The sequence below is a fragment of the Carcharhinus amblyrhynchos genome, chromosome 23 (assembly GCF_965287045.1).
Source record: "Carcharhinus amblyrhynchos chromosome 23, sCarAmb.v2.hapA, whole genome shotgun sequence".
Classification (NCBI taxonomy): Eukaryota; Metazoa; Chordata; class Chondrichthyes; order Carcharhiniformes; family Carcharhinidae; genus Carcharhinus; species Carcharhinus amblyrhynchos.
In genome coordinates this window covers 21,888,948-21,949,895 of record NC_137346.1, presented here as the reverse complement: position 1 = coordinate 21,949,895, position 60,948 = coordinate 21,888,948, and the positions used below count along the sequence as shown (strand labels likewise).

Sequence of the window (60,948 nt, the reverse complement as noted above, 5' to 3'; positions counted from 1 at the left end):
CTGAAAGATGTGCTGGTTAGGTGCATTGGCCATGCTAAATTCTCCCTCAGTGTACCTGAACAGGCGTCAGAGTGTGGCGAGTAGGGAATTTTCACCGTAACTTCGCTGCAGTGTTAATACAAGCCTACTGGTGACACCAATATACATAAACAACTTTGATTTTGACATGGTGGGTGCAGTGGGAGCATGACAACTCTGCACCTATCTCATGGATTTACAACTTTTCACCTACCTTATAGATTTGCAGCTTCTTCAAACAAGTCAAAATTTTGGATTTTCCCTGTAACTTCATGTAAGCCTACTTGTGACACTAATAATACACAAACTTTAAATTTTAATAGTGGCTCAGTCAGCAAGTAAGAAGTCTCACAACACCAGGTTTAAGTCCAACCAGTTTATGTGGTAGTAATTTGATAGGGAATACTATCAAGTAAACTGGATGGACTTAAACTTGTTGTTGTGAGACTTCTTACTGTGTTTACCCCAGTCCAACGCCGGCATCTCGACATCAGTCAGCAAGTGACAGTGAGCTCCTACCGTCAGGACTACAACTCCCAGGGGGCTGAGCGGGGACAGCGAGGGGACACGGGGGCGGGGAGAGGGGGGGAAGTCTCGCGAGATCTGTCGCTGCTCCGTGCATTTAAGCCCGGGTGGCCCCGTACTCTTTCTCTTTTCCCGAGATGGCTCCGAAGGTGAAGAAGGAAGGTGAGGGGCGCGGAGAGAAGGCCGATTTAAGCCCCTTTCCCCGCCCTTCGAGCAGGCAGCTCGGTGGCTTCTACCGCCTCTCCCTCCCCCGGCAGTGAGCAGCTCCTCTGCCTTACGGGTGGCTGAGTTTGAGGGGGGGATATTTGAGGCCGGGCCTGCGGGTTCAGAGCCGCCGCCGCCTGGCAACGTGGTGAATGCAGGGCGGGTGGTAGTAGTAGTGGCTGGGCAAGGCCGCGGATTCCTGCCCCTCTCCCCCTCACGCCAAGCTGGAACAATGGCCTTTTCTGTCTCTTACGGGGCCTGGCTCCAGAGTTGAAGCGTCCCTTGGGACGGTTGGATCTAAGAGCAGGGAGAGATCCGCCATGATATTAAATGGCGGGGCAGGCTCGAAGGGCTGAATTGGCCTCCTCCCGCTCCCTATGTTGCGCTGGGCGGTAGTTGGGGCTTTTCCCCAGAAGGTGTGAGAGGGATCTCCACGCTGACGGGGGGGGGGAACTCTTGTCACCCAAGACTGGATTTGAAGCCAGGTCTCTGGTGCTGTGAGGCAGTAGTGTTAATCACCGTCCAGGTTCGCCTGTAACCAGCAGTCTGAATGCTTTGAGACAAATGTAATTTTGTTTTGCTTGGGATTAACTGATGTCAGTGTTTCTGTATTGAATGCCTTTGCCATGTGGTCCAGAAGTCTGGCTATTGGGACTCTGGACAAGAGCAAGGCTCATAACCTGGAGCTGGGCCCCTGGGCTGGGCCTCTGATCTAGAGCTGGGGCCCCTTCAGGCTGCTGCACGTGGGAATCCTCGTGTTTATATATCTTTTTAAATACATAGAACCCCTACAGTGCAGAAAGAAGACATTCAGCTCATCGACTCTGATATAAAGACAAATTACTGAGGATGCTAAAATCTGATATGCGAACAGAAAATGCTGGAAAAACTCAGCAGGTATGACAGTGTGGCGGGGAAGGGGAATAGGGCCAACGTTTCAAGTCTTGATGACTTTATCAGAGCTCAAGAGTCTGTGCTGACTGTACAAAATAGTGTTCAACCCTTACCCTGTGCATTCACCCATGGCTCAATTCACCTGACTGACATCTTTTTAGACACTAAGGGGTGATCCACCTAATCTCTACATTTTTGGAAGGTGGGAGGAAACAGAATCACCTGGAGGAATCCATGCTGGCAGGGGGAGGTTGTTTTGTTACCCAAGACTGGATTTGAAGCCATCTACTTTAGGCAGTAGAGTCGATAACTATTGAGATTCCCTTGTAACCAATAGTTTGAGTGCTTTGGGATAAATGTAATTTTGTTTTGCTTGGGATTACCTGATGGCAGTGTTCCTGTGTTGAATGCCTTTACCACATGGTCCAGGAGTCTTGGAAAGCACCAAACTTATCAACAGGGAATACACTGATAGTTGTGGAAACTGAGTCTGCCACTGTCTGTCTCAAATGTTGCAATCCCATTACCTTGCAGTTTAAATATTAAGGAAACTTGCTTAGTTTTTTAAGTTGTCTCTTTAAAATGTAAGATGTTGAATGCCAACTTGCAAATGATTTTGCATTTGGGAATAGGTGTTTGTTTTAATTGGGGCACAAATGTTGAGAAGGTATAATTGAAAGCTGCTTTTCCTCTTCAGCTGTCCCTGCCAAGACTGAAGCTAAATCCAAGGCCTTGAAAGCAAAAAAAGCTGTTTTGAAGGGCGTTCATAGTCACAGGCAAAAGAAAATTAGGACAACACCTACCTTCAGGAGACCAAAGACACTCAGACTGAGGAGGCAACCCAAGTACCCCAGAAAGAGTGCTCCCAGGAGGAACAAGTATGTCTTCAAACTGCTTACTTAAAATAAACTTTACAAACCCTCACCACAATAAAATGAACTATTGATTCTTCATGTGGAAAGGGTAAAAGTTCATGTCTGGAGAAATGCAAAATATTGAAAATGTGAAGTAAAAGCAGAAAATGCTCTGCAGGTCAGGAATTCTTGAGTGAGGGAAATTTGACAAGTCAGATTGACCTTGCATCAGAACTGGAAAAAGTAGATGCAAGAGAAAAGTTGGTTTAAGAAGGCTGAGGTAAATCACATCAAAGAATAGTATCCTCAGCCCCATGCTGAGTCATTCTCTGTTTTGTGGCTTTCCCAATGTGGGTTGCGCTGGTATAGTTTGCTCTTTAAGCGCAAACAGACTGATTGTGATGCTTTCCTGTTACGATTCCGTAACTCAGTACATAGCCAGGATCAAATTTTGTTCTATCATTGTGCCCCCCCTGCCCCTTAAACAACAATATCCATTGAATCTCTAGGGCTGACTAGTTGTCTGTTAAGGTTTGGGATAGTAAGATGTTGATGGCTTTTCAGCTTTTTATGATTAGGTTGTAAGGACTTTACAGCTGAGTTGAGAATCTGCAGGAACTTGGTGCAAATGATGTTTTGAGCAAAGTATGAGAATTTATGATTATCAATTATACTGATGTACCTTGATCTGCAGATACAATGTAGTTTCATTGATACTTGGTGATCCCTTTTTGAAATGTTGAGTTCCTCTTTTCCATTAGAGAACTTGCATCCACCTCTTGACAGATTTTAAAATTCAAACTTTTCTGCATGTCTTTACAGGTTGGACCATTATGCAATCATTAAGTTCCCTCTGACCACTGAGTCCGCAATGAAGAAAATTGAGGACAACAATACTTTGGTTTTTATTGTTGATATTAAAGCCAACAAACATCAGATAAAGCAGGCTGTCAAGAAACTATATGATATTGATGTAGCTAAAGTCAACACTCTTATCAGGTGAGCAATGGAACATTGAAATTGAATACTGAATGGTGGGTATCCAGGAAGCAATATCTCTCAAATAGGTTCAGTGTATCTCAGGGATTCGGGCTTAAATTTGAGTGCTTGGAAAATCCTCTTACATTGGGAGGAAACAAAGAATACCCAAGTCAATGGATGCACACAATGAGGTAGTTCTACAGTAGATTTTCTGCTCAATGGCCCTTTGACCTTCCACTTGCAGCTTGCCTAACCAAGGTATTTCCTAGCATTGTCACTAGTAAAATAGGCTGAAATGCCATCCATTTCTATTGCTGATTTGGTGACGATGCTGCAGTTAGTCCCTGAGAACTTGTAGTAAATTAATATCCAGTAAGACAGTGGAATGCTTAGTAAAGGATGAAACATGTCTCTGAACTGCTTTATTAATATATTGATAGCTGTGATTGCTTATCAATAGATTTTGACTGTTTGGGGAAAAGTTCACAATAACCACTGACTTTATGGATTACAATTTCCCAAAGTTGAAGAGCATGCTTGAATGTGTACATAAATGTGAAGAAAGCTTTTAGTTACAATATGCAGAAATCAGAATTTAATCTGAATCTTGACACTCATAGCAGAGTCCTAATATTGGAAGGCTCAGAATTCAAATTTCTGGAACTAAATTTGAGTTTATTGTATATCAAAAATTAGAAAACATACCAGGCTTCTGATGTAAATCAACTGTATAGGCTTCAGAGCAAAGGAACAAAGTTCTGACTGAAGGGTTATGCTTTGTCAAACTTATTTTAAAGTCACAATTGTTTATGTACAGGTTTACAAAATGGCATTAGGACTAGAATTGTTACTCAGACATTGAACCTTTTGTTCAAACCTGACTTGTGATCCTGTTGGAACTGTGAAATTGGGAATAGATGCCATTGGCTCATTGTGCAAATGGAGCATGTTTAATCTTCTCAAATGAAGTTGACTCAAAGGAACTGCTGATGCACAATGATAAACTTTGGGTTATGCATTCATCCCCTGCATGTTTATCCCTGGTCTATAATGATTGGTCTCTCTTTAGGCCTGACGGTGAGAAGAAGGCCTATGTCCGTCTGGCCCCAGACTATGATGCATTGGATGTTGCTAATAAGGTAACAATTTTGAATGTTTTAAGTTTTTAATTAGCTCTGGAGCTGCTGACTAACTGGGAATAGGTTCACCAGGCACCAACAATCCTGTGCTCCTTCTAAAATTGGCTGTTTGCATACAAGCCTTAAATTCTGGCAAGTCTGGAGGACTTCTAAATTGATGTGTACTTTGCAAAGATGGCCAGTGATAAGAACCTTGAATTAACTTATTTCCTCCTCAATTGGTTATTTATCCTTTGCCCCAAGCTGCAATCCTTTCAATTTAAATTTTCTCTGATTTGTCTTACAAAAGGTACAAATTCTCAGGCACCATCATTCAGCTGCAGTAGAACACCTTTCTTAAATGAAACTGCATGAGTGATGGCAAGTGAGGGATACCTTGTTGAAAGAGTTGAGATGCTTTTGAGGGCAATATAGACATTGTGGCTCAACTGGAAGTGTGCTAGTTTTTTCCTGCTTTTGTCCCATTGCCAAGCCTGTGCATATACACAGGCACATAACACCTGAAGTTGCTGTCAAGAAGGTGCATGTTACAATTGTGTGGCCAATAATTTTTTTAAAGATGAATTTTCCAAAAGACCAATGAAAATAACCAAAGCAGCAGGTTTCACTAAGAATTTTACTGTAACAAACTAAAATCAACAGATCAAAGATGAACAGTCAACTAAGGCATCAAACTAGAGAATGTTAAATTTCAAACAACCAAAATATATCATACAAAATGGTTTTACTTTGCACCACTTCTCTGGCATATGCAGCATTAAAAGAACAGTCACTCCCAGCCTGTTGGCAGATATTCATCTCCACCATGACCAATTAAAACTTGCAATGACCTTTGATTGTTCCACTGTCTACATTTGATTATCACCTGCAGGTTACACCTTGACAGCTCTGTCAACTTCCATCTTTAAGAGTCCCATTTGTTCTTTCCCAATCTTTTGAATAAAATTGAACCCTTAAAAACATCCTCCTCAATCTGTGGCACAAATATTTACCTTTGCTTTTCCACTGCTTGCAGCCTCTGTTGCTGTCTATCAGCAGCACCTTCTGAGACAAGTTCAGCACTTATTTTTCAGTTTCTCCTGGCTTCTTGAGCAAAGTTGCTATGCCTCCCAGAGACTTTCCAATGATAGTAACTTTAGTTTGCAAGGGATTTGTGGTATCACTGGGATGTTTGACTTTCATGACCATTGTGAAATGGTGTATTTTATATACTCTGCTCACTATTTGTTTTTCTTTTGCAGATTGGCATCATCTAAATGGGTTTCAAGAAGAGCTGTACATAGATATTTCAATAAAATTTTAAAATAAATTATTTTGGTATGTACATTGTATTAAATGTGTTTTTGACATCAAGTTGAGCTTCAGGTCCCCTCAATCTGACTGTTAGTGAAGTCTTCACTTGTGCTGTTGTCTTTTCCAAGTTGAACTATTCTGATGCATCTGTTTTCCACCAACTAAGCTTGGTTCATCCAAAACATGCCCCTCTTTAATGCTGTAATAACTGACTGTCCCAGTCATTGCATGTTAGTTGGTAAGATTCTGAATATTAGCTTCAGTAACAGCAAAAGTCTGTTGTTAAATTTTAAGTAATAGTCTCAAGTTAATGAAGTTAGTGAAAATCCCCTAGTTGCCACACTTGGTTCCTGTTTGGGCACACCTGAGGGAGAATGTAGCATAGCCAAGCTGTGATTCATAAGCTGCACATCTTTGGACTAGGGGAAACCAGAGCACCTGGAGGAAACCCATGCATGCACAATGTGCAAACACCTGACAGTGACCCAAGCCAGGGATTGAACTTGGGAGCCAGGTGATGTGTGGCAGCAGTGCCACCATGCAGATCTGTCAAATTTCCTTTGCAGAGCTGAGAAGTCCCAGCTTTGATATTGCAGGGGCTTCCTCTGACAAAAGAACTAGAATGAAGTAATATTTCTGGCATGAAGGGAAAGTGGCTAGAGAGAATCTTATTAGCTGACAACAACCTGTTAGTTGATCAGTTTCACCATGGATGTACCTCAGAGCTCTGCAGTGGGGGGGGAGAGACATGAATCAAGTAGCTGAATAGAGCTTGGCCAATGGCTGTACTAGCTATTAATCTGCAATAGGACAAGCTAATGTAACAAACTCAGTTTGAGAGACTTGGAAATTGATACAGATCAAAAAGCACCAACAGGGCACTTTAATAGAACGTGAAATCAAATCTTTAGTGTAGAAGGAAGCCATTCAGCCTGTCACAGAGCACCCAAGCTTTATCCTTGTAACCCCTGCTAATCCCTAACCTATACCTTGGGACACTTGAGGGGTAATTGTGCATATTTTTTGGGACTGGGGAAAACTGGAGCATCTAGACACAAGCCATGCAAACACAGGGAAAGTGTTTAAACGCCACATGATCACCCAAGGCTGGCATTAAAGCTGTATCCCTGGTGGTGTGAGGTAGTACAGTTAACTGTGGTGCTGCCTGGAGACCATGAAATCAAAACACTCAAATGCTGGATAACAAAAATGCTGGTTTGGTGGGGAAGAGGTGAAGAAACAGGTTTGGTGGAAAGTTCTTTAGAACCTAGGTGCTTAAAAGTTTTAGTGTCACAAGTGGGCTTACATTAACACTGCAATGGAGTTACTGTGACAATCCCCTAGTCACCACATTCCAGCACCTGTTTGGGTACACTAAGGGAGAATTTAGCATAGCCAATACACCTAACCAGCACGTCTTGGACTGTGGGAAGAAACACAGGAGAGTCCATTCACCTGATGAAGAGGGAGTCCCCTCGAAAGCTTGTGAGTTTACTATCAAATAAATCAGTTGGACTAAAACCTGGTGTTGTCAGACTTTTTATTGTGTTTACCCCAGTCCAAGGCTGGCACATCCACATCATGACGGAAGAAACCCACGCAGGGAGAACGTGCAGACCACACTATAAGAACATAAGAAATAGGAGCAGGAGTAGGCCATCTAGTCCTTCGAGCCTGCCCCGCCATTCAATAAGATCATGGCTGATCTGTTGTGGCTCAGTTCTACATTCCCGCAACCGGGAATTGAACCCAGGTTTTTAATACTGAGGCAGCAGTGCTAACCACTGCCACCACAGATCGCAGCTGGGGGAAAACATAACTGATTAGTTCTGGCATATGCTGCTTAATTAATTTAGCTGCAGCAATATCTTTACACAAGCTCGGGGAGGTGGCGCACAATTATCTGTTTTGGCACTGGATTTGAGGTGAGTGGGACTTGTAAGTGCAGGGACCAAGATTGTATGCTGGGGTGCCTTCATTAAGGAAAAATATGGAACCTGAAATAATAAACCTTACTCCTAACAATATGTCAGAGATATGGGTAACTCAAAACTCTCAACTGGAAAGGGCGCGTCATGAACAAGGTTCAGTTTAGAGAAGGCGGCAGAGAACCCGGAACGCTCAGCAGACAGGTTGAAGTCGGAAGGAGTTGTGGAGGATTTCCGCTTCCGGCCGGGGCGTTGCCAGGAAACCGGGGTGCAGGCCTTTTCCCGTTTAAATGGGCCTCGTGGTTGTTGGGGAGGAGAGCTCTAATGTGGCTGGTGTTGGTTCGTCCTGTGAATTGGGGGGGGGAGCATTGGGAGGCGGTGCTTCCTCTGAGCAGAAATTCAATGTGTGGCCAGGAGCCAGAGAGCAACTGAGGTCCCACTGAGCAAAACTCACCACCAAAATCTAAACGTTTTAAGTAGTAAGTTCAGACCTTTTGATTTTATATTCTTTACTCCATTCTTAAAGTTACAAAGTCAATGCTCAGAGTTTTAAGTATTTATTAATGTTACAAGTAGGCTTACATTAACACTGCACTGAAGTTATTGTGAAAATCTCCCATTCGCCACAGACTAGGCATTGTACCCCAGTTTAGGCTCGATCCATCACTTGATCTTAAGACCAAGAAGATTTTTTTTTAAAAAAAAGCTCCATCCTTAAAGTTACAAAACCAATGCTCAGAGTAGATCTGACAAGTTATTGTGAAAGTAACACTCCAGCGCTTGCTCGGGTGCAATGAGGGAGAATTTAGTATAGCCAGTGCAACTAACCAGCGTGTCTTTCGGACTGTCGTTGGCATGAGGTGGACGCAGTAAGAAGTCTCACAACACCAGGTTAATGTCCAACAAGTTTATTTGGATTCATGAGCTTTCGGGGTGCTGCGCCTTCATCAGGTGAGTGAAGGAGCACACTCTGAAAGGTCACAAATCCAAGTAAATTTGTTGGACGTTAACCTGGTGTTGTGAGACTTCGGACTGTGGGTGGAAGCTGGAGCACCCGGAGGAAATCCACGCAGGCATGGGGGGAGCCTGCAGACTTTGCACAATGACTCAAGCCAGGAATTGAACCCGCGTCCCTGGCGCTATGAGACAGCAATGCTTGGACCCTGAATCCGTGTCATTGCTTGCTCCAAAAAAACAAATTCAAATTGAATCCCATACATCGTCTTCACAACAGAGACAATCAACATTCAAGCTGACAAGTTTTAAAGTTTATTTATTAGTGTCACAAATTGGCGTACATTAACACTGCAATGAAGTTACTGTGAAAATCCCCTAGTTGTCACAGATAAGGCATTGCACACCATCTTGGGCTTAATTCAACATTTGATCTTAAGGCCAAAGCAGATTTTTTAAAAACATTATTCCATCCTTAAAGTTACAAAGCCAATGCTCGGTATAGACCCAACAAATCCATTCCTTGCAGGCTTCAAAACCAAATTCCAATTGAATCTAATTCATGGACCCACAAGAGGGACATACAAGATCCAAGCTGAAAAGGCACTGCACCCTGTATTGGGCTTAATCTGACGCATCATCTTAGCCAAAAGGCCAGGAAGCGATATTGCGGCTCATCCAGCTGCTCACGTCATCAGCTATAGCTTGTTTGATCATCAATGATTTGTCCTTCCACCTTTCATTGTGGGTAATCTCACTAATGTCCTGTTCTCTCCCCCCGACCCCTTCCCCTTAATTTCATGGGGCTTCTGCAGGTGCCAACTGCCCTTTGCCATCTCACCCAAGCAGCCATTTTTCACATCACATGTAAGCCAAGATTTCATAGAGGAATCATGTGGGGTCTGGACAGACTAGATAATGGGAAAATAGGAGCAAGAGGGCACAGATTTAAGGTAATTGGCAAAAGAAATAATGGTGACATGAGGAAAAACATTTCCATGTAGTGCGTGGTTAGGATCTGGAGGGTATGCTGCCAGAGATGCTGGAGGCAGGTTTCAAAGGCAATTAGATGGTTATTTGAAGAGGCAGAATGTGCAGGGTTAGAGGAGAAGGCGAGGGAATAGTATTAGGTGAATTGCGTTTTCAGAGAGCCAGTGCAGATGTGACAGGCTAAATAGCCTCCTGTGCTGTAACTATTTTGTGATTCTAGGTGAGTGCTAATGCTCCACCATCGCCTGCCATCCCCATCTCCAACCTCATTTTCCTCCTCAGAATCCTTGATACCTCCCAAGTTCATGCCTATCTTTCCTATGACTCTTTTTGAAACTCCCCAGTGAGGTTTTTGCTCCTGACATAGCACTGAAACAACCCTGATCAAAGTAAAATATATCCTCTGTCTGCCACCATGCTGCATGCGCTATCCCTCCCCATCCTTCTTAACCTCTCTTCAGATTTTGGATTGGCTGATCACAATATCCTCCAACATGTGTCCTCTGTTGACCAGCTCAGTGCGATTTGCTTAGTTTCAGTTTTGCCATTTAGTTAAGGGCTGAGAATCTCAAGCAATAGCTTATCTTCCAACACTGAGAGAAGCAAGGGAGGAAATTGCTGGGGCCTTGAGAGAAATCTTTGTATCCTCACTGGCTACAGGGGAGGTCCCAGGGGATTGCAGAATAGCCAATGTTGCTCCTTTGTTTAAGAAGGGTAGCAAGAATAATCCAGGTAATTACAGGCAGGTGAACCATACATCAGTATGGAAATTATTGGAGAGGATTCTTCATAGAACACTACAGCACACACAGGCCCTTCGGCCCACAAGTTGCACCGATCACATCTATACCTACCAAGCCATAGAACTATCTGTAACTTCCAATCCCATTAGATCCCATATACTCATCCAGAAGTCTTTTAAAAGACCTCAGCGAGTTCGCCTCTACCACCTCCGACGGCAGCCGATTCCACTCACTCACCACCCTCTGAGTGAAAAACTTACCCCTAACATCTCCTCTGTACTTGCTTCCCAGCACCTTAAACCTGTGTCCTCTCGTAGCGACCATTTCAGCCCTGGGAAATAGCCTCCGAGAATCCACCCTTTCTATTCCTCTCAACATTTTATAAACCTCTATCAGGTTGCCTTTCGACCTTCGTCTCTCCAGGGAGAAGAGACCTAGCTCCCTCAACCTATCTTCATTAGGCATGCCTCCCAATCCAGACAACATCCTTGTAAATCTCCTCTGCACCCTCTCAATAGCTTCCACATCCTTCCTGTAGTGAGGCGACCAGATCTGTGCACAGTACTCCAAGTGGGGTCTGACAAGGGTCCTATAAAGTTGCAGCATTATCTCCCGACTCCTAAATTCAATCCCTCGATTAATGAAGGCCAGTACACCATACGCCTTCTTGACCACATCCTCTACCTGCGAGGCCGATTTAAGGGTCCTATGGACCCAGACCCCAAGATCCTTCTGCTCTTCAACACAGCTAAGACTCCTACCCTTGATATTGTACTCCTGCATCCCATTGGTCCTGCCAAAATGGACCACTACACATTTATCCGCGTTGAAGTCCATCTGCCACTTCTCCGCCCAGTCTTAAATCCTATCTGTGTCACGCTGCAACTTCTGACATCCCTCCAGACTATCCACAACACCACCAACCTTCGTATCGTCGGCGAACTTACTAACCCATCCCTCCACTTCCTCATCTAGGTCATTTGTGAAAATGACAAACAGCAAGGGTCCTAGAACAGATCCCTGGGGCACTCCACTGGTGACTGACCTCCATGCAGAAAAAGACCCATCCACAACCACTCTCTGCCTTCTCCAGGCAAGCCAGTTCTGGATCCACAAGGCCAAAGCCCCTTGGATACCATGCCCGCTCACCTTCAGGATTTATTCCCACTTGGAAATAAGTGGACGTATAAGTGAGAGGCAGCGTGGTTTTGTGAAAGGGAGGTCGTGTCTCACGAGCTTGATTGAGTTTTTCGAGGAAGTGATGAAAATGATTGATGAGGGTAGGGCAATTGATGTTATCTACATGGACTTCAGTAAGGCCTTTGACAAGGTCCCTCATGGCAGACTGGTGCAGAAGGTGAAGTTGCTTGGGATCAGAGGCGAGCTGGCAAGGTGGATACAAAACTGGCTCGGTCAAAGGAGACAGAGCAGTGGAAGGGTGCATTTCTGATTGGAGGACTGTGTCAAGTGGCGTTCCTCAGGGATCAGTGTTGGGACCTTTGCTATTTGTAATATATATAAATGATTTGGAGGAAAATATAACTGTTATGTTGAGGAAGTTTGCAGATGACACGAAGGTTGATGGATTTGCAGATAGTGATGAGGACCACCAGAGGATGCAGCAGGACATAGATCGGTTGGAGGCTTGAGCAGAGAGATGGCAGATGGAGTTTAATCTGGACAAATGTGAGTTAATGCATTTTGGAAGGTCTAATACAGATAGGAAATATACAGTAAATAGCAGAACCCTTAAGAGTATTGATAGGCAAAGGTCACTGAACATGGCAATGCATGTGGAGAAGGTAGTCAAGAAGGCATATGGCATGCTTGCCTTCATTGGCTGGGGCGTTGAGTTTAAAAATTGGCAAGTCATGTTGCAGCTTTATAGAGCTTAGACCGCACTTGGAACATAGTGTTCAATTCTGGTTGCCACGCTACCAGAAGGATGTGGAGGCTTTGGAGAGGGTACAGAAAAGATTTACCAGGATGTTACCTGGTATGGAGGAGAGGTTGGAGAAACTTGGTTTGCTCTCACTGGAACGACGGTGGTTGAGGGGCGACCTGATAGAAGTCTACAAGATTACGAGAGGCATGGACAGAGTGGATAGTCAGAAACTTTTTCCCAGGGTGAAAGAGTCAATTACTATGGGACACTGGTTTAAGATGCGAGGGGTAAGTTTAAAGGAGATATACGAGGCAGATTTTTTACACGGAATAGTGGGTGCCAGGAACTCGTTGCCGGGGGGCGGGGGGGTTAATGGAAGCAGATACACTAGTGACTTTTAAGGAGCGGCTTGACAAATACATGAATAGGATGGGAATAGAGGGATATGGTCCTCAGCAGGGTAGGGGGTTTTAGTTAAGTCAGGCAGCGTGGTCAGTGCAGGCTTGGCGGGCTGAAGGGCCTGTCCCTGTGCTGTAATTTTCTTTGTTTTATGTTCACACACTTACTCCTGGAATCCCTCACGTATCCATCTTTTCATTTCCTTATCTATATAGTATTGCTCGGTGACATAATTGAAAGACGTGAGGTCAATTTCCATATGCCTTCCGAACCTCTCCACTACCTCTGCTGTTAGACTGTTTGTCCAACATCAAATTTTGGATGAGCCAGGATTTCTCCCAGCAGTGGGAAGATTGAAGAAATTGTTTTTACAAACTCTGTTCCCTTGCCACTAATCCTGTCCTTCTCCCTGAGCATTGTCAGACTGAACCAGACTATTTGCTGTCTCTTTGGGGGCATGTTCGGCCCCAAGCTGAGCCCCTGGCCCCACTCCTCCATCACAAAGGACACCTTGTTAAATCTCAGCCGCATCGCCAGTCACTGCCCCTGTGTCAGTCGGTCTGCTGAAACCCAGACTCCTGGCTGATATAAGTGGCGTTGGGTCTGATGCATTTCCACTGATGAAGGACTGGAGTTTGAACCTTTGTTGCACTTTTCCAAATTTCTTCTAATGGAAAAACCTTTGTTTCGATGCTTTCATCAGCGGCTTGGGCATTAAATTATAGTGTTGGCTGAGTTGCAATTATAATTTAAATGCACACTGGAGTCCATTGTTTGCCATTAGAGATAACTATTTAGAGCACCAAATTAATGTGTTTTGTACTTTCAAGGATGGAAATTCAAATGTAAGATTCACTGTTGTTTATACTAGAATTCATTAGTCTCTTTTACATATTTCTCACTGGTTCTCTCTTCACTTTGTGTTTGAAAGAGTAAATAGCCAATAAGACTTGTCTCTTTCTGTTCTTGATCCACCTGTCAGATTTTTGATCATAGCTTCATTTTAACATTTTCCCTCATCACCCCCATCCCCAGTCTCAGGGGCCGAGCCTCCACTCGTGCCTTTCTGCCACAGACTGAAACAGTGATAACTGAATTGATACAAGTTTGCTGACAATACAAAATTAGGTGGGAGAGTAAGCTGCGAGGAGGACACAAAGGGCTGGATTTCACAAACCTATAAAATGGAGGGTGTGACCTGGATTGGGAAATCCTGTTGAATCCAAACAGACACCCTATTTGCTGTTGCATGTGCCTTATTTAGTGCATGACTCACAGATCTTTGGAGTAGATGTTAAGTGCTTGTGTAGGAAAGTCTGTAGAATTGTCAAGCTGTGAAGTTATTTAAATTCTCAGCCCTTTTAAAGTTTTAAAAAAGGTAGCTTAGGAACTGGAGGGGTGGAGAGGAGGTAGGTGAAGAGGGAGGGCTTGGGCATCCAAAATGTAAGGAGACAACGGTGGGGCGGGGGGGGGGGGCAAAGCCATTGGACCTTATTTACCACAAAGTGGGTGGACCTTTTAAATAGCCCACCTCAGCACAGAGCACTTTCTCCTGAGACAGGTGTGGCAAGTTGGGAAATTTCCCCATGCGTGCTATCTACCTGGCTGAGCGAAATTCCATCCCAGAGAACCTGTAAAGGAGCATGTGTGGCTTTAGTGAGTGGTCAAGGAGGTGGCAGATGTTGTGCAATGCTACAGAGTCACACAGCGCAGAAAAGGTCTTTCGGCCCATTGAGTCTGCACTGATAACTACCACTAGAGGCGCGCTAATCCTATTTTCCTGCACTTGTCCCATATCCTCGAATATTATGATATTTCAAGTTCTCATCCAAATACTTTTCAAAGGTTGCAAGGTTTCCGGCTTCCACTATCTTTCCAGGCAGTGCATTCCAGATTCTCACCATCCTCTGAGTGAATTTTTTTTTCTCAAATCCCCTCTGAATCTCCTGCCTCTCACCCAAAAACTATGCCCCCTCGTGATTAACCTCTCAACCAAAGGAAATAGCTGCTCCTTAATCACCCGGTGCATACCCATTATAATCTTATGCACCTCAATCATGTCCCTCCCTTAGCCTTGCCTACTGTAAATAAACCAATCCAAATCTATCTAAGTCTCTCCTTATACCTCACATGTTCCACCCCTGGCAACGTCCTGGTGAAGCTCCTCTGCATTCCCTCTAGTGCTAGCATATCCTGTGTGATAGCAGAAATGCACACTGTACTCCAGCTGTGGCCTAACTAATGTTCTGTACAGTTTAAACATTGATGTGGAGATGCCGGCCTTGGACTGGGGTAAACACAGTAAGAAGTCTCACAACTCCAGGTTAAAGCCCAACAGGTTTATTTGGTAGCAGACGCCACTAGCTTTCTAACTCCACCAACTCCAACATTACCAATGTGGGGAAATATGTAGGTGGGAAGAATAAACAGAATATATTTTAAATGTTGAGAAAATATTAAAGAATGTTGAGGAATTTGGGTGTCCTTGTGCATGACACACAGAAAGGTAAGATGCAGATTCAGCAATTAATTAAAGAAGCAAATTGTGTTTTGGGGTTAGAGTACAAAAGTAAGGAAGTAAAAATAAGGCTGCAATTGATCTGGGTGCCCACCACACCTGGAGTAATGGAGTAATCCCTTCATGCCTAAAGAAGGATACAGTTGCCTTGGACGGGATGGGTCAGGAATGGAGGGTGTGTGGTGCAACAATGATTGATTGATTCTGAGAGTGAGAGAATGGTCCTATGAGGAGAGGGTCAATCAAATGGGCCTATACTCTCTGGAGTTTAGAAGAATGAGAGACAATCTGATTGAAACATATACCATTTTGAGAGGCTGTTCCTTTGGCTGGAATGTCTAGAGCTAGAATCATAGAATCCCTCCATTCAGAAGGAGGCCATTCAGCCTATCAAATCTGCATTGACCCTCTGACAGAGCATCCTGCCCAGGCTTTCTTCCCAAAACCGCACATATATACCCTGATAATCTCCTTGACCTACAGATCTTTGGACCCGAAGGGGCAATTTAGCATGGCCAATCCCCCTAGCCTACACAACTTCGGACTGAGAGGAGAAACCGGAGCACCCGGAGGAAACCCATGCACAGGGCGAACATGCACGCTCCACACACTCACTCAAGGTTGGAATCGAAGCCGGGTCCCTGGCGCTGTGAGGCAGCAGTGACAACCACTGTGCCACCAGGAGGCATGGTCTCAGGATGAGGGGTTTCCTATCTAGGATTGAAAATTTTCTTCATAGGAATTCCCTATCCCAGTGAGCTACGGATGCTCACTCATTGAGATTTTTACAAGTGAGATCGATAGATTATTGGACACTAAGAAAATCAAAGGATCAGGCAGGAAAGCAGCGTTAAGATTGAAGATCAGCTGTGGTTATATTGAATGGTGAAGCAGGCTCAAAAGGTTTTGTTTTTTATGATTATATTGACATTTATATTTGGACTTGCTCCCTCTCTTCCCTCCTTTCCCTGTGTCATTATGTTGATGAGTGTCAAATGCTCTCCATCCTGTCTGATTGCTGCTTTATGTGGCAGTCCAGTAAATACTTGGAGGATATTTATCGTCTTCTGTCCTTAGCTCACATTCAGACACTGTGTACGTTGGGCAGCACTGAATTCTGATCAGGAATGGCAACTAGTCCATTTACCCTTCCTAGTTTAGGGGCATAAGCCAAATTGCCACGTCCTAACTGCTTCTTGAGATAAGTTGCCTCTGCACAGACAAATTAAACTTGGGACCTTCAGGTTGGTGTGGTGAGCTGCTACATTTAGTGGTGCATTTACTTACTGGGCTGTCACTATTACTTCAGCAATGAGCATTTGAATATAGTGGCTTGACAGAATCAATTTGCTTTTGACAGGCGGAGTTTTTAAAAACAGGCCACAATGTCATCTGTTATGTCGAACGAAGCTGCCAGGTGTCTAAGGAGGAGTCTCTGGCAGTTTTCCTGGCTGCGGTTTATTCGTCATTGCAGCTGCAAAGGGGAAATACCCAGCGACAGAACATCAGTCAACCAGAAGCCCACAGTTAAATCTGAGACGGCATCAAAGCCAAGTAAGAGCCATGAGTACGACTTCAGTAAGTCAGAGCTGGATGTTAAAGGTAATGCAAAGAGATTAACTGAGTTCTCGGACAGCTTCCCAGGGTCTACTGCATTCCGAATGGCAAAGAGTTCAGGAAAATATCTTTCCACTGGAACTTCGAGAAAACAAGATGACGCTGGCTTTGTTCAGTGGTCTCGAAGCATTTCCAAAGTCACGCATGCACGATCAAACTCGAAACCCAATCATGTCCGTAACGTGGAACTCCGCAGCCTTAGAGATGACGATTTTGTAAAAAGAAAAGTGCCGAAGGTTTCTCAGTCTGTCGAAAAGGAGAGAGGTTCAGAGGTGTTATTTGGCATTGCACCTTGTAGCCTGGCACTCTCCCAGCCACGCAGAAAGGTTTTTAAGCTGTTCATTAAGGAGAATCGAAGTCAGCGTGCTGAAATGGAGAGAATCTATCAGCGAGCTAGGGAAATGGGAGTGCCAGTGTGTCAGGTGACGAGAAAGGTGCTTGACCGGTTATGTGAGGGTCACGTTCACCAAGGCGTTTGTCTTGAGGTGACACCACTGCACTATGTGAACTATGATCAATGCTGTTCAGCAGATATTGATGGTCTTGCATTTGAACACAAACCAATCTTATGGCTGGCACTGGACGGAATTCAGGATCCCATGAATATGGGAGCTGTGCTTCGTTCAGCATACTTCCTTGGAGCAGATCTTGTTCTCGTAAGTCAGCAAAACAGGTAACTGTTGAGGTTCTTCATATAAGTTAACCATTGGTGCCCTTGAGTATTTTTAGCATTATTTTTGAAATGTTTGTTAAACATTATTTGTCAAATATTCATTCCATTTTCATTTAAATATTGTTATGAAATACATACGAAAACCCACATAGATAGGAAATTGTAGTTAATGCATGTAAACATTAATAAATCAAGTAATGTTGTAATTGGACAGTAGGAGATGGAAAGGTTCATCCCCTCAGGGTGATGGTCCTGCAAATGGATTTGTGTCATCTCTGCGTGCACTCCACTGAGGTGAAAGAATGTGAATAAAAGTTAAATAGTCAAGCAAAAGAACTTAAATGGTAATTAATGGGTGGCATGGTGGCACAGTGGTTAGCAGTGCTGCCTCACAGTGCCAGGGAACCAGGTTTGATTCCTGGCCTCGGGTCACTGTGTGTACAGCATCTGCATGCTCTCCCCATGTCTGAGTGGGTTTCCTCCGGGTGCTCCAGTTTGCTCCCACAGTCTGAAAGACATGCTACTTAGGTGCATTGGCCATACTAAATTCTCCCTCCGTGTACCCGAACAGGTGCCGGAGTGTGGTGACTAGGGGATTTTCACAGTAACTTCATTGCAGTGTTAACATAAGCCCGTAAGTGGCACTAATAAACAATAGGGATACTTTAAACTATAATTACCACCTTTTGAGGATATCTGTAGTATTTTTATCAGGGGATTCATTTTTTGAAAGTAAACAGATGCTAAGTCATGTCTGAGAAATAGCCGCAATAAAAATTGCACCAATAACTGTCTCAATTCCAGTTGCACATGTTGCTGTAAAATGCTGTGGGTGCTTCCCCAAAACCGTCCAGCAGGTGGCACCCAAACCTTGTTTATTTATTGAAGTAAGCTTCTTATCCAAATCACCCTCCCAACCACATTGTAGAATGAGCCAAAGTTTTTTAAGGAATACTGGCAGAACATCTCATCAAGCTGGCACAGTCCCACCATAGCGATGCCCAAGGGTGCTTTGCAAAAGTGGGGTCAAAGAAACTTTCTCCTTTCTCACTGAGAATCTACAAATATACTATCGAATCATAGAATCCCTGCAGTGCAGAAAGAGGCCATTTGACCCATCGAGTCTGCACCGATGACAATCCCACCCAGTCTTATTCCCGTAACCTCACATATTTACCCTGCTAATGCCCCTGACACTAAGGTCAATGTACCATAGCCAATCCATCTAACCAGAGCATCCAGAGGAAACTCATGCAGACATGGGGAGAATGTGCAAACTCCACGCAGACAGTGACCCGAGAACCGGAATTGAACCCAGGTCGCTGATGCGATGAGGCAGTAGTGCTAACCACTTTGCCACCCTATGATTCTATGTAACTGGGGGCAAAAATGTTCTTAGAATTTGAATTCTTCCTTTTGAGCATTGCTGCTATCTCATGCATGTAAAATGTTGTAATTTTTTTGTAACGGGTGCACGTTAGTGAAAAAAATGATAGACCTGATATTAACCATAGTGATGTTACCAACAGCTACCATTTTATTTAAATCCTCTCCTAATTTTTAGATTGTTATACTCACAGAATGATGGTCATTCATTTTGACATATTGCACTGCTAAATTTGCATTGGGACATAACCAGAGCTGGTCTCAGTGTTATTCATAATCAGGGACATAAACTGTATAAAATCTGTTCCCTCCAAGTATTAGGCCAGTAATTTTAAACTTGTATTGATCCATTTACTGTTAACCCACTGGCAAGTCTTCTCAGTGGCAACGCCCTCACAGCCAGATCTGAAAGGTGGTTGTGGCAGTTGACCATATAATCCAGACTGCCACTTCAGTGCATTACAAAGGAAGTACTACAGCATCAGAAGTGTTACATCTTAAATGAAATGTTAAGCTGAGACCAGGCAGACGTTGAAGATTTAATGCTGTGTTTTCAAAGATCTCCCAGTGTTCTGAATAATATTATACCCGACAATCAGTGCCATCAAAATCGATCAACTGGACATTGATTCATCTCAGTATTGGTCCGCTGTGCCCAGGTGCCAACTTCAGAACGTAGGTCATTGGTCCTGAAGCACTTTGGGCATCCTGAGGTTGCAAAAAACACCATTCCCACATGTCAAGGCATCGCAGTAGCCTGTAGTTCTGAGAGTTACAACAGAAACTAACTTACCCCAAGTCTTGTTATAAAAATGAGCTGCTCCCACCCTGAAGGCAGTAACTCCCAACTGGGTGTGATTCATGGCACCCAAAAAGCTGCTATTCCTGCACGAACATCGCCACTGAGTGCTGGCAGGCCATTGTGCAGATTATACACGGTGTCCTCCTGGAAAACAATAAAGAAAAGAAAGGCTTGCATTTACATAGTGTGTTTCATGACTCCAGGAAATCCCAAAGCATTTTATAGCCAATTAAGAACCATTGAAGTGTAGTCACTGTTGTTATGTAGGAAATACAGCAGCGAATTTACACACAGCAGACCCCCTTCGACAACAGTGCGATAATGATCAGATAATCTGTTGACCTGATGTTGAGGATGAATATTGGCCAGGATACCAGGGAAGAACTCTTTCTTCAAAAATAGTATCTCAGCATTTTTTGCATCTACTTCTGAGAAGCCAGGCTTGATTCAACACGTGAACGCCAGCACTTCCAACAGTGCGGCACCCCCTCAGTGCTGCACTGATGTGTCGGTTTGATTTTTATGTGCTCAAATCCTGCAGTAGAACTTGAATCCACCACCTTCTGACTCACTGGTCAGAGAGCTATCAACAGAGCTACAGCTAACAGTAACAATAGATGCTAAATATTTCACTATGAATTATATACAATCAAATGTCTGGTAAATTTACAAAATGTACATTATAGAACTTTGGTTCTAAGAGAAACATTGAATATTTTTGTTTGTTAATGTTCACCTTGTGTTATCTTCCAGTTGTTCTCTTACACCAACTGTGAGCAAAGCTAGTGCTGGAGCTGTAGAAGTTATGACTGTACATTGCACGTCCAGTTTGCCACAAGTGCTAAAGGTAACACAAATTTAGATGTACAAGTTGAAGAGTATGACAGTGCTTTGGGGAGTGTTTCTAAATAACTTGATAATGTTTCATAACTGATGTCTTCTTTAACTTCAATACAGGCAAAAGCAGCCCTAGGCTGGCAAATAATAGGAACAGTTGGAAAGTCTACAGAGGCTAGCAGTGCACCAGCCATCCCTTGTGCACAGTTCCAGTGGAATGAACAGACCATCCTGGTTTTAGGTAGTGTAAAGTGAATGCACAGTTTGCAAGTGATAGACAAGCGTGTTTATTTAAATAAAAAGATTATGTTGCCAGTTAACTGGATGTTCAGATCTACATTTAAACCTGATACAATGATGCCCATGTACAGACGGTGGAGGGAAAAATTTTTGTAAAATGGTTCCTTTGTTTATCTTATAATGGATAATTTATGTATTTCAGCATTGATTCTGCAACAGAAATGTTTGATTATTGATCAAAGGAGTCGAGGGTAATACGGTGGTGGAGGGGGGCAGGCAGGAAAGTGGAGTTAAGGCTGCAAATACATCAGCCATGATCTCAATTAAGGGTGGTGCAGTTTTGAGGGGCCAAATGGCCTGTGCCTGCTGTTATTTCCTGTGACCGTATCTGCTCACTGATTACACCTATTCTGTAGTTGTGTTGTTTTATAAAACTGGGTTGTCACAGCTGTATATGCTTGTAAAATAAACAACATTATTTCCAGCTCAAATAACTTGAGCATCGAATCTAGGCTGACACTTCAGTGCAGTCCTGAGGAAGTCTGACATAGTTAAAGCTGCTGTAAAGCTGCCTAATGGGTAAGGCACTGGCCTCCTAAGCCACTGATTATGGGTTCATGTCCCATCTAGGGTGAAGTAAATTTAGGGCAGCACGGTGGTGCAGTGGTTAGCACTGCTGCCTCACAGCAGCAGGGACCCAGGTTAAATTCCTGCCTTGAGTCATTGTCTGCATGGAGTTTGCAAGTTCTCCCAGTGTCTGTGTGTATTTCCTCTGGGTGCTCCAGTTTCTTCCCACACCCCAAAGATGTGTGGGTTAGGTTGATTGGCCATGCTATATTTCCCATTAGTCTCAGGAGTATTAGCAGGGTAAATAGAGTTAACGGCATAGGACCTGGGTGGGATTGTTGTTGATGCAGATTTGATGGGCTAAGCGGCCTCCTTCTGCACTGTAAGGATTCTATGATTCTGTTTTGGATTAGTTTTAAACTGAGAAGTTGTCTGCCTGCTCAGTGTCCCTAAAAAATCCCACGGTGCTATACAGGGATCCAGATATCTTGGCCAACATCGATGGATCCAAATGTCTTGGGCCAACATTTATCCCTCAACCAATATCCCCAGAAAAGATTATCTGGCCATTTATTTCCTTACTGTTTCTGAGACCTTACTGTGTGCTTTGTGGCTGCTGGTCTTCCTTACTTTCTAACAGTGATTCTGCTTGTAATGTCATTCATTTGTTTTGAAATGCTTTGAATTGTCCTGAGGATGTGAAAGGCAATGTATAAATGTAAATATTTTAAAATTTCTTTACATCTGCATCATGTACTGATATAAAATAGTATGGGAAAGGAAGAGGAAATGACCATTGCCGTATTTTTCTTGTGTATGAGTACATGGGGAAGAGCAAAGCCAGCTTTGTTCTGCAGCTGGCTGTGGCCCTCTTGACCTGAGGTGCTGAATGCAGATAAAATGTTCTGCTCCTTATCTGTGTGAGCACAATATTACCTGCAGAATTTTTGAGTCAATGTAAAGCAGTTATGATTGCACATAGTGGCATTTTAACTTGGGAATTAAGTTCCACTTTTGATGTCCAAATGCTTGGATGTCACCCTGGCTACAGCGTAACTCCAGTTAAAGTACCAGAGCAGTTCACTGACTCGTTAACATTGTACAAGCATTCTTGCCTGCTCTCGCTTAACATTTAAGAATGAGCTGCTGAGAGAAGAGTATGTGTGTCGAAGCACAGGATGCCTTTGTCACTGGAATTCAGTGCTGGTCAGATTAAGTTCGATCTGCAGTATGACATGGATTTGCCAACTGCTTTGCAATCTGCAGTCAATGGTTTCAGATTGGCAGGTGCAGTATTACTACAGTCAGCAAGAACCCACTTTTGTCTCCCTTGTTTTTGCGTCACCAAATCCTTAGCTTTGCATTTCACCAGAGTGTCCAACAGTTCATCTTAACACATGCAAACTTTTTTTCTGCTCCCAGGAAATGAAGGTTTTGGCCTTTCCGATGAAATCAGAAGCCTTTGTCACACAATGCTGACAATACCAGCAGGTAGAGGCTTGCAGCCTGGGATTGAATCCTTGAATGTGTCTGTTGCTGCAGGTAATTGTTCATGAAGTAATTCCACACCAATTTAGCCAGTTGTGTTCAGTGTAATTTTTTTTTGTCCCTAGTCAGAAGCAACAATTGTTCACATTGAAGACTAAACATTATAAAGAATTTATAGTCAGCCTTTGGGCATATACTTCACGTAGAATTCTTTGGAAAATTATTCAGAGCACTGCAGAATGTACATTATGAAAGGTGTAAGTTGCACTTTAATTCAGAATTAATACATGAACCATTCTTTACTGACGTGCACTTTATATCAGAGGCACCACATTAACTTCTCTAATCATTTGACTAACAAGAATGTTTGCCTGATAGCTTGCATCTCGTGCTATTTTAGGTATTGCAATTTCTTTGCAGTATTGTGGAATTAAATATTTTATATCTGTAATTTTGAAGTTGGTGAGCAATGGAAATGAATTGACAGCCTTTATTAACAAAAACTACAACAGGTAGTGTGTATTTGTGAAAACTATGGGGCGGGTTAGTGTAACTGGACATGTGCAGGTTTATTGGGATCAGGATTAGTTCTCCAGGTGCCAATAGTTGTCTCGATGAATTGGAGAAATGGCCATTTTCCTGTGCAAACAGAACTCGACTTCACTCATGACCCAGCTCAAGATTACAACAACCGTGAAGCTCAATACTTTTAACAATGAATAGATTCTTGACTACCCAGCTTTGTTCTGTTGTTGTGAGGTGATTCTCCTGAATTTCTTTCTTTAGGGATTCTCTTGCACTGTATAGCCAGCAAGAGGAGGAAAGTGTGACCGAGGCTTATCTCCCCACGCTGACCGCCCCACACCGTTTTCTGAATAGGCTGAAGTGATTTACTTTGGATCTGGAAACATCTTGGTGTCTATCTGCAATGATGCTCCCTGGCTGGGACCGGTTTAAATGCTGTGTGCTTTTGTCCTGTACTCATTCATTCTAAATGTAATAGATACAGATAATTGATAGCGAGACCCAACACCACTGGGTATTGATAATCAAAGCTAACTCTGTACTGTATCAATAATCAAACCCAACACTGTTCAGTTTTGATAATCAATATGATGCTGCTATTTACATTGCCTTTTGTACAAGTGATGTGGGATGTAAATGTTTCATTGTACAGGTTAAAGTTTAACCTCCACCCTTCCTACTCTGTGAGGGAAAAAATATTTTACCTTGAGACTCCTTTGCATGTGATCTAATATATTTTGGTCATCTGGGGAGTTGAGTGAAAATATGTACAGTGAAATAATTTGGAATTTGTAAAAATTACAATTAAAATAGAACATTATTTTTAAAGAAGTGTATGTGCTATAATTGTGTACAATTTGCAGCACAGAAACAGGCCTTTCAGCCCAGCTCCACATCAGTGTCTTCCATCCTACTTCATCTAACTATATCCTTCCAATCCTCAAGTTTATTTGGCATCCCTTTAGGTCTGGCATAATAATGGAATACTTGTATTTTATAACTTAAGAACCCTCTTTTTAAGTTATGTTTAAAATAACAGTACTGCAAGATTATGCTTGCTGGATAGCCTTATAGCTGGGAACTTACTGCTGTGTTAACAAGAGGTGTGGCCGGTCTCATTGCCAGGAGCCTGTGTGGACTTATGGTTATTTTCCTTGTTGTGGACAGGGGAAACATTTTTTTATATAATTAGGCAAATCATAAAATAGTTTAGGGAAAACATGTAATTTTTACTCCCTCCCCTGCCACTTTTTTACCTGTCCTCTTCTGAAGATGTTGTTTCCTGACCTGGGTACAGTTCCAAGGGCACAAGTGCAAATATACAAAGTGACAGACAAAAAAAGGCCAGTTGTTTTATGAGTTCTGTATCATTCAGCCACGTTGCAATTAACTGGCACAGCTTGCAGTACTCCCACCCTCCAGCAGGTTGCATAACCTTGCGGGAAAGGGGGAAAACAGATTAAATAGAAACCATAGGCCAGTTCAGGGAAAGAAAGAATGCTGCAAATTCTCAACCCCCTGAAGGTGATCAAGAACAAGTTCTAGGAGGTAACAATGACCATTACTCGACATCCCATCTACCTTTTGTATGCAGCATTAACAATTTCTAGAAAGCTGTCCAACAAATCTATCACAACAGTTAATCACCTTTTCAAAAGGCAAATGATCTTATTGACATCTAAACTAATTCTATGCTGACCTGGTTTATAATCATTTCTTCCCATTCTCCCTAATTTACATATTTCAAATAATCTTTCAATGTGTGCACAGTCTTATTTCTTTATCGTTAAAATATTTACATCAAGTCTCCCTTCGCTTTTCTAAAGTAAAGATATCCAATTCACAGTGCCTATTGTGAGAGTTATGGGTTTTTAACATTAGTTATTAATATAAGCCCTACTCTAAACCTTCTCTAGGGCCCCTATATACTCCAACCTGTGAGTGGATCAGAAGTCAGCACCGTATCCTCGAGACTTAACCTACGTTATAAACAGGGATACTGTGGTGTTTCTTTTGTGTTGTACCCTCTTAACAATACTTCATAATATTTGATTTACTTCAGCCATATCCATCAATGCTGCTTGTGGGTCATTAGATACTCTTCACTACAACATTCAGCTTTCCCTACGCACCGTGCAACACATTACATTTATCAGCAACCAACGTTTTGGGGATGACCTTATCTTCTCATTCCGCTGGTCGATGGGCAGGGTGAGCCCAGTAAGATCATGCAAGGAGCAAAAAATAGGGTTCAGGTCCGATTTCTCACCTTACATGATTTTACTAGGCTCGGATATCAGGTGCGAAGCAAATTTCAATATTTAAATATATTTTAAATACAATGTAAATATAATTAGTTACCCTGGGATGTTATCGTCCAGGCTGATTTGCCTCAGTGGCCTCACCGGTGAAGGTCCTCACCAGCGAGGATCATGCACGGGGACTTGACGTGATGGCCTCGCCGTTAGGACCCCCAATGAAGTCGGGGGAGGTGGGGATCAGTGCCCCAGGCCCAGAATTCCACCTATATGGTTACTGTGTTTTAAAGTTCGAGACAGATCATACCAGTGGAGGGCAACCTGTGGCCCAGGGATGACATGTGGCCCATCTGGGTTCTGAGTGCAGCCCACGAGACATCTTGTTGACCTGCCCATGCGTGGGGCTGCCACATTCACTGATTTCCATTCGCATAATTTTTTCCTACCGGTATGACTAACATGATACGCATGTAAAGCAAGGACAAGTCAAGTGAGTCGCAAGCTGATTCCTCACAACATTAACTCAGAGCCAGATGATCAAAGTGCAAATTTTTTTTTGTTTTTATCATTTGAAATAGATGGTAGTTCTAATAATATATGAATCCTTTTCATAACATATTATGAAATATTCAGCGTGTATTAAATGTATTTAAGTGTACTCACGGGGTCATGGTTGGTGAACAAGCCTGATTTCAATCTTGTGGTCCACTGAGATGGAGGAGGATCACTCATGCGGCCCACTCACTAACCTTGGTAGTCTGTCACTGGATCACACAATCATTGAGTGGTTACAGCACAGAAGGAGACCACTCAGACATTGTCTCAGTGCCACACCTCGTAAGAGCTAAAGATGTTTTATAGAAGCTGGGATACAGCTGTTCTTCATATAGCTCAGTTGATTGGATAGTGATGCAGAGTGATGCCAATGGCACAGGTTCATTTCCCGTATCAGCTGACGTTATTCATGAAGACCTTGCCTTCTCAGCCTTACCCCTCCCCTGAGGTGTGATGATATCGGATTAAATTATCACCAGTCAGCTCTCCACCTCAAAGGGGAGGACAACCTGTGGTCATCAGTGACAATGGTGACTCTACCTTTTACATTCACTTAATAATGTACTCAGGGTAATGGAGTCCCAGGTTCTCAAGATATATACTCAGTTAACTGATCTCAACCAGGGCAGTGATAAAGATGCAACAATTCATCTAAACAGAGGAGATAAAAAGGGAAATAAATAAGAATCTCAGCATAAAAGGCTACTAAATGAATGTTTTTTGTCAAATGCTTTTTATGTCGGTGTGCTTTGATGTCTATGGTAATTCGATAATAAAGATGAGATTGGTTGAGGCTGATATTAAATTTAGTTGCAACTGAGCAGTGAAGGACAGATTCTGGCAGTTTAAAAATTGTTGGTTACAATGTTTACTCTTCCAGATAGTGCTCGTTAATGTGATTGTCACGCCTGTAAAGCAACAAGAGCTGATTTTTGTTACTAGTCTGTCTCAGTGCCTGTTGGAGTCTGCTCACTTTGCAAGGATGATGTGGGATTTGAAGCAGTGACATTTTTAGCTTGGTAGGATGGCCAGCTTTGCTCGTGATCTTGGCTGGATTTCTGATGCACCGTTGTGTAAGTTTCCCCTCTTTCTCCAGTCAAACATAGACCATGCATGGCACTTTAATTGCATTGTACCTGCTGCCTGAAGTTTTCTTTAAATTTGATCTTGGAATAGGGGTGACGCCGACCATCCTCAGTTGCTATAAAGGCATTTAATCTTGTGCGTGTGGGTAGTGATGTCAAGATTGGTTAGCTTCTGTTCTAACCTGCTAGAAACTACAAAGGGTTGAGAACGGAGCCCAATCCATTACACTCCATGTGCACATCCTGCTGCCTCAGAAAAGCAGCCAGCATAACCAAGAACCCCATGTACCCCAGACATTTTCTCTTCCGCCTTCTTCCATCGAGAAAAAGATACAAAGGTCTGAGGTCACATACCAACGACTCAAGAACAGCTTCTCTCCTGCTGTCAGATTTGAATGGACCTACCATATATTAAACTGATCTTTTTCTGCGCCCTAGCTATGACTGTTACACTATATTCTGCACCCTCTCCTTTCCTTCTCTCCTATATACTCTATGAATGCTATGCTTTGTCTGTATAGTGCACAGGAAACAATACTTTTCACTGTATCCCAGTACATGTGACAATAATAAATCAAAGTGGATACTGTACTGAAGTGAGCCAGTTGGGTTTTTATGACAATGGGCATTTCTCTAGGACCAACTCACAAATGGTCAGATTTATTGAATTCACTTTCACAATTTACCATTAATGGGTTTTCAGCTCCCGACCTCTGAATTGCCAGCCCATAACCACAAACTTATCGTAACCAATGATACCCTAGTGATTGGTGTCTATACACGAGCAGCTCCTGAATTTGTGGTTTCATTGCTCTGTGGAGCCCCGTATAGCTAAACTTTAATAAAAACAAAAACAATGTTAGATCAATAGATTGATTATCCAGCGGACACAAAGTTGTGTTATCATTGTGCCGATTGAATACACTGACAGTTCCCATTTTCAGTCTGCTTTTAGAGGGTGAATGCAAATCTATTATAACTTCATTTGTTTCAATCAATGATGGCCCTTTTGGTACAAAGGATTGTTAAATATCTTCAAGTGTCACATTCTGGAAGGGTCTTTGCATGTCATGTGTTCTGGTTTAAAGGCTGGCTGGAATTAGGATTGTTTATTATCCTGGCAATATGTAGGACATCTGGACCCCATTCATATATTCTCATTAGGTCTTCCATTATTATTATTAATGTTATAGTCATTGATTGACTAGCTTACTAAATCACAAAGCAATAGCTGCAGGACGATAAGGATAAACTCTAAAACAGAAGGCTGCAAATGCTGGAAATCTGAAATACAAACAGAAAATGCCGGAAAATACTTAGCAGATCAGGCAGCCTCTGGAGGGAGAAAGAAAAGAGCGTTTTAGATGACCTTTCATTAGAATAGGGAAAAGTTAAAAATTGAATAGGGTTTCAAAGTAAGGGAAAGGGTGGGAGAAAAATAGCCCTCTGATAGGTTGAAAGACAAGAGAGGTTAAATGATGGACGGATTGGTGGTACAAGGCCAAAGGGACTGGTACTGGGGACAGAAAAGAAACAAAGAAGGTATTTGGTGTTGTAATTTGCCTTTAAGGGTCAGTAGCATGACATCACTGGAATGGAAGTGTGTTGCGTGATCCAGTTTAAGCTTCACTTTTGCTCTTGAGCACTGCACACATACCCAGTTCTGCTGCTGATGTCTTTGAGCTTTCTACCTATGTATAGCTATTCATATGTGTCTAGTTTGAATAAATGAATGCATAATATGTTTACCCAATCCCATATGAATGATTGATACCTTCATATAATTACAACAACACATCGAGAGGAGGTGGGAATGGCGGATGGATGAACATCTGCAACCTCCCCACCACCACCCCCCCAAATCCTGAAAGCAAAAACAAGACAGTTAAAACAAAACCTACAAAGAAAAAGGAAACAAAATAAGGGCAGAAGTCACGATCTGAAATTGTTGCACTTGATGCTGAGTCCGTAAGATTGTGAAGTGTGGAATCAAAACATCAGTTACTGTTTCTAGAGCTTGCATTGAACCTCACTGGAATGTTGCAGGAGGCCGAGGATAGCAAGGTCAATTTGAAAGTAAGGTGAAGAATGAATGACGGGGCTAAAAGCTTGGGGAGACTAAAAGCTGGTGGACTGAACAGGGGCTTTCAGCAATGCGGTCACCCAATCTGCATTTGGTCTCCACCAGAATAGAACACTCCATTTGTAAGCAATGAGTACGCTGTATTAAATTGAAAGCATTGTCAGACAAAAGGAACACGATCAGCAGGCTTGATACCAACACGAAGATTGGACCTAAGAGAATGAGCACACTAAGTTCTGATGATGCCAATACCAAATACATCTTCCCTTTCAGCATCCCAAACGATCTGCACCCTCCCCGATAACTGGTCCACTTCTCAAATACCCACAGTGTCCCCTTCTGCTTCCCTTGACACTTCCCTTGCAAGCACAGGAGATCATAGAATCATACAGTGCAGAAGGAGGCCATTGGCTCATTGAGTCTGCACCAACCACAATCCTACCCAGATCCACAACCCTATACATTTACCCTAGCTAGTCCCCCTGACACTAAGGGGCAATTTAGCATGGCCAATCCACCTAACCCGTACATCTTTGGACTGTGGGGGGAAACCAGAGGAAACACACACAGACACAGGGAGAACATGCAAAATCCACACAGACAGTGTCCCAAGCTGGAGATCGAACCCTGGTCCCTGGCGCTGTGAGACAGTAATGTTAACCGCTGTGTGACCGTGCCCTCTTATCTCCTCCCTTTTCACCATGCAAAGCTTCAAACACTCCTTCCAGGTGAGACAGTGATTTACGTGTACCTCTTTCAATTTAGTATACCATGTTTGCGGCTCCTAGTACAGTCTGCTCCACACTGGCGAGACCAAATGCATACCGAGTGATTGCTTTGTGGAACATCTTCTTTCAGTCTGCAATTGTGGCCTTAAGTTTCTGTCATTTTGTTTGTCACTTTAATTCTCCACTTTGTTCCCACACTGTCCTCAGATTCCTGCAGTATTCCAAAGAAGCTCAACAGAAGTTTGAGGATCAGAACCTAATCTTTCAATTAGGTACTTTACAGCCTTCTGGAGCCAGTGTCAAGTCCAACAATTTTAGACCATGATCTGTATCTCCATTTTGTTTCCTTTCTCTTTGAAGGTTTGGATTTTACTCTTTTGTTTTATTTGATTTCAGATTTTTTTCATTTATTAATTTATGGGATGTGTGTGTCACTGGATAGGCCAGCGTTTATTGCCCATCCCTAGTTGCCCTTAAGCTGCCCTCTTGAACTGCTGCGGTCCCTGTGCTGTGGTGTAAGTACACCCACAGGGAGGAAGTTTCAGGATTTTGACCCAGCAACAGTGAAGGAACAGCAATATATTTCCATGGTGAGTGATTTGAGGGGAATGTCCAGGTGGTGATGATCCCATGTGCCTGCTGCCCTTGTCCTTCTAGATGGTAATGGCCGGGGGTTTGTAAGGTGCTACTTAAGGAGCCTTGGTGAATTCATGCAGTGCACCTTGTAGATGCTGCGACTGTTTGTCAGTGGCGGAGGGATTGAATGTTTGTGGATGCTGTGCCAGTCGAGCGGGCTGCTTTGTCCTGGATGGTGTCAAGCTTCTTGAGAGTTGTTGGAGCTGCACTCACCCAGGCAGGTGGGGAGTATTCCACCACACTCCTGACATGTGTCTTATAGATAAGTGGACAGGCTTTGGGGAGTCAGGAGATGAGTTACTCACACAGGATTCCGAGCCTCTGACCTCTTGTAGCCATAATATTTATATGGCTAGTCCAATTCAGTGACCAATGGTAACCCTCAGGATGTTGATAGTAGGGAATTCAGCATGGTAATGCCGCTGAATGTCAAGGGGCAATGGTCAGATTCTTTCATGTTGGAGATGGTCATTGCCCAGCACTTGTGTAGCATGCATGTTACTTGTGACATGTCAGTCCAAGCCTGGATATTGTCCAGGTCTTGCCGTATTTAGACAGGGATTGCTATTCACCCTTCTAAAATTCACATCTCTTCCAGAAGTATCTTTTGTTTTTTCTTAACCTATCCCATTATCCCTTTGGTATTGTACCATTGACCCTTTTATCATCTCTCCTGTCTTCCATCCTATCACAGACCTTCCCTATTGTTCTTATTCCAACCCTAACCTCTTTCACTTTTAAAACCTATTACATTCCTAACTTGTCTCAGTTCTGGTGAAAGGTTATTGTCCTGAAATGTTAACTCTGTTTCTTTCGTCGAAGATTCTACCAAACATAAAGGAAATTTCCAAGTTTGTTTGAGATTTTTTACTCGTCTATATTTTTCTTCCTCTTCCTCTCAAAGGTTGACTCTTGCCATTCAGTGCCTCAGCCCAAGTGCTCATGTTTCACATGTAAGCCTTGATGGTGAATATTGGCAACAGGTTCAGGGTATCACAGGTTATCTTGTTCTCAATCAACAATTGTGTGCATGTTTACAGCACTGGATTGCATTCAGGAAATGGAACCATAGGCCAGAATGGAGTTTGCATGTTTTCCCTGTGTCTGCATGGGTTTCCTCCAACAGTCCAAAGATGTGCAGGTTAAGTTGATTGGCCATGGTAAATTGACCCTAGTGTCCCAAGGTGTGTAGCTTAGAGGGATGAGCGGGATAAATACATGGGGTTACGGGGATAGGGCCTGGGTAAGATGCTCTGTTGCTGAGTCGGTGCAGACTCAATGGACCGAATGTAGGCATTCTATGATGGCTGAATTTTCCTTCCTTACCAATTGGAACTAAGATTTGGGAGTAGGATGTTGGTCATACTGTTCCCTGAATGTGTTCTACCATTTAAAAACAAAATTGTGCTGATCTTTGACCGCAACTCCACTTTCCCACCTGATCACCATATCCAGTGATTCCCTTAGAGTCCAAAAATCTATTAATCGCCATCCACAGTCATCTCCCATTCCCCTACTCCTTCCGTAGAACCCTGCAAAACTTCCTCCTAATCAGTGATTTATGTGTTTTTTATAGCCAGTACTTCCTTACTCTTCAAAACATGTTGTGCGATATTTTGTACCTACACAAAGTAACTCTTTGGATGTGACTTTAAAGTGGTGGGGAGGCACAGTGGTTAGCACTGCTGCCTTACAGTGTCAAAATCCTGGGTTCGATTCCTGGCTTGGATCACTCTTTGCGTGGAGTTTGTTGTTCTCCCTGCGTCCATGTGCGTTTCCTGCGGATGGTCCAGTTTCCTCTCCCAGTCCTAACGATGTGCTGGCTAGGTGCCATGCTAAAATCTCCCTCAGGGTACCCAAACAGGCACGGGAGTGTGGCAACTGGAGGATTTTCACAGTAACTTCACTGCTGTGTTAAGGTAAGCCTACTTGCGACACCAATAAATAAACTTTAAATTTTACAATCACTGATTAACATCCTGTGCAATAAAAACAATATAGCACTTCAAACAATGCAGCACTTCCTCGGGTTCTGCACTGAAGTGTCAATCTTCTGATTAAAGGCAAAATATTGCAGATGCAGGAAATCTGAAATAAAAACAAAGTGCTGCAAATACTTAGCAGGTCTGGCAGCATCTTTGGATGGAGAAATAGTTAGGTTTCCAGTCCAATATGACTTCTCTGGTGTTCCATTGCTGCTGCCAGACTTGCTGAGATTGTCAGAGCAGAGAATTTTTTCAAGACCTGAAGTCTGAACTTAAACTCACAGGCTGGATTATTGATCTACCCCGCATGGGGCCAGGATTAGAGACAGGGCTGACCTAAAAACTTTTCATGCCAGTTCCCCGGCTCCATCTTGCCCTTGGGCCTTTGTTACAGAGGCAGGATTGGGCAGGTGAAGCTCTAGCCACACTTGCAGGGTGTGCGTGCAGTCAACCAGGCTTCATTAAGAGCTTAACTGAGGCCAATTTAAAGAGGGCCGGCTGGAACGTGCCAGGCTCAAGTGGCCAGTTTAGGTAGTTGAAGATGAGAACCAGGCAGCAGGCCGGCAGTCCAGTGCTCCAGGCACCTAGAGACCCTTCTCTCTCTGCCAAGATTCAGGATGAGGCACTGGTTGAGATATAGAGGGGCTCTTCACCCTCCCCCCAGACACACGTGTACATGCACACTTGAATCTAGTTTTCATTAAAAATTTTAAAAGCTTGAAGACTTCCATTTTTTAAACATTTCCATCCTTAAAATGACAAAGCCAATGTTCAGAATGGACCGGGCAAACCAAAATCCGTTTCTTGCTTGCTCCAAAAACCAAATACAAATTTCAAATGAATCCAATTCAAGGTCTGCCCACGAGAGAGACAAACAAGACCCATGATGACAAAAAAAGGCATTGCACACCACCCTGGACTTGATCTGATGCTTGATCCTAGCCAAAAGGCCAGGAAGTGATGTTTGCAGAGCTCCCATCTTGAAACATTTGCTCTATTACTAGCCTTGCATAACAACCTGCTGCTCCTTTCAAATTGGAAGGCATCTGATTAGTTTCCCATCTCGAAGACTCTGATTAGCACCTTTAATTGGGGGAAGAAACGTACTAACTAGAAGCCAGAATAGGCCATTCGGCTTTTCAAGCCTATCTGCCGTTCAATCTGATCGTGGCTGATCATCAGAATCAATATCCTGATCCCACCCCCTTCCCTCTATATCCCTTGATCCCTTTAGGCCCAAGACCTATATCTAATTTCTTCTGAAAATCACACAACGTTTTGGCCTCAATCAATGTCCAAGTAAGCAGGCATCACCCAATGATGGACTGTTCCATCCTCTCCTCTTTCTCCTTGCCCTGCATCGACCACCTGCACTGGGGGGTGCACAGTTTAGGTCTTGGAATCAGTTCAGATCTCTGTACCACTCTGGAGAGAAAATCCAGCCCACACTTCCTGCTATACAGGCAAGAGTGTTCCTATCCGGAAGCGATTGTAGAACCCCAATTGTTATCCGAACTGTGAAGAACTAACTTGCCACAAGTGAAGTTTTGAACTGTGAACCTGCAGGGATTTGTATAGTCAGGTCATACAGTTACCCATTCGAAAGCCAATCTAGGGTAAAAGCAGAAACTGCTGGAAAAAAAATGCAGCAGGTCTGGCAGCATCAATGGATAGAGAAACAGAGTTAATGTTTGAATCCATATAAATTCTTCAGAGGCAATTTAGGCATTGGCAGCCTTGCGATGGCTGATGCTACAATAAAATCCACCACTGTGCCACCTTGGGTGGTGTGGTGGCACAGTGGTTAGCACTGCTGCTTCACAGCACTAGGGACCTGGGTTCAATTCTGGCCCCGGTGACTGTATGGAGTTTGTATGTTCTCCCAGTGTCTATGTGGGTTTCTGCCAGGTGCTCCGGTTTCCTCCCACAGTCCGAAGATTTGCTGGTTGGTGCATTGGCCATGCTAAATTCTCCCTCAGTGTAACCGAATAGGTGCCGGAATGTGGTCACTGGAGGATTTTCATAGTAACTTCATTGCAGTGCTAATGTAAGCCTACTTGTGACACTAATAAATAGATTTTAACAATTGCAATCAAGAAATAACCCAATGTGAAAAATGTAAGCATCACACTCTGACAAACTGAAATACTATTATGTGCACAATTTTTTTTCCCACGTGTAGTTAATTAGAGAAAGGTTCAGTCCGTTGTTAGGGCAGCGTGCAAGAAGCTTAGTCCTGCATCCCAGTATCTGACAGGGAAGTGCTTGATGATGACACTGGGTGAAAAACTGTCCTGTTCCTCCCCATCTTAATAAGTACAAAACAAGTCAAATAATAAAACCGATTCTGCTTGTGCTGTGAGATTCATTTGTATATACTATCTAATACCGATCTAAAGGCTGAGAAATACAGAGTCACTGCAAATTAGATTACCTCATGCAGATAATTCTTATCTTTCTGCTTCCCCCTTCTTTCTGCAGTCTCTCTCCCACAGTGAAAAAACTCATCCTGGACAGATTTACAAGAGTAATAAAAACAAAACCATTTCAAAGCAAGATTATACCTATACACTTAATTATAGTTTTCTCATAACAAATCATATTTTCATTGCCTTGATGCATTACTTCAAGCCATCGCCCTCAGAAATATTCCTGCTGCAATATCATTTAATTTGTGGCTGAAAATGGTTGATTAGCGGCAGATTGTTTGGTTTTCAAAGCATGAATCTTAGCACAGGGTTCTCAAAGCTCCTCCGGTGCTGAGAATAGGGAACGGAAGAAGCATTTTTGTTTCCTAGGGGGATGGTTTTGTCTCGTTGATCTGTACAATGACAGTGGAACAGAGAGTGGGAAGATTTAATCTCGCAGGTACTCTGAGTGAAGCAGTGAATGTCTTCAGGAATGAAACAAAAAATGTTAATAATTCCACTCGAAATACTGACCTGAAGAAATTTTCGCACATTTACTTATGATCCCTGTATACAAAGAGCTGGCAGGAAGTCATCTTCACTGGTGCCTATATGAGTCCTGCTTTCTTCAGTGGAATGGGTTACAGATACTTCTACTTGGCAAGTCCCTGGAAACTGCTGACATCCTAATTCATGCCCTTTTTCTTGATTCAAGACCCAAGATGGGGTGGGGTGCCACTGACACTGCCAGCATTTATTGCCCATCCCTAATGCCCCTTGAACTTAGTGGCTCACTGGGCCATTTCAGAGTATGGTAGCACAGTGGTTAGTACTGCTGCCTCACAGCGCCAGGGACCTGAGTTTGGTTCCTGGCTTGGGTCACTGTCTATGTGGAGTTTGCATGTTCTCCCTGTGTCTGCGTGGGTTTCTTTCAGGTGCTCTGGTTTCTTTCCACAGTCCAAAGATGTGCAGGTTAGGCGAATTGGCCATGCTAAATTCTCCCTCAGTCTACCTGAACAGGTGCCTGAGAGTGGTAACTTGGGGATTTTCACAGAAACTTAATTGCAGTGTGAATGTAAGCCTCCTTGTGACAAAGAATTAAACATTAAGAGTCAAACACATTGCTGTGGATGTGGGGTCTCATGTAACCCAGATCAGATAAGGATGACAGTTTTCCTTCCCCAAAGGACACTAGCGAAACTTATGTGTTTTTTTTTGAAACGACAATTAACAATAGTTTCATGGACATCATTAGACTTTTAATTCCAGATTTTTAAGGAAGTCAAATTTCACCATCTGCCATGGTGGGATTCGAACTAAGTCCCCAGAGCATTGCCGTGGAGTACTAGTCCATTACTAACCATGACTCCAGGAGTAAAAATAAATACACTGCCGTATATTTCATAACAAGTTGTTGAAGGTGCTTTCATGGTCAGCATTAGATTTTTTAATTCCACATTTTTATGGAATTCAAACTTCACCATCTGCCATGGTGGGATTCAAACCCTGGTCCCTATAGCATTAACTTGGGTCTCCGGATTACTCATCTAGTGAGCTCTTTGTTACCTCAATGTTTTCCTGGTCGGATTCCTATTCCTCCATTCTCCGCAAACCTGAATTTATTCAAAGCTCTGCTGCCTATATTCTAACTCATTCAGGGTCCAGTTCACCCATCATTCCATGCGCTTGCTGATGTGCATCGGCTTCTCACCCAACAGCACCTGATTTAAACAAATGTCATCCTTGTTTCTAAATCCTCACGGGGTCTCACACCATCAACCCTATCTCCGTAACCTCCTCTGGCCATACAGCCCTCCAATTCTGGCATCTTGCACATTCCAATTTTAACCACTTCATCGTTGGCTGCTGTTATCAACTACCTGGACTCTAAAATCCTGAACGTCTTGGTGGCACAGTGGTTAGAACTGCTGTCTCACAGTGCCACAGACCCAGCTTCAATTCCTGTCTTGGGTCACTCTCAGTGGGGAATCTGTATGTTCTCTACCTGTCTGTGTGGGTTTCCTCCTGAAAGATGTGCTGGTTAGGTGCATTGGCCATACTAAATTCTCCCTCAGTGTATCCGAACAGGTGCCAGATAGTGGCGACTGGGGGTTTTCACATTCACGTCATTGCAGTGTTAATGTAAGCCTACTTTTGACACACATACTAAACTAAAACTCTCCTCCCTCTTTTAAGATTTTCCTTTACATCTCCCTCTTTGACCTGCCCTAATATTCCCTTTTGTGGCTCAGTGTCAAGAGATTGATACCACTCTTTTGAAGCACTTTGTGATATTTTATTGGATTAATGGTACAATACAAATAAAAGTTATTGTTGCTAAAACAGAGCTGGTTTCCATTATGAATATTTTTGGCAGCTCACCGGTGTGCTGTGGTCTGGCACTGAGCTACAAAATAAGAGCTATTTTCTGCCCGGTTACATTCCTGGAGGCAAAGATTCAGATCCAATTCCACGATCGAGCACCGGTGGCTGTCAGTACCTCACTTAGGTGATTGAACATAAGAACTAGAAGCAGGACTAGGCCATCTGGCCCCTCGAGCCTGCTCCACCATTCAATAAGATCATGGCTGATCTTTTCCTGGACTCAGCTCCACTTACCCGCCTGCTCACGATGACCCTTAATTCCTTTATTGTTCAAAAATTTATCTATTCTTGCCTTAAAAACATTCAGTGAGATAGCCTTACCTGCTTCACTGGGCAGGGACTTTGACAGATTCACAAGATTGTTCTTCATATATGATATACTTATGTATGTGCATGTCCTCCCTGGTGGTATGTGGTTAGGATTCAGCACATTCACCACTGCTGCCTGGGTTTGATTCCTGGTCAGGGAATAGTGGTTTACTGTGACAGGCATGGTGGCACAGTGGTTAGCACTGCTGCCTCACAACATCAGGGTCCCAGGTTCAATTCCAGACTCGGGGGTGACTGTCTGTGTGGAGTTTATACATCCTCCCAATGCCTGCGTGGGTTTCTTCCAGGTGTTCTTCCAGTTTCCTCCCACAGTCCAAAGATGTGCAGGTTAGATCGCCCCTTAGTGTCCCAGGATATGTAGTCTAGGGGGAATTAGAGGGTAAATAAGTGGGGGTTACGGGAATAGGGCCTAGATAGGATACTCTGTGGAAGAGTTGTTATGGGCTGAATGGTCTCCTTCTGCAGTGATGGGTTCTATGTATGTGTGCATGTATCTTGACAGTCAGTCTTTAGTTTACCTTTGAGGGACATCACATATGAGGCAAATCCTTATCTGATGCGCAAACACGCACATCTTCCAACAGATGTGGCTGGGTAGTGTTCAGGAGAAGGAATCGTGGCTGATTTCCCCCCCTCCCCCACCCGACTTTCTCAGAGTTCGAGATCAATTCTATCACCCAATTGCTGCCTGGGGACAAATCAGCTGAGTAAGGCACTATTTCCTTCTCTTGCACTTGGAATCTTCCGTTGTGCCATGCATATCCTATAACACAAAGGAAAATGTTGACAGCAATGTTTTTTTCCTCCTGTGTTGATATAAAACACTGCGCACATCATAGAGGCAATACATTTCTTGGTTTTCTAAGATGATTGATACTAATGTTACTGAAAAATTCTTATATCGTGCTTATAATTTACCACAATTTCGGATTTAATTTAAAGTGATGTCTATTAATATTATAATATGCAGGTTTGGAAGAGTCGGTGCTGTTAGTGATGCAGTAAAAAGTACATTTCTAGACATATTGAAATGAAGGAAATGTGTAATCAATGAAGCAACACACCATTATATGTAATACAGTTTGCTTTTTCCTTTCCTGTTCTGCTATTATTTGCTTTGTAAATGATTGTATTTATTTTTAAGTTTCTACTTACCCATTATATTTTGCGCTTTTAATGGTTAAAACACACATACACTGCAACGCAGTAATGTTTTGGGCTCAAAAAGCCATTGATTAAACTAGCCAACCCTTCCAAACATCCCATCAGTTTCTTTCTCGAGTTTCTCAAACGAATAGTCCCGTATCCCTACCTCTGAGAGAGAAATTCAAATTCATTTTTAACATACGCCATGGCTTTCTGTTCCACCACCGCTGACAAGTAGTCGTTCCCATGCTTCCTCTACCCTCTACAGGAAAAGCAATGCCTTGGCATTTTATTTGCCATATATGTTCCTAACGTTAAACATTAGTTTATTTATTAGTGTCGCAAGTAGGCTTACATTCACACTGCAATGAAGTTGCTGTGAAAATCCCCCAATCGCCACACTCCGGTGCCTGTTCAGCGAAAATTTAGCACGGCCAATGCACCTAACCTGCACGTCTTTTGGGCTGCGGGAGAAAAACAGAGCACCTGGAGGAAACCCATGCAGACATGAGGAGAACGTGCAGACTCCACACAGAAAGTGACCCAAGCCAGGAATCAAACCCGGGTCTCTAGCAGCAGTGCTAACCACTATGCCACCATGCCACTCCGTGACATGCCCTTCACTCCTGCCAGAATTCTCTAACCAATCTAATTCCAAATTCTTCATAAAAATCTTCATGATCTCTTGTCAATCTCCCCCTCTGCCTCCTCCTGTTACACTCTGTCTCTTTCTCCTATGAGGAAAATATTGGAATCATGAATCTCCATATTTCTCTGGAGACGTGGATCATCGTCATTGGTGGTACATTTATGCAGTTTGTGAGGCTCTTCAGAAAGATCATTCTTCTGTCTCAATCTCTTTTACCATCTACCTTCCTCCTTCACGACCTCATCAAAAGGGTGGGCAATTTTTCCTCTTAAACTCAGGATCTAGTTTCAGGTATCTGACTCGTAGCCCCAAAAGACTCTCCCTTGTAATTCTAAATCATAGCTATGACACTGTAATTAAAACTGTATTGAATTGCAACCACTGCAGCTCCAACATAGCTTACTCAGACTTGGGGGGAAGGCAATGGCCTTGTGCTTTTATCGCTAGACTATTCAGGAACTCAGCTAATGTTCTGGGGAACTGGGTTTGAATCCCGCCATAGCAGATGGTGGAATTTGAATTCAATAAAAAATATCTGGAATTATGAATCTACGTTGACCTATGAAACATTGTGGATTGTCAGAAAAATCCACCAAGGTTACTAATGTCCTTTAGGGAAGGAAATCTGCTGTTCTTACCTGGTCTATCTGACATGTGACTCCAGAGCTGCAGCAATGTGGGTTGATTCTCAACTGCTTCAGGGCAACTAGGGACGGACAATAAATGTTTCCCAGTCAGAAACGCCTGTGTCCCACACAAGAGTAAAAGAAATTGCAGAATATTCTTACATTTTTATTGCTTTCTTCACAACAACTGAACACAGAACACAGGGCATGAAGAGGGCAACATGGTGGCACCATGGTTAGCACTGCTGTCTCACAGCACCAGGGACCCAGGTTCAATTCCAGCCTTGGGTTATTGTCTGTGTGGAGTTTGCACATTCTCCCAGTGTCTGCATGGGTTTCCTCCAGGTGCTCTGGTTTCTTCTCACAGTCCCAAGAAGTGCAGGTTAGGGTGGTTGGTCATGCTAAAGTAATTCTAATGCTAAGGGGATTAGGAGGGTAAATGTGAGGGATTACGGGAATAGGGCCTGGGTGGGATTGTGTTTGGTGTGGACTGGATGGGCTAAATGGCCTCCTTCTGCACTGTATGGATTCGATGAAATTTTTACTAGTTAAGTGTAATTTTACTATTTTTTCCCTTTTATAGAAGTGTTAATCTACTATGTCTATAAATTTGTGACCAGTGTCTGTTAAAATTAATTTGTGATTGGCAGACCCAAGTCACACTACTGGGTCTGTGTTGTGTTGCGACCATGAAAAGGAGTCTTGTTGAAGGAGCACTCTGATCTCCAGCAAAGTTGAGAAAGATAAAAATTTAGCTTAAAAAGCTCCAAAGCAATGTGCTTGTCTAAATTTGATTTAGAGGACTTAACGCTGAATTGTGCTGCACAGTTTGGATCAATGCACAGACAAAATCACAGTTTATTGATGCAGCGTGGTGTGGTGTAATAACTGGCTCCACGTATCCCTGGTTGATTCAGTGGCAGCTCGTCCCTTTCTCTCACCTCAGACAATTGCTTTTCCAGAACACTGGCAGCCTTATACACTGGAATTACTCTCTGCTTTGTGACTCACTAGTACAAAAATGATCAAATCATTTAAGACACACAGACTGAGTATCTCCTTCAAATAGATGTCCACGTTTTCAGTATCTAATCCTGGGTTAAATTGTTACGTGGTATAATGGCAAGGCTGGGAGCTCAAAAGTTCATAGCAACTTAAAAGTTGCGGGCTGAAATGGCTTTTCCACTGTTGCCCAAAAGACAAATTCAATTCATCGTGTGCTAAAATAACTGCTTATCAATAGCTTTCTTCCTCTGCTGTCATGGTTTACAGAAACTTGGCTTCGGGCCACTGTCATTGTGAAGGAATGACTGCATGACCATTTGCTTTTTGCTTACAAATGCCACAATGCACTGATATATATTGCATCAAGTCACATTTCGGTGCAATGCAGGATTTTTTCCCTTCCCAAACAAAGCATTATTCAAACATGCTTTTAATAAGGAACACTCCTTTAAGACCCCTTAAAGACAAGCTCATGTTTTAAAGCTTTAAGTTTATTTATTACTGTCACAAGTAGGCTTACATTAACACTGCAATGAAGCTATGTGAAAATCCCCTACTCGCCACACTCCACCACCTGTTCGGGTACATTGATGGAGAATTTAGTATGGCCAATGCAACTAACTACATCTTTCGGACTTTGTGAGGAAGCTGGAGTACCCGGAGGAAACCCACACAAACACAGGGAGAACGTGCAGAATCCACACAGACAGTGACCCCCAAACCGGGAATTGAAACTGGGTCCCTGGTGCTGCAAGGCAGCAGTGTTAACCACTGTGCCACTGTATGTATATCAGAGAAGCGCTTCCTGTTACAATTCTCCAATGCTAGCACCCCATTTTGTGGGCTGGAGATCTGATTCTGTGACATGACTTAGTGAAGGCCTGGAATGAATGCAGACAGCTCTCAGTCTGTCTACACCAGTCTGGGCCCAGCAAAAGCAGTCTCAGGTTTGAGTTTGAAGCTGCAGTTTTGAAGTTGGAGTCAGAAGGTTGTGGATTTAAATCCCAATTCAGAGACTTGAGCACAATATTTGGGCTGGTCCTCTGGTGCAATAGTGCAGGTGTGCTGAACCATCCAAGGTGCCACTTTTTGGATGAAACTTTAAACATCTTTTATAGTCACCCTCTCAGGTGACCATAAAAGATCCCCCGGCACTATTTTGAAAAGGATTTCAAAGCATTCTGACAAATATTTATCCCTCAAGCAACACTACTAAATTGGGTTATCTAATCAATATTACATTGCTGTTTGTGAGACATTCCTTGTGGACCAAAGGGAACGAGGTAATTGTTTTCCACACTTCCGTCTGCCATTCTCAACACTCAGGAAAAGTATGTCTCAAATGCTATCATGATGTGCTGAGATAAGGGTTGAAGCACAGAACAGGAAGTGAAGCCACAGGCTGTCAATTAGGATTAAACTCTGTCTACGCTGCGGTCAGAATCAAGGAGGTAGTTGAGATGCATTTAAGCATGAAGGGAAATCAAAATAAACACAGGTGGTTGGAGGATGATAGAAATCCATTGAGCGAGTCATTGAATCTTTTATGAGGCAGTGCATCTTGAACTTGTTACAGATCAAAGGCTTCAGTTGTAATGGAGAAAGTTTCAGTGATTTCAGCCTGCTGGGAAACCTCAACAACTTCAAATCAAAGCTGTGCACAATACATTGGGACTGAGTCCACAGCTGAGTAGACTGGATCCCCCCACCCCACCCCACCCCGTCCCCCATTTCCCCCCCCCCCCCACCCCACCCCACCCCACCCCGCTTATCAAAGGAGTGTTATAATGATTTTACAATCCTGCCAAGTGACTGGAGGCGGGGTGGTATGGAGGTTAAAGTGATCAGACCACTTCAGAATTTTCACAGCTGACAGGCAGGAAAGCAGAGATTGTTCACAGGGCTGCCTGAATCATCATGCCAGCAGTGATCTTCAGGTCTCCCAGGGCTAGAAGGGGCAGTCCAGCCACAACAACCCATCCTGGCAGAGAGTGGCAAGGTCAAACCCTTGCCTCCAGCCCAAGCCCACCCAACATTCAGGAACCCTGAGAGACCCATCCTTTGTAGCCTGGCAGCAGCAGAGGGGCAAATGGTCACTACACCTACTTCTTCAAGCCCCCTCAGGGCACAAAACGCCAGGCCAGGATGTCAAGGCCAGCAGACAGTGCACTGTTGGCACTGCCAAGGCACATGGCGTGAGTGGGGATCTGAGGAAGATGGGGATCTGAGTGGGGATCTGGGAGGGAAGAGGAGCTTTGTGGGAGTTTGAAGGGGGAAGGGGGCTGAGTGGGGATTCTGGGAGTGAAGACACCTGTGTGGGGGTCTGAGGGGGCTGAGTGGAGGCTCACGGGGTGGGTGGGGGGCCTGAGTGAGGGGTCAGCTCAGATAAACCTTGTGCCTGGAATGGTGTATGTGTGTGTGTGTGTGTGTGTGTGTGTGGGTGGGGGGGGGGGGAGCGCGCGGTGGGTGTTGAGGATGCCTCTCAATGTTGAGGGGTTAGTGGTGCTTCCTCAACCATCGGTGTTGAACACGTGAAGTCCTTGCTGGCGAAGGCCTGTATGAAAGCTTGCCCACTGCAGATCAGTTTGAGTTTGTGTCTTTATGTGCCCTATTTGTGACCAGAAGTCCCACTTACCTGAAGAAGGAGCAGCGCTCCGAAAGCTAGTGGCTTGTGCTACCAAATAAACCTGTTGGACTTTAACCTGGTGTTGTGAGACTTCTTATTGTGTTTACCCCAGTCCAAAACCAGCATCTCCACATCATGACTACAGATCCCGCCAGGGAGGGGAGTGAATAGCCAGAGATTCGGTTGCAAGCCCAATTATATTTAAAGTTGGTTATTTGAATATGCATTGTGTTCCCGTCTGCTATAGATGGGCACCTGATCTGGGTGGGCACCACTGGCTGGGATGCCTGGCACAAAAACCATTTTTGCACCAACATCCAATTCTCTGAGCCATTGCAATTCGTGATTGGGCCGAGTGGGTCCAGAGAATAACCCCCACCACTGCCACCACCACCACCACCTTGTGTACATTTCAAGCTAAGAGTAGATTCTTAATCAGTAAGAGAATCAAGGGTTATAGGGAAAGGGCAGGAAAGTGAACATGAGGAATGTTGGCTCAGTCGTGATCTTATTGAATAGTGGAGCAGTCTTGAGGGGTTGAACAGCCTACTCCTGTTCCTATTTCTTATGGTCTTGTGCCTCAGAGCAATGTGCATCCTTTTGCAATTACGTTCTTGTGGTAATCCCTTCCAGGAATGCTGCTTATCCCATGGGAAGTGAAAGAATCTTACTGCTTGCACTGGATAGTTGGGAGTTAGCTCCATTGTTTGGCCATCTTATTCCAGATGCAAACTATCACAAATGCTGACAGTCTGAAATAAAGATAGAAAAACACTCAGTAGGTCAGGCAGCATCTGTGAAGCTGTATCCTTCAGCTGCCTTTTCCTCTGAAGGCTCACCGTTGGGTGTAAACACGAAAGGCAGAGGTGATGTATTATCTTTTAATTTTCCCAATCTGATCCACACTGGTGCAGAGGGACCTCGGGGTCCTTGTGCATGAGTCGCAAAAACCCAGCCTGCAGGTGCAGCAGGTGGTCAGGAAGGCGAATGGGATGCTGGCCTTCATCGCGAGGGGGATTGAATATAAAAGTAGGGAGGTCTTGCTGCAGCTGTATAGGGCATTGGTGAGGCCGCAGCTGGAGTACTGTGTGCAGTTTTGGGCGCCGCACCTGCGCAAGGATATTTTGGCCTTGGAGGGAGTGCAGAGGAGGTTTACTAGGCTGATACCGGAGTTGAGGGGGTTGAGCTATGAGGAGAGGCTGAATAAACTGGGCTTGTACTCGTTAGAGTTTAGAAGAATGAGGGGAGATCTCATTGAGACGTATAAGATGATGAATGGGATGGATAGGATAGAGGTGGAGAGACTCTTCCCGCTCAAAAAAGACAGTAGGACTAGGGGGCACAGCCTCAAGATAAAGGGGGGGCGGTTTAGAACGGAGTTGAGGAGGAACTTCTTCACTCAAAGGGTGGTGAATCTCTGGAATTCTCTGCCCGTTGAAGTGGTGGAGGCTGCCTCGCTAAATATTTTTAAGAAGCGGGTTGATGGGTTTTTGATAAGAGAGGGGATTAAGGGTTATGGGGAAAGGGCGGGAAAGTGGAACTGAGCCACGACAGATCAGCCATGATCTTATTGAATGGCAGGGCAGGCTCGAAGGGCCAGATGGCCTACTCCTGCTCCTATTTCTTATGTTCTTAGGTTCTTATGTACCCAACCTCCCTCAGGGAGTCCCAAGTTGCTGGGGTAACATACACTCTTACATGCTAAGCTCTGACAAAGGGTCATCCAGACTCTAAAACTTTTAGCTTTATTCTCTCTCTACAGATGCTGTCAGACCTACTGAGATTTTCCAGCACTTCCTGTTTTTGGTACAGTCGTACATGCATGGGGTAGTCCAGAGCTTTGGACAGTGACACTAGAGGCTCCGATTTTCTTTCCATCACATGGCTGATCAGGAATCTCTCTCACGACCCCACTTGGGTGACACGGTGGCACAGTGGTTAGCACTGCTGTCTTGCAGCACCAGGGACCCGGGTTTGATTCCCGGCTTGGGTGATTGTCTGTGTGGAGTTTGCACATTTTCCCCATGTCTGCGTGGGTTTCCTCCGGGTATTCTGGTCTCCTCCCACAGTCCGACGGACATGCTGGTTCGGTGCATTGGCCATGCTAAAGTCTCCCTCAATGTACCCGAACAGGAGTGTGACGACAAGGGGATTTTCACAGTAACTTCATTGCTGTGTTAATGTAAGCATACTTGCGACACTAATAAATAAGCGCAAACTTAAACATGGCTATCACCTGCTGCTGGTGTTTGTCGGAAGTATTTTGTCCACATTATGAATGCACCTATCTTGGCCATCAAGTCCTGAGGTGGGATTAAATCCAAGACTCCGAGGCAGGAATGCTACCTCTGACAGCAAGCTCCAGTGAATCTGAAAGAGAAAAATTTGAGATTAATATTTCAAACCAGGTTGGAACCGACGAATAATAAAAAAACAGGTGACAGTGGAAATTCCCAATTGATTTAGCTTATAAAATCTGTTCTGGAAATCCTTGTCTTTTCTGTCCATTGAATTAATGGGATGCTCTGCAGTTTATTCACACACTTGTTTGTTGATTCCCCGTGAATTATCTGGATTGTATTTTTGTTTTGGGTGTCCTTTAATCACTTTCATTTCCAAAGCACTAATTTCTCTGGAACATCATCCGCTTCCCTAAGAAGAACATTTTTTTTGGTTCTCCTACTTATTGATCGAGCCATCTACCTCTTGTGCCATTAATTAAGGTTGTAAATGCGGTGCCACCGCCGGTACAGTCCTTTATTGGATTTGAGAGACTTAATGCATTTAAAACTAAAATAGCTTTGGGCAGGAAAAGGTGGCCTTGATTGCAACCAAGTCAAACAGTAACGAGGTGGAGTTTATATTTGAGTCTGACAGAGAGAGAGAGAGGAGAAGCAAACTGCGATGTAAACAATAGTGGTTCATTCATTACAATCTGTCTCTTCTTACCTGAATAAACGACACCACTGGGTAAAGTTTGCAATTCTCCGGTTGTAATTTGGTGATAATAGCACTTTGTAAATGTAATCAACCTTGGGTCTTGTTAGTTCCACAGGTGCAATTAACATTACCATCTGCTAAGCTGTGATTAATGGTGTTTACAAATAGGCTACAACATGTTAAATATTGTTGTACTCTCCTCTCTCACTTTCTGGTAGAAAGGGCAGAAGAGTTTAGCATTTTCCCGGTGGAGGGGACGCTATGGGCTTCTGTTAATTAGCAGAATATTTCTTTGTTGTAATTATGGAAACTACCATTAAACTCTGTACCAGCTGTAGTACTGACAAGGTCAATTCTGAGGTCAAAGCAACTAATCGCGATTTGATATAACCTGTGTCTCGTGGCTAATTGATGAATATGGATAAAGCTCTTTGTGAAATATAACATATGGCACGTTTAAGAAAACACACATCTTTTATCTTTTTAAAAAAAATCCCCCTGCATTTTAAGCAACCGCATTAATGTTCTCAATTATAATTTCTGGTTTTCTGTCTGTGTTTAGAGCGAAGAGTCTGCATTGGCATGAATGTGACAGTTAATAATATTAAAACACAGATATCTTTCTTAAAAAGAATAGGTCTCGCCTCGCAAAGATATTTCTGGTTGAGGTGTAGTATAGGTCAAAACGATTTGCATTTTTCAGAACAAGCCAGTTAAAGGGAAGATTTATTTAAATATTCTAGCTGATTGATTGTCAGGTACTAAACAGCATTAAACTCCTGTTTAGTTGTCCTGAAGCAAAACATGAAAATACAATTAAGTGTAAGTTAAGTTATTTGACAGACGGGATTTTAATTTGCCAGTATCCCTCAGCAAGCAACCCTCGTTTTTAAAAGGAGCAGTCAGAATCCAGCGTTTTCCCCAACCGAGCGGACGTCACAACTCCTGAGATACTGTGACATTACAGTATGTCCCTCTTCTCAATCTGCATCAATTTATTCCTATTTTCCGAACTATTCTTGGACGTAAAATGTTTTATTCGAGTCAATTCTTTTCATAGCTGCCCGAATCCACTCAGCAGGCCTAAGAAGAGAGAGAGAGAAGGAGATCTATGTTGTGCATTATTCAGTTAGGTCTGCTCAATGGTTTATCGGATTGAATAAGTGCTTGATCTGTGTTTGTGTGCGTGGGATGCGCATGTTAAGGCGACAGCAAGCAGTCCTGTGCTCTTTCAAACTGCGAAGGCTGAGAGAGGATTTACTGCTATTGTTCAAAGTAATGGGAATAGACAAAATAGACACAAATTATTTTCACTGTGAGGTAATTGGGGACAAGAGCCAACAATCTCAAGATAAACACCAGATAGGTAAGGGGGAGCGGGGGGTGGATTTGAAGAAACTTTTGTACCGAAGGACTTATTGGAATATGGAATCCTTTTGTCAGAAGTGGTGATTGGTGTTATATCGATTGAAGCATTCAAAATTATACTGGATAATTACATAAAAAATATAAAGGATGCAGGGAGAAAGGAGCAAAATGGAATTAGTTAGAAGGAAAGCAGGAACTGTAAAGACTAGCACTCCAAACGGAACCACATTTAGGACAGGTTAAAAACGCCTTTTGCTGTGCTGGTACTTTTGTATTGATATTGCACTCGATGGAAAATAGTAAATGTGTAAACCCTGACAATCAGTAAGCAGGTAAAGCATGTAGGTTTTTTATTTAAATCTAATATTTACAAAATTGATCTAGGACCATCTCATTTTATTCCAGAATTCAGGTGCAGCAATTCTAAAAATCTGGCTGTGCCATTGTTTTATTTGGCCATTTGGTAAGATGAAAAACAATTTTATTTGAAACATCTTGATGGGCCCTTTGCAAAACACCCAGCCAAATGCAGCATGAAGCCACACAGACCTGAAGCTCCCAGCTGAATCCATGCTTTGTATTTTTGGGGTTCTCATGCAGGGCATCATTTGGAGTGTAACAGTTGGTCTCAGTGCCTCTAGGCTAGGAAAGGGTGCCTAACTTTGCTGGGTTATTGTCCACATAAATGGAAGTCAAGTGAGATGATGGCATAGTGGTTAGCACTACTGCCTCACAGCACCAAGGACCTGGGTTCAATTCCAGCCTTGGGCCACTGTATGGAGTTTGCACATTGTCTCTGTGTCCGCTTGGGTTTCCTCCAGGTACCCCATTTTCCTCCCACAGTCCAAAGATGTACAGGTTAGGTTGATAGGCTGTATTAAATTGACCTTAGTGTCAAGGGGATAGCAGGGTAAATACATGGGGTTACAGGGATGGAGCCTGGGTGGGATTGTTGTTGGTGCAGGTTCAATGGATTGAATGACCTTCTTCTGCACTGCAGGGATTCTATAAAGGCAGGATCTGACTATGATTGATGACCTTGCAGGTACTCAGTCAGCTTAAATAAAATGGTCACTACAAAGAGTTACTAGCAGAACCACACCACAAGTCAAGGTAGCACCTTTAAAAGGTGTGTGAAAATTGAAAAAGGAGGGCGGGCAAACTTCTTCTCAGCCTGTGGCATGCTGTTCAAGGTGGTTCTGCATTAGAGTACAACTTTGCAGTTTTTCCATCATTGGCTGGCTCCTGTTATAAGAACATAAGAACTAGGAGCAGGACTAGGCCTTCTGGCCCCTTGAGCCTGCTCTGCCATTCAGTAAGATCATGGCTGATCTTTTTGTGACTCAGGTCCACTTACCCACCCGCTCACCATAACCCTTAATTCCTTTACTGTTCAAAAATGTATCTATCCTTGCCTTAAAAACATTCAATGAGGTAGCCTCAACTCTTCACTGGGCAGGGAATTCCACAGATTCACAACCCTTTGTGTGAAGAAGTTCCTCCTCAACTCAGTCCTAAATCTGCTTCCCCTTATTTTGAGGCTATGCCCCCTAGTTCTAGTTTCACCTGCCAATGGAAACAACTTCTCTGCTTCTATCTTATCTATTCCCTTTGTAATCTTACATGTTTCTATAAGATCACCCCTCGTTTTTCTGAATTCCAATGAGTATAGACCCAGTCTACTCAGTCTCTCCTCAGAAGACAACCTTCTCAACTCTGGAATTAACCTAGTGAATCTCCTTTGCACCCCCTTCGTGCCAATATATCCTTTCTCTAGTAAAGAGACCAAAACTGTACAGTAGTCCAGGTGTGGCCTCACCAGCACCTTATACAGATGCAACATAATCTCGCTATTTTTAAACTCCATCCCTCTAGCAATGAAGGACAAAATTCCATTTGCCTTTTTAATTACCTGCTGCACCTAAGATTCCTGCACAAGGACACCCAGGTCCCTCTGCACAGCAGCATGTTACAATTTTTTACCATTTAAATAATAGTCCATTTTGTTGTTATTCTTACCAAAATGGATGACCTCACATTTACCAACATTGCACTCCATCTGCCACACCCTTGCCCACTCACTTAGACAGCAATAGCATCTTGGAGCCATGAATATGTGGCTGCTGAGTCAAGGACACTAATTTAAAGTAAATCCAAAGAGTTGATCCTATGTGCTTGGACCCTGGAGCCCGAGAGAGTCTCTCAGACTTTATGTAAATAGTTGCGGGGGCCCAAATTCAGAAATCCCTGAACACAGCATCTACCATTTTTGCAGCAGGGGGCAGAATGTGGGTGAATTCTAAGCACACATCTGTATTTCATGGAGGTACCTACACATGTTCACAAGTACACAAGTGCAGCTGCCTCAGGCTGATGTGATTTTTCCTAGTGGGGTGATAAAAGCACGACTTATGCACCTTAGACCAGGTAGGGAATGCTGCCGAAATTCTTTGGAGAGGTACCCTTTTGGATATGGTACTGGGACAACTTTGGGTATTTCACATATGCTTTGGGGGAGTTCAGGTGCCCTTTGGGATTATTAAGAGTAGACATGAACGTGCATAAAATGTGCTTAAACTGATTGGAAATGTCAAGACCATTTGAATTATCAAAAGGAGCTATCCAAGACCTTTAAAACTCCTGATCTTTAATGATTTGAAAAAATACTATCTGCAGTGTTTAAAAAAACAGTTCTTGCTAGTTCACTCTGTCTGGTGACAAAGCCTGAGGGTTATCATTACAAGATAGGACTGCATGACATATTTCACAACCTTTCATTAAAACAGTGAGGTGCCTTTTATTTCAGTTTGATTGACAGGTCCAAGTAATTGTAAACACTTTAAAGTCAGAAAATTAATTCCAATATTTGTTTGTGTAAGGGATGAAAAGAAGTGAAATACAACAAATGGATTATTTTTATCAGCACAAGTGCTTTTAAACAGTGAATTATTCAACAGACATGTAAGAATATCATTTTATCTCATCTCAGCACGGGTCCTGAGCTCTGCCATGGTTGTGGCTACTGTATGAGTTGGCACCCAGAATCTGGAATCCCTTACTGTAGGAGGAGGTCATTCGGCCCAATGAACCTGCATCGCCAACAATCCCACTCAGGCCCTATCCCCATAACCTCATGTATATACCCTCCTAATCACCATGAAACTAAAGGGCAATTTAGCGTGGCCAATCAACCTAACCCAAACAAATTTTGTGTGGGAGGAAACCGAAGAACCCTGAGGAAACACAAGCGAACATGTGGTAAGTGTGAAGGAATAGGATGGTGCGTAGGCAGGCATGGGTTAGCACTTGGTTGGCATAGGAGCCATAAAGGGCCTTTGAGGTTGGTAGGGGCATGAATTGGTATGGTGAGTATGAGTGGGCATGAGGTGACATGGGTAAGGTGAACGTGTGGCTGACGTGAGGGTTGTTTCATACATTTTTAAAACTTCCACACAATGCCAGTGCACCGAGAGCCCGCCTCCACACGCAGCAGCCTCCACACTCCTTCCAGAGTCCCTGCCATGACGCCCATTTTCACACATGCTCCCGTGCCGCAAGTCCCACGCCCAGCAACATTTCGTTCTGGATCGGGCTTGTAGAGCTGGGAATTGTCCCGACTCTGCTCTTCTGATCTGGGAGCAACAATTCAAGGCCTGGATCTCTGTATTAATTGCGAATCCAGCGACGTTGCAAGTGTGCTGTCACATCCCCACCCCCAACATGGAGTGTGATACATATAAAGTGGCTTTCCCAAAATGTGATCAAAAATCTTGTCAAATACAGAAGCGCCTTAGAGTAAACATATGATAAAGCCTCATTTACAGTCTGAAGATGCAGCAGAGGTGGTAATTAGCCTGGGTAAAACTGTGAACACGTTGCCAGACAATGCAGCTTGGTGTTTGTAATGTGTGTATCTTCTAATTTATTTTGTTAGATAATGCTCTCGTCATGTTCCGAAAAAGCACGCTGCCTGTTTTCTCCAGATGTTGCAGTTCAGCGTTTCACTGCATGCTAATATAAATTTATGTCAGTGTGCGGCAGTCTCAGAACAAAACATGCTGTGCCAGAATATGCCATCACAAGAGTTGTTTTGTCTACTTCAGTTTACTTTAATGCATTGCAAGAACCCACCGTCCATGTGTCAGGAAGGACAGTGAAAAACAAATATGACGACACATTCCATGTCTGCAACCGGTGGGATTATAAGCGTCTGCAGTGTATGTGGAGCCTCGCTAGACAGGAATGTGGGGCTTTAATGTTGTAGCCTGCCTCAGAGGTCTAGTCTGTACTTATATCAAGGCACCTTCTCAGGGGCAATTAGGGATAGACAACAAGGGATTGACAGGAATGCCCATATCCCCATGAACGAGCAAAAGGGAAGTACAAAATGATCCATTTTTAAAGGAAAGGCAAGAGGAGACAATATAAAATGAAGTGGACAATCGTAAAGGGGTTGAAGGAACAGAGAGATTAGGGCCATTTATATGCATTTTTTTCATCCATGGGTTATAGGCGTCGCTGGCTGGCCAGAATTTATTGCCTATCCCTTGTTGCCCTTGAACCGAATGGGTTGTTGGGCTATTTCAGAGGGCAGTTGAGAATCAACCACATTGCTGTGGCTCTGGAGTCACATGTAGGCCAGAGCAGGTAAGGACAGCAGATTTCCTTCCCAAAAAGGCATTGGTGAACCAAATGGGCTTTTCCGACAATCCACAATGGTCACCAAAAGATTCGTAATTTCAGATATTTTTTATTGAATTCAAATTCCACCATCTGCCATGGCGGGATTTGAATCCGGGTTTCCAGAACATTAGCTGAATTTCTGGATTAATAGTCTAGCGATAATACCAGACTCAAGGTGACAGGGTAGGTCGTGAACAGTGGTTAAAAATGCATTCGAGACTCTGGGCTTTATAACCAGAGGGAAACTACAAAAGCAAGGAAGCTATGATGAAGCCTCATAAGACACTGCTTCAATATGAATGGGAGTATTGTGTCCAATTCTGGGCACCACAGTTTGGGAAGAATATAAAGGATTTAAAGAAGGCGCAGAAAAGATTTACAGGAATGGTTCCAGGAATGAAAAACTTAAATCATATGGACAGATTGGGGAGGCTGGTGCTGTTCTCCTTGGAGCAGAAAACATTGAGACAGCAATAGTTGAGGTGTTCAAAATCATGAGGGGGTCCAGAGAAGTCAATAGAGAGAAAAACTGTTGCCATCAGTGCAATGGTCAAGGATTAAAGGACACAGATTTAAAGTGATTGGCAAGAACTGAAGATAACACGAGGAGAATCTTTTTGATGTAGGATTTAGTTATGAACTAGGATGCACTGGCTGATTCAACCATTGCCTTCCTCCAAAAGGGAAATAGCTAAAAATCTGAATTTTTGGACCTGTGGGGAAGGAGTGGAACTCGCTAAGTTGCTCTTTCAGAAAGTCAGCATGGAATTGATGGCCTCCTTCTGTGCTGTAACTATTCTATGAGTACCAGGTACTGCCCTCTTCTCGCTGAGGAATACACTTACCTGAGCTTCTGCGGCCACCCTTTTTAGTTTAGTGATTATAGTGTGTTTTTGGACAGTACATTCCTCACATTCACTACCATCTGCACGAACTAGTTGAAACTAACTGACTGTTCATCTTGCCTTATCGAGCTGCAGCCTTTGTCTCCTAATTACTTCACAGTTTCTTCCATGATTATACAGAAGCTGATTATTAGAATATCTGCCAGCCTTTGATCAATTCATTCCATGCCAACCTCTGGAAGGCTCAGAGATCTAATTGTTTCCCTGATGAATATATTTAGAAAGAGCTTTCACTTTGTGCTTTACGCTGCAATCTTCAATCTTGTTTTCTATTTTAGTTCTCTTGACCAGTCACTTAATCTCCTTATTCCATATTCATCTCTGTTCGTTGCTTTACCTGTAAGGTTAGCTAACTTATTGTTCGCCCTTATCTCCTAAATTGTTTCACTTGTTGTCAACATTTATTTCCTTCTTCCTCTGCTACACTGCTCAATACTAGGCTTACTTCGTATTCTGAGTAGTACATTCTTGCCAAACTCCATTTATATTCCATACTACTCTCTTCCAACCATGCATTCCAGTCTAATTCTCTTAAGGTTTACACGTATGTCACTATGACTGTGCCCAGATTTTGGTCTCCATTTTATATAAAGAATATTGAGGCACTGGAGAAGGTGGGAAAGAAATTTAGAAGGATGATATCAGAATTAATAGGTTATACCTATCAGGGAAGTTTGAACAGGCTGGGCTTTTTTTTGGAATCACTGAGTCATACAGTGCAGAAAAGGCCCCTCGGCCCATTGAGTCTGTACTGACATGCGCAAAACATCTGAACTCCCACCTAATCCCATTTACCAGCACTTGGCCCATAGTCTTGAATGTGGTGACATGCCAAGTGCTCATCCAGATACATTTTAAAAGATGTGAGGCAACCTGCCTCTACCATCCTCCCAGGCAGCACACTCCAGACCATCATCACACTCTGGGTAAAAAATCTTTTCCTCACATTCCCCCCAAATCTCCTGCCCCTCAGCTTGAACCTATGTCCCCTGTGACTGACCCTTCAACAAAGGGGAAGAGCTGCTCCTTAGCCACTCTGTCCATGTTCAAATGGCCTGTTCCCGTTTGGTAATTCCTGTGTAATTAAATCAATCATGCTTTGCTATAAAATGCTGCCTACATCCAGAGTTGAGGCTTGATCTGATAATGAGGCAATGACTGGAAGATAAGAGCTTTCTATGAAAGTTGGGTGGCATGGTAGCACAGTGAGGAGCACTGCTGCCTCATAGCACCAGGACTCCAGGCTTGGGTGACTGTGTGGAGACTGTACATTCTCCCCATGTCTGCATGGGTTTCCTCCAGGTGCTCTGATTTTGTCCCACAGTCTGAAAGACGTGCTGGCCATGCTAAATTCTCCCTCAGTGTACCCGAACAGAAGTCGGAGTGTGGCGACTAGGGGATTTTCACAGTAACTTCATTGCAGCGTGAACGTTAGCCTACTTGTGACACAAATAAATAAACTTTTGATATATCTTTAGTTGTATAATGCCTTTCATGATCACAAGGACGCTCCAAAGCATTTCGCAACCAATGAAGTATTTTTGAAGTTACTGTTGTTATGTCGATTGATACAGCAGTAAATTTCCAAACAGAAACAATTGACCAGTTCATCTGCCTTTTTTCAGTGACATTGGTTGAGGGACAAGTGTTGGCACCAGGGGAACTCCCGCTGTTCTTCTTTCAACTGTGCCATGGTTTAGCTTACATCCACCACTGTGAAAAGGAAGCTCACTTTCTCTAACAGACCGCTGCCCTGCAATGCAATACTAAGTTGAAAATTACCCTCATGGTTTTTACAAAGATAGTTACTGGCAGTGTATGAATAACTGAGAGATTATCTACAGCTTAAAGGCGTAATTTACTCATGTTGAATAGTGAAGGTAGTTTATCCTATGCGCTTTATGCTTCCATTCTGATAAAGAGCTATATTTCATCATGTGCATAAGCATTCACTATGCTGCAGCATAAAAGTTGCAGAGAAGACCAATTCCTTGCTGTGAGTAATGAGCGCAATAGACGTAGGTGCAAGTACCAATTGGCTAATGGTAGAGACACTGGGGTCAGAATTTTACATTGCTCAGATTGTCCTTACATTTTTGCTGCAACCTTGAACCAGGGCAGGATGAACAAGTGAAGCAGGTGTCTAGGACTATGATTTGTGCTTGAATGTGATTCAGATTTCTTAAATGTCTTGAATTGGACTCCAATAGAAAAATTCATGTCCTCTGGCTGATGATACTGGTCATGTGTGACACAGCGACACAGTGATTAGCATTGCTTCCTCACAGCGCCAGGGACCCAGGTTCAATTCCAGCCTTGGGTCACTGTCTGTGTGGAGTCTGCACGTTCTCCCCATGTCTGTGTGGGTTTCCTCCGGGTGCTCCGGTTTCCTCCCATAATCCAAATATGTGCGGGTTAGATAGATTGGCTGTGCTAAGTTGACCCTAGTGTCAGAGTGATTCAGAGGGTAAACGTGTGGGGTTTTGGGAATCAGTCCTGGGTGGGATTGTGACCGCTGCAGACTCGATGGGCTGAATGGCGTCCTTCTGGACTGGAGGAATTCTACGATTCAATGGAGGTCACCTGACTTATCAGCAACCATTTTAAGAGGGTGCAGTGTCTGTTATTTCATATTCCTTCCTTTCTTACAAAACAACATAATCCACTGCTCAACTATTTTTACAGGCATTATGTGACCATCAAAACAGGTACGTGAAGATCACCTCTGTCAAGATCGGCTAACTCACCTGAGGCCAAGGATTGAATCTGGAAATTGCAGAGCTATGAGAAACTTGACCATTCACAACGTAAAACCAAAGAACAACCAGTGGAATGAATGGATGATGGGTGGCACAGTGGTTAGCACTGCTGCCCCACAGCGCCAGCAATCGGGTTCAATTCTGGCCTGGGGTCACTGTCTGTGTGGAGTTTGCACATTCTCCTCGTGTCTATGTGTGTTACCTCTGGGTGCTCCAGTTTCTTCCCACAGTACAAAGATGTGCAGATTAGGTGGATTGGCCACGGAAAATTGTCCCTTAGATTTGGGAGATTAGCCGGGTAAATATGTGGAGTTACAGGGCTAGGGCTTGGGTGGGATTGTTGTCAGTGCAGGCTCAATGGGCCAAATTGCATTCTTCTGCACTGTGGGGTTCTATGATTCTATTCTACGAATTTTTTCATATTATGTATCTAATTGGTCTGATAGAGTCAATGAAAGAATTCTCTGATTTTCCATTGAACACATCACTGAGCCACATTTAGAAAGCCATGTGATACCTTGTCAGTGTGGATTGTGACCTTCTTCCATTTTTGACTGAAAGGTTGCAATCCCTGTCCTTGGTTTGCGCTGAGTGAGCTGATCCCAAATGGGGAATCAGTAGTCTTGGTATTCCCGGACTTACGCGGAGGAACAATGAACTTGGATTCATTATTCTGATCGTTACTCAGCAGTTCCTGCTAGAAAGGGACATTGGGCTTGACTATTGAAGCTCCACACTGGACACTAATCTGCTGAAAGCCTGACCCTACATGGATATGGACTGTTCCAGGAGTGAAGGAGAAAAAAATACATTTTATTCAAATCTATTTCACAGTGCAGGTAAAGCAAACCAGTTCTTGTTACTACTGATTAATTGCATTGTATAATAAGCCCTTTGGGTGGTTAATTATAATCAAAATATTAGACAGGATTTTACAGCCTCACTCATCCTGAAACTAAAATCCCACCCGAGGTCAACGGACCTTCCCATTGTCCACCCCTCATCCGCTCTGAGAGGGGGGCGGTCAAATTCCAGCCATTGTGTTTATTGCTGTAATATTTTTGCAGCAATTGAAGACTTGGCCTTTAAACACAGGCTGCTTTGGGTTTGTAAGCAGCCAAAACTGCTGCAACAAATGGGAGTGTATTCACTTCCGTAAGGTCATTCATTTCCATGTAGAGCAGTGATGAGCAACCTAGGCTAGTGAGTGGGCACCCTCCTTCATCTCAGCGGGCTGCAAGATTGAAATTGGGCATTTTTTAAATTCATTCGTGGGATGTGGGCATCATTTATGAAGCTGGGCCAACATTTATTGCTCATCCCTGAGGGTATTTCGGAGTCGACTACATTGCTGTGGACCTGGAGTCACATGTAGGTTAGAGCAGATAAGGACAGCAGATTTCCTTCCCTAAAGGACCAGATGGGTTTTTATGACAATTGATAATGGTTTCATGGTCATCAGTAGACTTTTAATTCCAGATTTTTATTGAATTCAAGTTTTACCATCTGACATTCGAACCTGGGTCCCCAGAGCATTACCCTGGTCTCTGGATTACTAGTCCATTACTAACCATGACCCCAGGAGTAAGCTTAAATACATTTCATGCAGACCAAATATTTCATAAAGAATTATTGAAAATGCATAATGGTTTATACATTAATAGTACTGTCATCAACTTCAAATGATTTGATTTGATTTGTTATTGTCCCGTGTATTAGCATTTAGTGAAAAGTATTGTTTGTTGCATGCTATAGAGACACAACATTCCATTAGAGAAGGAAAGGAGTGATGGAGGATGTAGCATAACAGACATAGCGAGGGTGCAGAGAAAGAGCAACTTAATGCAAGGTAGGTCCATTCAAAAGTCTGATGGTAGCAGGGAAGAAGCTGTACTTGAGTTGGTTATTATGTGTCCTCATACTTTTGTATCTTTTTCCCAATGGAAGGAGAAGGGAAGAGAGAATGTCCAGGTTGCGTGGGGTCCTTAATGAAATTGGCTGTTTTTCTGCGGCAGCGGGAAGTGTAGACGGAGTCAATGGATGGGAGGCTGGTTTGAGTGATGGACTGGGCGTCGTTCGGCACCTTTTGTAGTTTTTTGCAATCTTGGGCAGAGCAGGAGCCATACCAAGCTGTGATACAACCAGAAAGAATGCTTTCTATGGCTCATCTGTAAAAGTTGGTGAGAGTGAAATGGTAAAAAGGAAAGAAATGGTTACACTTTGGACACAGAGGGTGGAATTTTCCAGTCCCGCCTATCACGGGAATTGTAGCAAGCGGGGCATGAACCATACCAAGGTCCATCGAGTTCAGGTGGGATCGTCTTGTCTTGGGGGAGCACTGCCGGAAAATCCCCCCCAGAGTGTCCATGCTCTCACAGTCAATGTTGTGAGCAATCAGCATGTGCCTGACTTCACTTGCCTTTGCTTTACCTGCGCAGCACTTCAGTCACACTAGTAGGAAAAAAAACCACGTGGACGGAAATCAGCAGAATGTGGTCAATGCTGCGTATGGGCGACGGTCAACAAGATGTTTCGTGGGCTGCACTCAGAATCCAGATATGCTGCATGTGGCCCCTGGGCCACAGATTGCCCGTCACTGATGTAAAGTCGCCTCTTGGGTGCTGAGTTGAGGGTGTAAAGGGAGGAACTTCCAGAATAAACCACTATTACTGAGAATACGCCAGTCCTATCTGTGGAATTTTATTTGTGGTGGATTTTAAATAAAAGAGAATGCGGGAATTTTATTCATTCAGATCATTTGCAATTCAACTTTCAAAATGTTTGATGTTGTGACAGCTGTGAATTTTGATAGTGTACTCAGCTGAAACATTGATGACTTCCTTATGGATGGCAACATCGAATATTTTTTCTCCGCAAATGTAAAGCTATGCATTCCAAACATGGTGGCTTTCTGCAAACACAATAATTTATACATTATCTCTGTGGGGATTTGACATTTAATATGTTTTTAAAAAAGTGGCTCGCAATGAAAAGCTCAGTGAAGGATTTTGGGTTAAAGCTTAAAGCTTTGCGAAAATATGTATTGATGCATGTTTATGGGAATTTCGTTTTGACTATGTTGGATGACTTTATCTTTATGAAACCGAGCGCTATAAGTAACAGACATCGCCAGTTGCTTTTTTGTGGCTCCCACAGTGATGCCTGCATTATCCTGTTTTCCTTGAAGAATTGAAGATTGAAGTGTGAGTTTAGAGATTGTCAACAAGTGTGGCACTCTCCATGTTGGCCTGACTTGGACCTAAAGGAAATTAGCTATCCGACAGGGTCATCAGTAGTGACTGCTACATATTGATTGGGTCATTGATTAGGATGGGAGCTGAAGCAGCAATGCTCAAGCAGGGGCTCTGTGGTTCATCACGATGATTGGTAAGACTATTGACAGATTGGATTTTCTATCAGGGTCCAATGATGAGAACAGACAGCAACTCACTATAAGTGGGTTTCAACTCGAAGCAGCTGTCTGTCAGAATTAAACTTCCTGCGGACAAATTATTTACAAACACTGTCTTTATTAAGCCTCACCTGTAAACTGAATCAAACTGTAGGCTGGACAAGAAGCGAGCGGCTAACATTACACAATTTGGGCCTAATTAATCCATTGTTTCCTGCACTTCAAACTGCATAATAAATGGAAACTTGGTATAGTTTGCGCTGACGCATGCTGTAACAATCTCTTTCAGTGACAAATGTATGTTCATTGTACTCATTTACACATCTAGACTTCATGGTTCTAGATAAAAGTAAAATACTGTGGATGCTGGGATCTGAAACAGAAACAGAAAGTGCTGGAAAATCTCAGCATGTCTGACAGGATCTGTGGAGAGAGAATAGATCCAATGTTTCGAGTCAGGATGATCCTTCGTCAGAACTGGTCCTTGAACTAGATTTTGGGATCGGTGGAGCACCACATTGTATCTATGGGACGTCTTTCTAAAATGACTGATTTTAAAGACTTCCCTTTGGCTAGGTTTACTCATAATGTTTTTAAAAAAGTTGTGTCATAAGTGAGATGCTTACAGACACACCACACACAGATACACCACACACAGACACATGCACATACACACACAGACACATGCACACATACACACACACACACACACGCGATAGATCACTTACAATGGCCATATTTCATCTTTAAATCAAGTCATAATTGGGAGTTTCTATCTTTCTCACAGTATGGACAATTAAAGTCTCGTGATTGAACTTATCTTCAATGGTTAATATTATCAGATTCTCCCCCCATTTCCTCTCCCTTCCCTTTTCTCCTGAAGGTGCTGATGTGTCGGGTTGTTTCAACCCTCTAG

At 43.3% G+C, this 60,948-nt stretch overlaps 2 protein-coding genes across 3 annotated transcripts; both read left to right on the top strand.

The window, feature by feature from the left end:
- Positions 1-614: 614 nt before the first annotated feature.
- rpl23a (ribosomal protein L23a) lies at positions 615-5,925 on the top strand. Its single transcript, XM_080210649.1, has 5 exons — positions 615-705; positions 2,339-2,519; positions 3,318-3,494; positions 4,546-4,615; positions 5,857-5,925. Exons 1-5 carry the CDS (start codon positions 681-683, stop codon positions 5,869-5,871), a joined length of 468 nt encoding a protein of 155 aa, XP_080066775.1. The 5' UTR covers positions 615-680; the 3' UTR covers positions 5,872-5,925.
- Positions 5,926-8,086: 2,161 nt separating this feature from the next.
- Positions 8,087-24,270, top strand: mrm1 (mitochondrial rRNA methyltransferase 1 homolog (S. cerevisiae)). 2 transcript variants are annotated; one of them, XM_080210759.1, is made up of 6 exons: positions 8,087-8,315; positions 16,686-17,615; positions 20,557-20,650; positions 20,761-20,881; positions 22,870-22,989; positions 23,722-24,270. In XM_080210759.1, exons 2-6 carry the CDS (start codon positions 16,711-16,713, stop codon positions 23,763-23,765), a joined length of 1,284 nt encoding a protein of 427 aa, XP_080066885.1. In that variant the 5' UTR covers positions 8,087-8,315; positions 16,686-16,710; the 3' UTR covers positions 23,766-24,270. The 2 variants fall into 2 exon arrangements, with proteins under 2 accessions (XP_080066885.1, XP_080066886.1); XM_080210760.1 differs by lacking the exon at positions 8,087-8,315 and adding an exon at positions 11,603-12,209.
- The last annotated feature ends 36,678 nt before the right edge of the window (positions 24,271-60,948 follow it).

Excerpts from the sequence above, each read along its gene's own strand:
- rpl23a (XM_080210649.1), top strand. The coding sequence starts at position 681 with ATGGCTCCGAAGGTGAAGAAGGAAG. Across the intron at positions 706-2,338 it reads TCCGAAGGTGAAGAAGGAAG|CTGTCCCTGCCAAGACTGAA; the intron begins GTGAGGGGCGCG and ends TTTCCTCTTCAG. Across the intron at positions 3,495-4,545 it reads AAAGTCAACACTCTTATCAG|GCCTGACGGTGAGAAGAAGG; the intron begins GTGAGCAATGGA and ends GTCTCTCTTTAG.
- mrm1 (XM_080210759.1), top strand. The coding sequence starts at position 16,711 with ATGTCATCTGTTATGTCGAACGAAGCTGCCAGGTGTCTAAGGAGGAGT. Across the intron at positions 17,616-20,556 it reads CTCGTAAGTCAGCAAAACAG|TTGTTCTCTTACACCAACTG; the intron begins GTAACTGTTGAG and ends GTTATCTTCCAG. Across the intron at positions 22,990-23,721 it reads GAATGTGTCTGTTGCTGCAG|GGATTCTCTTGCACTGTATA; the intron begins GTAATTGTTCAT and ends TTCTTTCTTTAG.